Source organism: Daucus carota, chromosome 8 (genome assembly GCF_001625215.2).
Source record: "Daucus carota subsp. sativus chromosome 8, DH1 v3.0, whole genome shotgun sequence".
NCBI lineage: Eukaryota > Viridiplantae > Streptophyta > Magnoliopsida > Apiales > Apiaceae > Daucus > Daucus carota.
In genome coordinates this window covers 10,516,538-10,573,222 of record NC_030388.2, presented here as the reverse complement: position 1 = coordinate 10,573,222, position 56,685 = coordinate 10,516,538, and the positions used below count along the sequence as shown (strand labels likewise).

The window sequence follows — 56,685 nt, the reverse complement described above, 5'->3', positions numbered from 1 at the left end:
CTACGTTTTAATTAAGTGTCACATATATAGCACTAACCCCTTAGTATTTCTAAATTTAATCTCCCATCAGCTAAAACTCACTAAATCCATTATTAATGATTTTTATAACCAATTATCTTTAATATTCCAAAAATTCACCAACTCATTTGGACTATCCTTACATCTTATTTTAGTACTTCCCCAAATTAAATAATATCCACTATATTAATTAATAGCTTTTTTTTTAACTTCCGAATCTTTGGAGTTAGCTATGCAAATCCGTAATTACTAAATTAGTGATAATAATATATCTCAAAATCCCACTCTCTTAAAATATTTCTAATTAAATCTTACACGTTCAATTAACTTGTTAGGTCCTATAAACTCACTATATAAAATGATATAGTGATCACAATCTGTAACACAGTATGACAATATAAGAGATTGAAAACAATAAACTCTTATTCACAAAGCTTGAATGGTTACAAAAACTCTCTCAGTGATTTATATTGTATCACTAAGAGCTGCTAGGGTTCTTAACAATATACTCGATAACTCAACTCATATAGAGTAACCCTAATCTGTGTTTATATAGACACAGTTACAAAATCAATCTCTGATTTGATATCCTATAAATCAGCTATGTATTCAATCAATCAAAGATTGCTCCAGTTTTCTGTTTAGTTTCCATAGTCAGCAAATCACTCCTCCGCTTCTATCCTTCCTTGAAGTATATCCGCTTCTGAGCTCTTTCCACGTGTAAACTCTGACGAGTCTTGACTATGTAAACTCTGATCAGACTTTATCAAACTCTGGTCAGACTTTACTAAACTCTGATCAGCTTCATCAAACTCTGATCAGCTTCCAGCTTAAACTCTGATCACTTCTGTTCTAAAACAAACTTTAAGAACATTAGTAATCATCAATTATATCTAACAATCTCCCCCAACTTGTGCATAAATAAGTTATGTGCAAGTTAACAGATAATTGATGATGTCAAAACAGATAAGTCAAATGCAACAGAGTTTAACTATATAACAGAAAACTTTTTAAAACTTACAGATACTTTACTCCTTAGCTTCATAGACACCATTTGCTGTCTTTAGATACCCTCTGAGGAGTTCTCTTTCAGCTTCTTCAAGTACTGTAATCATCTGTCTCTTGATCTCTCTAAGCTCTGGATCTGAAACTCCAGTTTGATAAATTGCAGCTCTGAGATCATATATCTTGTTTCTTCTCAAGTCTCTATCCAGCCTGATATTGTAAGCTTTATCAGACTCTTCATTAAATGCAAGAGTTCTGATTCCAGCTATTGTCACTATTTTTGCTGAATTTTTCTTCATCTCAACCAGCTGTCCTTTATGATTGAGGTATTTAGGAATGAAAGGTCCAGCATTTTTGTTTCCTGTAATACCCATCTTTCTTCTGATTTGATCTTTGAGCAGATTGGAGATGTGCTGACATGACTTGTTCTTGACTAGAAATATGTGTGAGACATATCTCAATTCCTCCCAGTGTTTAGCATACAGATCAGCTTCAATTACTCTAAACACTGTTCCATCAGACATGAAGTAGATAAGAATGTTATCTCCTCTGTCATTCTTCACCAGCTGGACTGAATCTAATTTGTCCATTCTTTCTTGCAATGCTCCAGTCTTGGGAGCACAGAGAGATGAGGGGTCTGTTGACATTGATCCTATACTCTGATCAAATTTCTCATATTTGGATCCCAGTCCTCCTTTATCTCTTCCTGCTTTACGATGAGAGATTGGTTGAATTGAGCCCTTTTTAAAGTTTATCTCAGTCATCAGACTAGGCTTTGCAAATCCTGCCAGTGGAGTAGTTGTTGGTTTGAACACAGCTTGAGCTTTGTCAGAGGTTGTGTCTTTCTTTGCTTCTGTATTAACTTGAGCTATGTCAGAGGTTAATCTTCCTTTCTGTGATTCTGCAACATGAGCTTTGTCAGAGATTGCAGCTTCTGATTTCTTTTCCTTTACAACTTGATCTTTGTCAGGGGTTGTAGACTTCTTCTTATCCCAGCCTTTCTCAAGGTGCTCATCTACTTTGCTTTTGCCCTTGGATGTATATTCATCTTCAGAGTATACCTTTTTGACTGGTAAACTCTGATCAGCAACAGTAGCTTCCTTGATCAATATCCCTTTTTCTTTTGGTTTGGTGGTTGATTTTGCAGGCTTTTGAATTTTTCCAGAGTTTATAGCTTCAACATGTTCTTTCTTCAGCTCAGCTTCCTCTGCAGCAATCAATTCCAAATCCAATTTGGCTTCTGGATTTTCTTGTTCAAAAATCAATCTAGCAAGCTCTTCATCAGTCATGGGTTTATCTGATCCAGTCACTGGTCTTTGCTTAGATCCTGATGTGATATTATGAGTTGGAGCAGACTTTGTGCTTTGCTTAGACTGTTTTTGACTGTTAGAGTTTGAAACTCTTCCATCAGTCCCTGCTTGAAATCTCTTGTGCTTTGTGAAGTCATCCACATCATCATCATCATCCTTCTTCTTTCTCTTCAGAGTTTGAAAAGTAGACTTGCATTTGACCTTAGCTACTCTCTCCCCCTTTTTGACATCATCCTCATCAGGAATCAGTATAGAAGTTATCAGAGAAAGTGAAGATTGGATGGCTTCCAGCTGTTTGGACATTTTATCTTGAGTAGACTCAATGGTGGTCATCCTCTTTTCCAGAGATTCATTTGCAGACACCAGCTTCTTAACATCATCTTTCAGAGGTAGTAGAGTCCTTTTCTTCTCCATAGTTTGAGTTTCCTTGAGATTAGCTACCTCTGTTCTGAGACCATCTATAGACTTAGATGTCTGATCATGAGCAGGATGAAATGTCTTAAGATAAAGAACTGTAGCCTTGAGGCTTGACATGACATCAGAGTTTGTAATTTTATTCTCTGCCATAGATAAGAATTCTTCAGCTTTAGTTGGCTCCAGAGAATGCTGGTGGCTCAGCCAGAGTTTATCCCATACCTCATTTGGTGGATCAACCTGAAGATCCCTGGGAAGTGGCTCAGAGTCTGTGTTCAGAGTTTGTAGCCTGGCATTATACTGGCTGGTAGACTCCCACTTTTGTTGTAGATGTGACTGAGGAACTTCATTATCATCTTCATCCTTGTCATCATCTGAACTTTCATCATCCTCATCATTATCAAATACAGGATCAGCAACATTCTCAACAGTATCTTGAGCAGATTTTTCTTGAGCTTTAGACTGTGATTTGCTTGGCTCTTCACCAGCCTCAGCAAGAGACTGCAGAGCTTCCAAAGCTACTTTGTCAGATTCATCAACTACATCAGACTTGTAGTTTTCTGGAGCTGTATCATGAACAATGGCATCCTCAGGAATTTTCATTGGAGAATGAGGAATTGGAGTGGAGGGGCCATGATCAGATAATGGAATTTGAGGATCAGACATTGTTGCTCCAGCTTCAGTTGTAATTGGTTCATCACACCTTATTTATTCATCTACTTCAGAGGATGTAGTAGATGTTGTAGCACCATCAGAGATTGGAACAGCCTGAAGAGGAAGCACCATCAGAGCTTGAGAAGACTCTGGTAGTGTGGTAGATGGTGTTTGCTCTTCATTAGCAGTAAGATCTGTAATCTCTGTTATGGGTACCTTTGCCCTCGCAGGTTTTTGAGCCCTTCTTTTGAATCTGGCTGGCTTTTGTTGAGGACTTGTCTGAACAGGTTCAGAGTTTGTTGTAGGAGTAGGTTCAGAGTTTACAGCATGTGCAGGTTCAAGATCATCATAATCATAGGCTGCAACCAGTCTCCTTCTTTTCTGCTTTTGAGGAGAAGCAGCTTCAGAGTTTACACGATCAGTGTTTACAGCATCAGAGGTTACTGGTTTATCAGACTTTGTCTTCAGAACTTGTGTAGCAACAGAGGTTCTGGTCTTCTTGGTAGAGGGGTTTTCATCAGACTTTGTAGCCTTTTTAGGCCTGGATGCAGAAGTTCTGGGTTGTTTGGGGATTGTAGGAGAGACTGGAGGTTGAGGCTGTTGTGGTTGTGGTTGTTGTTGTACTGGGGGCATGTCCATCCTAGCTCTAACTTGAGCTGGAATTAGAAGAGGTCTCTGAATTTGATACTTCTCATCCTTGGAGATGAGGTCCTTAAACACTCTTTTATGAAGCCTGAATGGCTTGATCTCATCAACAACATCAAAATCTACCTCACCAACAGTAGCATTAAACAATAATTGACAGAATCTTGAGAAATATATGACTTGTCTATTCTCATGCATTCTTTCACCAATATTTCTAAGAACTAATCTACCAAAATCAAAATTAGTAGAGTAGATCAGAGAATACCCAATCTGCAGCATGTCCATTGGTATGGCATCCCAGTTTGTAGACTTCTTTTGAAAGGCCCTGGTGATGCAGTCGAAGAAGAAACTCCATTCCCTTCTGAGCCCTGGGCGCTTCAGTTGTCCCAATTTTTCAAGTGATTCACTGTAGCCCAAATCAGTCATCATTGTTCTCAGATTTGCATCTCCATTAGTGATATAAGCAATGTCGAGCTCTGGTAGGTTGAATGCTGTTCTGACTGTGGCTGGAGTAACAAAATACTCATCCCCTTCATATGAAAACACAATTGATGGTGATCCATCTTCACCACCATTGTCATACTTACCCGTCCTCCAAAAATTGATGATTTGGCTTCCTGAGAGTCTGGCAGGAGCGGTAAGAGCGGTAGCAATGGCACTCTGTGCAAGAAATTGCTGCATGGGATGATAATCCCTTGGAGCGTCGGCAGTGTTTAGAATAGCAGCATGGTTATTGGTAACAAATTCCACACCTGCAAAGATGAATGCTGTAGTGGCCATGAGAACAGAGTTTATGAAAGAAGGTGTTTGAGGAGGTGTGTGAGAGAAGATTTGAATTTCAGAGAGAAGAGAGTAAGAGTTTGTGAAGAGAGTGTGTGTGAGGATTAAGTGTATAAGTGAATGATAAGCAATAAAATCTGATGTGATAAACTCTTCAGATTTTGTGTAGCTGTACACGCATGGCTCTTTGTTCACTTGGACACCTGTCAGATTTTAACTGGTAGATGAGAGTTAGTGGGATGGAGAAAGGAGAGTAATAATCATGAGCGCAGTAAAACATGTGCAGTTATAAATGCTGATTACACGTTCTCCTATTAAAATGTTTTTCATGTAAACCCACTAATAATACATCCGTTTGGAATACTCCCTTCATATTCTCTGAATATTTGAACTCCTGAAATGTATAAGAGTTTAGAAAATCAAGATCAAATCTCTCGAATTTTAAACTCTGAGATTTAAATTAAAGAAAATAAATTCTGAATACCTCAGAATAAAGACATGATTTTTAGAAAATTCATAAAAAAAATCAGAGTTTGTCATAAAATCCATAGCTCAATAATGTGCTTGTGAAATAATGTGTGTGATTTAACATATGAGATCAGAGACTTAAGAATTTCACAATTTCGTAATTATAAGGTAGACAAGAATAATTTATTTAAACTCTCAAGACATAGACAATAGGCATACTCTGATATATAAAATAAACTAACCCCTTTTCTCTCTTTTTTTTTTTTTACCATTACCACAAAGGACGCTTTTCAGTGTAAATGAATTACGACCTTTAAGGATAATTTTGCAACAGTATTTCTCCAGTAATCAGAGATTGTGACTGGTCACCATAGATTTTAAAATCTTGGCAATTACTTAATACCAGTAAGTGTTTGGGTCTTCCCAGTCACTGTCATATAGACATCTAAGATCTCAAAGGAGTACCATGCTTATTTGCAGGGGTGTGTATAGCATCAGAATGTATAAACACTGTCTAATTTACTGAGAGAGAATGCAAATTAATCAGTCTCACTTATAATTAAGATATGTGAAGTAATAGAGTCTCAATGATATCAATATGCATATGGTGTAAAATAGTAGCACAAAATTGAGATCAGGATTAAAGAACTTAACTGAGATTCATGATTACGAATTCAGATCATGCTCCATAGTATCTTCACAGGTTAAGTGTCTCAGAGAAATAAAAATGAGATCATTTATCAAGATTCAGAGTTTACAAACATCAGAGAATATCGTCAGAGAATGACGTCAGAGAATGTCAATCAGAGTATAGAAAACAGAGTATATCATCAGAGAATGTCATCAGAGTTTAACAATCAGAGTATATCATGGCAAATTAGTGAGCAATACATATGGTAATTTGACAATTGATATTTGAAAGATCTGACCATTATGTTTACTCAGTTCCTGATATCATTCCTAGCTCATTCACCAGCCTAGTAAAGGTTGCTTCACTTAGTGGTTTGGTGAATATGTCTGCTAGCTGCTGTTCTGTGGGAACAAAGTGAAGTTCAATGGTTCCTTCCTCCACATGCTCCCTTATAAAATGATATCTTATACTGATGTGCTTTGTCAGAGAATGTTGAACTGGGTTTCCTGTCATAGCAATAGCACTTTGGTTATCACAATAAATAGGAATTTTAGAAAAGGATAACCCATAGTCCAACAATTGATTCTTCATCCAAAGAATTTGAGCACAGCAGCTGCCTGCAGCTATATACTCTGACTCTGCTGTTGATGTTGAAATGGACTTTTGCTTCTTGCTATACCAAGAAACAAGTCTTCCACCCAGAAATTGACAACTCCCACTTGTGCTTTTCCTGTCAATTTTGCAACCTGCAAAATCTGCATCAGAGTATCCAATTAGACTAAAATCTGATTCTCTAGGATACCATAATCCCAATGATGTGGTTCCCTTGAGATATCTGAATATTCTCTTCACTGCAATCAGATGAGGCTCTCTTGGGTCTGCCTGAAATCTTGCACATAGACATGTGGCATACATGATGTCTGGTCTACTTGCAGTCAGATAAAGCAAAGATCCAATCATTCCTCTATAGTTTGTGATATCCACTGATGCACCAGTATTTTTGTCTAGTTTGGTTGCTGTTGCCATAGGAGTAGTTGCAGCTGAACTGTCTTGCATACCAAATTTCTTCAAAAGATTTCTGGTATACTTGGCTTGATTTATAAAAATCCCATCTTCAGTCTGTTTAACTTGTAAACCCAGAAAATAACTGAGTTCCCCCATCATGCTCATTTGGTACCTAGACTGCATGAGCTTGGCAAATCTTTGACAGAGTTTAGCATTAGTGGAGCCAAAAATAATGTCATCAACATAGATTTGAACTAAAAGCAGATCATTACCATGATTCAAATAAAACAGGGTTTTATCTATGGTACCTCTAGTAAATCCATTTTCAAGAAGGAATTGAGCCATAGTTTCATACCATGCCCTTGGAGCCTGCTTTAATCCATAAAGTGCCTTGTCCAATCTATAGACATAGTCTGGATGCTTTGGATCCACAAAGCCTGGAGGTTGTTCAACATATACCTCTTCATCCAGTTTCCCATTAAGAAAAGCACTCTTGACATCCATCTGGAATACTTTGAATTTCTTGTGAGCAGCATAGGCCAGAAAGATTCTAATTGCCTCCAATCTTGCAACTGGAGCAAATGTCTCATCATAATCAATACCTTCCTGTTGTGAATACCCTTTTGCCACAAGCCTTGCTTTATTCCTTGTAATGACACCCTCACTGTCAGTTTTGTTTCTGAAAACCCATTTTGTACCAACTATGGATCTATCTTTAGGTCTTGGTACTAGGGTCCATAATTTGTTTCTCTCAAACTCATTTAGCTCTTCTTGCATTGCTTGAATCCAGTCAGCATCTTGAAGAGCTTCCTCCACTTTATTAGGTTCTGTTTGTGACAGAAAGCAATGATGTAAACACTCATTTGCTGTGGCTGTCCTTGTTTGCACACCTGCTTCTGGATTTCCAATTATTAAATCAGGTGTGTGAGATTTTGTCCACTTCCTAGCATGTGGAAGTTGGCTACTTTCATCATTGGATCCTCCCCCTTGATCCATGCTCTCTTGATTCTGTTGATTATTCTCTGTAGCTCCCCCTAAATTTGTGCTATCAGAGTTTGAATCAGTATTCTCTGATGAGTTTGAGTCAGCATTCTCTGATGAGTCTTGGTTAGAGTGTGAAACATTCTGGTGCTCCCCCTCAGCAAGTGCTTCATTATCATGAACTTGTAAATTTTCACCAGAGTTTGCTGTATTTTGTTCACAGTCAGAGTTTGACTGTTCATCAGAGTTTGTCGAATCAGAGAATATTTCTTCATTTTCAAAATGCAATCTTTCATGATCATCCATGTCTGCTAAGCCAATAATTTTCTTGTCATCAAATGACACATGTATGGATTCCATGATCACCTTGGTTCTGAGATTGTAGACTCTGAAGGCCTTTGTTATCAGAGGATAACCTACAAAAATGCCTTCATCAGCTTTTAAATCAAACTTGGTAAGCTGTTCTGGATGAGACTTCAATACAAAGCATTTGCATCCAAATATATGAAAGTACTTCAGATTTGGCTTCTTTTTCTTCACCATCTCATATGGGGTCTTGCCATGCTTATTAATCAAGGTTGCATTTTGAGTGAAACAAGCTGTTTGAACAGCTTCTGCCCAGAAATAAGTAGGTAATTTAGCCTCATCAAGCATAGTTCTAGCAGCTTCTATAAGAGTCCTGTTTTTCCTCTCAACTACACCATTTTGTTGTGGTGTACCAGGTGCAGAAAACTGTTGCACTACACCTCTTTCTTTGCAGAACTCTTCCATTGTTGAATTTCTGAACTCAGTTCCATTATCACTTCTAATGATCTTCACTTTGTCTTCAGATCCATGATCCAGTTGCTTCACATGATCCATCAGATGCAAGGCTGTTTCATCTTTAGAGTGAAGAAAATATACCCAAGTATATCTGGTATACTCATCAACAATGACTAGAGCATATTTCTTCCTTGCAATGGATGGTACATTGACTGGTCCAAATAGATCAACATGTAGAAGATAATATTGCTTCTTTATTGAGAATTCAGTCTTACTCTTGAAGGATGTCTTTCTCTGCTTGGCCTTTTGACATGAATCACATAATCCATCAGATGTGAGTAGTGATTCAGGGAGTCCTCTCACAAGCTTTTTCTTTATAAGCTCATTTATGGAGTTGAAATTGAGATGTGAGAGTTTCTTATGCCACTTCCAACTTTCTTCTGCAGAGATTCTTGTAGACAAGCAGATTGCTTTTCCTTCAGAGTTTGTAGGCAAGTGGATTTCATAAATATTCCCATGTCTGTGAGCAATCACTGCCACTTTGCCTGTTGACTTGCTTACTATCTCACTGTGTTCTTCATAGAAATCAACATGATATCCTCTGTCACAGATTTGACTGACAGAGAGTAAATTGTGTTTTAGCCCTTGAACAAGAGCTACATTTGATATGATGACATTTCCAAGATTGATATTGCCATATCCCAGAGTCCTTCCTATGTTGCCATCTCCATAAGAAACACTTGGGCCCGCCTTCTCCACAAACTCTGACAGCAGGGTCTTATTTCCAGTCATGTGTCCTGAACATCCACTGTCCAAGACTAGGATATTCTTCCTGTTGCCCTGCAATCACAAAGACCGCTAATTGTTAGTTTTAAGGACCCAGACTTGCTTGGATCCCTTGGCCTTATTAAGTTTGTTAGCTTTTGCAGCGGAATCTTTATTATTATCAGAGTTTGAGCTAACAGACTTTGTAACAGAGTTTGTACTAGAAACAGAGTTTGTACTTGCAGAGTTTTTATTAACCTTTCTCAAAGAAGGTTTCAATTGATAATAATCATAATACAAACTATGATATTCTTTGCAAGTATAGATAGAATGCCATAAACTACCACAATGAAAACATGGATCTTGTGGTTTATATCTAATACTACTTTTTCTAACTCCAGACTTTGTAGGTAAGGAGTTAATGTCTTTGTTCTTCCTGCAAAAATTAGCAAGATGATTAGTATTTCCACAGTTATGGCATGTCTTCCTAGGTGCATTTGGAATAGGCATGTAGTTATTACTTTTGTCTATACCAATCTTGCCATTTCTATTTTTCCTAGGCTCCTTGTTTTTGTCATCAGATCTTATCTCTTTAAGCTTATGTTTAAGCTGTTTCTGAGTCATCAGTCCTATGTTAACCTGTTTGGGCTTATCAGATTTTAAATTGTTGTTAATCTCTGATTTTGGTCTACTCTGTTTAGACTTAGAGGATTCAGCAACAAATTTAACAGGTTTAACCTTAGGTTTTTGAGTTTTAACAAACTCTGTTTTTGATGACTCAGCTTTTGAGTTATCAGTGTAACCTAGTCCCTTCTTCCAGTTTCCACTACCTAAGATATCCTGAGTAGTTTTGCCTGAATTAGTCCATGTCTTAATAATCTCCCTTTCCTTAGCAAGTTCTGATTGAAGAGATGCATACCTCTTTAATAATTCATCTTTGATAATGAAAGCATCATCTCTTTCTTTCTGAACTTCCAACATTTGAACTAATTCTTTTTCTAGATAATCATTCCTTTTCTTCACACTTAGAGTTTCAGATTTTAATCTTTCATTTTCTAAAGTCTGATCTCTAAAGCTGATATGCAAAGTTTTAAGAAACAACCTTAACTCAGTTATATCTTCAGTATCAAAGGCAAGAGTAGAATGAGGTACCTTTGCAGTAGATTCAGAGTTGTTGTCAGTGTTTGCCATCAGAGCATAATTGACTTCTTCCTCTGAATCAGATGTATCTGTCCAGTTTCCTTTCTTGGTGATAAAGGCTTTTTCTTTTTCCTTCTTGGCTTTCTTGCATTCAAATGCAAAGTGACCCTTTTCACCACAGTTGAAACAGGTATACTTGTCAGCCTTTCCAGCTTTCCCTTCCTTGCCCTCATTCTTCTTGAAGTTCTTCTTATCATAAACTCTGTCAGAGTTTCTGTCTTTCCTTGAAAAACTTTTGCCTTTGTTGAACTTTTTGTAAGCCAACTTCTTGAAGCTTTTCACCATCAATGCTGCTAACTGCATCATCTCACCATCACTGTCATCAGAGTCTGAGACATCAGAGTTTGAGTCATCAGAGTTTGATGACTCAATGTCAGACTTTGTGACATGAGCTTTTCCTTTGCTCTTAGCAGCTTCCTCTTGAACTTTCAGAGCAATAGACTTTGATTTGCCTCCATGACGTTTGCTTCTTTGCTCCATCTCAAGTTCATGGGTCTTCAGTCTTCCAAAAACATCATCAAGAGACATTTCTCCAAGATCAAGATTATCTCTTATTGTGGTGACTTTCAAATCCCACTTTTCAGGAAGAGCCAGAAGGAATTTGAGGTTTGAATCTTCAAGATCATATTCCTTATTCACCAGAGATAAGTCATTCAACAGTTTGACAAATCTGTCATACAGATCTGTCAAAGACTCACCAGATTTTGAGTCAAAGTGCTCATACTCCTGTGTAAGGATGGTTTTTCTGTTCTTCTTGATGGCTTGAGTTCCTTGACATCTGGTTTCCAGAGCATCCCAGATTTGTTTAGCAGTTTTGCACCCAATCACCCTATTAGACATTGCATTATCAAGGGCACTGTGCAGAAGGTGTTTCACCTTAGAGTCTTTACCAATTGACAAGATGTCCTCAGGGGTATAATCTTTCTTTTCTTTTGGAACCATCTTCTGAGGTTCATCTGCAAGCCCAACAGAGAGCTTGGTGGGCATATGTGGTCCATCATAGATCCTGTCAAGGTATTCTGGATCAACAGAGTCTAAGAATATAATCATTCTCTCTTTCCAGACTGGATATTCAGATGCCTTAAGAATTGGAACTCTAAAGGATGAAGCTTGTGATTTTTCAGACATGATTATGATTAAGATCTCACTGTAGTAATCTTAACAGAGCTGGCTCTGATACCACTTGTTAGGTCCTATAAACTCACTATATAAAATGATATAGTGATCACAATCTGTAACACAGTATGACAATATAAGAGATTGAAAACAATAAACTCTTATTCACAAAGCTTGAATGGTTACAAAAACTCTCTCAGTGATTTATATTGTATCACTAAGAGCTGCTAGGGTTCTTAACAATATACTCGATAACTCAACTCATATAGAGTAACCCTAATCTGTGTTTATATAGACACAGTTACAAAATCAATCTCTGATTTGATATCCTATAAATCAGCTATGTATTCTATCAATCAAAGATTGCTCCAGTTTTCTGTTTAGTTTCCATAGTCAGCAAATCACTCCTCCGCTTCTATCCTTCCTTGAAGTATATCCGCTTCTGAGCTCTTTCCACGTGTAAACTCTGACGAGTCTTGACTATGTAAACTCTGATCAGACTTTATCAAACTCTGGTCAGACTTTACTAAACTCTGATCAGCTTCATCAAACTCTGATCAGCTTCCAGCTTAAACTCTGATCACTTCTGTTCTAAAACAAACTTTAAGAACATTAGTAATCATCAATTATATCTAACATAACTTAATAATTAAAGGTGTCCCACACTATTAACCTCTGTTAAGTCCTCTGATCTTTAATCACTAATCAGCTATTTTCTAACCCTTTTTGGATTTAATTAATCAAACACCCAAATTTAAAATCTCGAATTTTATTTGTTCCTTTATTTTATTTTTCACAAATTAGCAATTTACCAATATACCTCCATCTTCACAAACACGCATGAACTCACGCACCAAGTGATTCAAACTCACCCAATCCCGCACACGACGCACGACGGCGTCTCTTCTTCCCCCTTCCACTTCGTCTTTTCTTCTCGCGACTCCCAGGCCGCCATCAGCGCCGTGCGTCAGCATCTCCAGCAACGTCGTCGCGGCGTTCTAGTGCTCCAACTCCGTGATTTACCCCCGACCGCCTACGTACTTCTTTCCAACAGCTCAACCAAACCCCTCCAACCAATTCACAAAATTAACAACAATATGAAATGCCCTAAATATTAAAACCCTAATTTATAAACCCTAATTTATAGATTTTGGGGAAAACCCTTTGAGCAACCAAATAGCCCCTGATTGATACACTACTTGGTATTAAAACATAAAAATAAATGTAGATCACTGTACTATTAAATATTAAAGCAAGCACCCAGCTCATACTGTTCAAATATGTACTGGGTTACTCAATCGGTGGGCACCATTAGTACTATATAGTAACATTCACTGTTACAAATTTACCACCATAAATGTATCTCAATAAATGAGTAAGGTCAAAGAGTGTTTACCTTGATTTGGCAGATTTTCTTGACTACTTTAGCTGCTGACCTAAATCTTCTCCTCGTTTTACTTCTTTAGACACTCTAAGCTTAATTCCTCTCTTACGTTTTTTGACAATAATGAGGATTTTACTCTAATTTTTGATTTTATGTCACATTATCTCTATTAATCATTACAAATATTGATTATAGACATTCCTTTACTCAAAGACCCACTCACAACCTGGATTATCTCCTAATGTTACTTGGTCACCAAGTAACGTGACTTGGGCACCAAGTGACGTTACTTGGTCACCAAGTAGTAAAATTAATCTTTTATTTACACCATCTTCCATTTCGAGTCTTTTTAAATATTTTGGTAAATTTCCTCTTGATTTAAATCACTAAATCGATAATTAACTAATTCTTGATCTAATCCTGTTTTCACTAAATAATAGAAATTTCGACTAAAATTATACATATAAATATATATATACTTGTCCCCCGAATTAACTATTTATTCAAAACACGCACCGACTTAATGTCTATGCAAGTTGAATATCAATTATTTTCGGGCATTTATCAATCTAATACCTAAACAGCCAGTTACAACATGTAACACCTTAATAAATTCTCGAACTACATTATTTATCCAGAACAATATTCTCGCTCTTGAGATATTTTGGCTCGAATACTTTATAAATTAAATCATTTACTCGCGCAAATTAGATAACTAAATAAATAATTGCATAATTACGTATTTGAAATTTTGAGGTCATTACATATAATATTTTTACAAATATTTCTAAAATTTTGATATTTTAATAAATTATTTGAAAAAATATAATATATTTGTAAAAAAAGTATTCTAGACTTGAGTATTTATGAGAAATCCCTAACTAAATTAGCAAAGCTGGATAGTTAAGGTGATTGCATCTGTTTGACACAAATTTTTCGGAAAGTTCAACTCATAGTTCACCCAGATTTTTCAAAAGAAAAATCAACTTATTAAGATGATTAACTTAAAATTGATAGCGTTTAGTTCTTGATATCAAACAAAAAAATCCGTCAAGGAAATTAGAACTTAAACTAAAATATCAAACTGGGGTCATGTTTGATCAATGAAGATTCAAAATTGAATAACGGTTGCAGCCTGCTGCGTGGGATGAATCTAGAGAAAAATGAATTTGTACCCAGCCAGGAAACTACGTAAACCTGAAACTAATTCTTCGTTCAAGATCCCACTTTCAAACAGATTAAATATTTATATTGTCCAAATATTCAAAACAAACACTTTCATGTTGACCATTTTGATTAGTATATATACACATAATTAGATGTTTTTCTTCTCATATACGTTTCATTTGCTTCATAAAGCTGCAATAAGTGAATTTTGGATCATAATTCTTATAATAATATTTTTATTCACATGGAAATATTTTATAATTTTGTAAAAGGTTTAGAAATATTTTTAGGGCTACACAGTGTTACTGATCCGCCTCTTCGAGGGACTTAATTAAAGGCAAACATTGCTAAAAAAATATAAAGTTGAGAAGACAACAGCTTGATTGTCTCGTTATTTTTGTAAAACAAGATCAGTTATGTGGATTGATATCGATTGATGTTTAGTCTAAAATTAATAAAGTCACATTAATGGTACTGCTCTTTGACCCATAAAATCAATTTTATATGAAAAGGAATGTTCTGCATATGATTTGAAGCAACTTTTATTACTACTCCCTCCGTCCCAGTCATTTGTATACAAATGGCTGGGATACGGAGACCAATAAATTATGTAAGAAATGAGTAAAGTTGGATGAAAAGTGGGTAAAGTGGTAGGACCCATTAATATTTAATAATAGATTTGAGATAGTGGAGGAAAGTAGTGGGTGTAATAGTGTTTATATTATTATAGAATAGAGATAGTGGAGGAAAGTAGTTGGTGTAATGATATTTTATATTATAAAAGTTTACTACTTTTGGAATGTATACAATTGATGGGACGTCCCAAAAAGGAAACTGTATACTCCCTCCGTCCCATTTTATGTGACCCTTGTTCCTTTTTGGGACGTCCCAAAAAGAATGAACCTACAATACTTACTATTTTTGAACACTACTCTTCACTATTTCACCCACTACTTTCTTCCACTATCTCTTTTCTATAATAATATAAACACTATTACACCCACTATCTTCCTCCACTATCTCAAATCTATTATTAAATATTGGTAGGTCCCACCACTTTACCCACTTTTCAATTAAACTTACTATATTTTTCTTAATCTCCCTGAAAGTCAAACCAGCTCACTCTTTTTGGGACGGAGGGAGTACAATTCACCGGGACGGAGGGAGTAGCAAAAAGATTGATAAGTACTGAGGTCGATGAAAGGGGGAGTTCGAGGAAGGGCAGTGAGGAGGCAGTGCGCCGCCGCCGTAGCAGCAAAAATGTGATTGTTGGGCCAAGGGAAGCAAGCAAGAAGTTGCCCTCACTTCAAAATCAATGATTCTGTCCAAGAATACAAGAGTTTGCTGAGCTTCCTCATGGGAGAGTGGACTAGTGATGGTTAATTTTATTTTTTCGGAAATAAAAATTTATTTATAAAATAATATGTAACTTTTTTTTACGTTTTATCCAGTAATGAATATAAAATACTTTTCTAATATTTATATCCAAAAAGTAATAAAAAGTATATATTTTTTTAAAACTATAAAGACTTATTTTTTTAAATAAACCACCGCCAAACAAGCGTTAATTAAAGGAAAAATAGATTTTTTTGCCACTCAACTTATAGTGTTTTTAGAAATTTACCACTCAACTAATTTTTTTATTCTTTTAGTCATTAATGTTAGGTTTGGTTTTGTTTTTAACCACCAACTTAGGTTTGGATTTGATTACTAGCATTATGATAATTTTTTGTAGCATCATTTATACATAGGGATAGTATCTAATCTTTGATGATGTCTCGAGTTTAAGTTAAGAAATGTATGTTATATAATTAATCATGTACATTAAAAGTAAATTAGAAACTAATTTAAAACAAAAAATTAATAGGGATGCCTTCTTAAATGCTTTGTTTTTAATTATATAATTTTAGATGGTAAAGTCAATATTATCATTTCAATCTTTTCATTAATTTTTATACCTCAAAAGTTATCTAAAATATAAAACCATATAGAATAATTAGATTGAGTGAAACCAAATTATATAATTAATTGGACATGATAACTGTACTAGCTATGGCATACTCGTCATGAATATGACTCATATTATCAAAAAATATATTTGATAGGGTTAAATTACATAAAATTGATGAATAAGAAAATATTGCAATTTCATTATGTATTCCCTCCGTCCCATAATATTTTTGATGTTTCTCTTTATCACGCTTGCCAATATTGATTGTTAATACTTTTAATTTTATATTAGTACTAAATATAAAAACTTCACCGTACTAAAATACTCGTAAACACGAATACAACAAGATCACTCATGAATATATTTAATCTTATATATTAGACATTAATTAGTACTTTATTTCATGTTATCAACAGTCCCAATATATGAAACAAGAGAAGTAATAAGAAACGGAGGGAATAATATTTATAAGTATTTTGTCTTCGGAAAATTGGGAACAAAATCTAGCAAAATGTGCTCTAAATTTTTACGAGTACTGAAGACTTAGAATCATTTTCTTCGAACTTGTTCTGAATAGTGAAGATTAAGAGTTGTAGCAAGTATTTTGTCACATGACATATAAGGGTCGTTTGATCAAGTTTAAAAAAAGTGACTTATTCCTTAAGGTAAATAAGTAGATTAAAAGTGAGAAGCAAATAAGTTAATAAAGTATTTGGAAAATAAGCAGAAGATGTGAGAAAGAAGTTAACATTCTTAGCTTTTTAAAAGTGCTCTTACTTCTTTACACAAACAGACCAAGAAAAGCAGAAACCACAAGCAGCTTCTGCTTCTTATTCTCAAACATGCCCATAGTCAAACACTATGATTCTTGTAGGTTGAACTTGTTTTGGTGAAACATATGTTCCACTTTAACAACACAGGCTTCTATTTTCTCACCGCAGGTGTAATAACTAATAAGTAACTTTACACTATGTTGTTCATGAACCTGCTAATCATGTATCCTAGCTCACCCTAGTTCAATGTATGTCAAGATTTTGCGTCACAAGTTCTGTTACTTTCCAGCATAGGAGTACTACTTTAATACAAACCAATTCAAACTAAATGTGGTGAATTTTTTCTGGCGTACTGGAGTTAACTTTTGGACAAAATAGGCAGATGACTTTTTTGGCAATTTTTTCTTTTACGAATATGACTTATATAGGCTATAAGAGCAACTCCAATGCAATGCTATATTTGGTTCCATTGCTATATTATAATATCAAAAGTAAAAAAACTCAACTCCAAAAGGGTGTTATATTTGGATGCATCCATACATAAATGCATCCTTGTTGTAATTTTAATTAATATTTCTTTATTATTTTGTTTGTACTCTTTTAAATATGTACACTCCTTTCTTTTTTGTTTTTATTAGATTTATTATTTTTTTACATTAATTAAATTTATATATTTATATATATAAATATAAGCATTTGTTCAAATACAAACCACACTTATCATACAAACCTAAAAACTAGTTTCAAAGTTAACAAATATCTCCTCAAACTCTTAAAAACTAACAATATCACCCGCTAGCTTTGCCATCAACTTCTAAAAACTTACACTTTCTACCCCCTGCCACGTCAGCACATGGGTCCATGTCAGCACAACGGTCCACGTCACCCCTGCCACGTCATCACTGCCCCCTCTGCTGACGTGGCAGTGCCACGTCAGCAAGTGCTGACGTGGCAGGGTCAGCAAGTGCTGACGTGGCAGGGTGACACGTCAATGTGGGCCCTCAGAAAATAAAAAAAATAAAAAAAAATAAATTGGAGTGCTCATAGCAAAAATGGGAGTGGAAATAGTGGTTTTTAGGTTTGTATGGTAGTATAGTTTGTAGTGGAATAGCCCCCTATAAATATATATGATTTTCTTGTATATTGATTTATGTTTTGTTTTGTTTGTTTCTCTTTTCAGATACTTTGGAAGCGAGCTGTTTCGTGACTTTCTTTTTGGGTATTCTTTTCTAATTCATTTAAGCTTTATTGTCTAAACGTCCGGAGTTATGCTTGCATGACTTTCGGTTAAATGATAAACTTTCTTGAAAAAAGAAATCCTGGATGCGGTTTATTGTATTTCGATACAATTCATCTACGTATACGTATACGTAGACTTTACAAACAAAAAATAAAAAAATTATGCAGCTTGCTGGTGAATCTTTTTTTTTTTTGAAACGCAGCAAAAATATATATATAAACTAAACGAAATTAACGATTACAATGTCCCCAGATTTCTTATCAGAACAAAAGGAAGCCCTATAAACCTAACCAAACTCGACTGGGCCATAAAACAAAAGCAAATAAGTGATCCAGGGACATCTGCTCACAGCCAAACTAAACCTAACGAAACTAGGAAATATTAATACATTGCATGCACCTAGCCAGCTTCTGCATGCATACTAGAACAACTAGACTTAAGGGCCAGACGTAGAGGCCTTGCCAGGGTTGAACCCAAGCAGAGAGAGAACCTGGTTAACAGTCATTAGTTCATCCACCTCTGCCAACGGACGAACATGGTTTGACACATAGAGCTTAGGGATGATGACACGCATGGTGCCAATGACAGCATGGTGCAGAATGTCCCTTGCATAAATTCCTCTGCCAACAACAACATTCAGATCAACCATTTCACCGTTAAAAACCGGAGAGAAACGACTCAGGCTCCCAGAAGTCATGGCTTTAACAGCCTTCTCAGTAAAGATCCCCTTATCATTGAAAGAGTAGTGCTCCATAACCTTCTCTTTGTCTTTGTCCCTGAAACATTGCAGAGGCCTCACCTCAAAGGACAAGTCATCGTATTTTCTCTTTTTAGAGGGTGGAGGCGGTGGACCATCGATCACTTCACCCTCCCCTAGATTCTGCAGAACTTCAGGATTTGGGAGTGGCATTGTCATGCCCATATCTCTGGCCAGATAGTAGTCCATATTGCCAACAGTTCCAGTGAACTCGCCAAACTCCAAGCCCTTATCAATACCGTACTGAGCCATGTATTCCGCTGTGCCATTCATACGCTGAGGGATGCATGCTATTACCCTTTTTGTTTTGCCCTCAGCGAAATGGTTGGCATAGATCGTATTGAACATGCTGTAGACTTCCAGCTGCTCATCTTCCAAGAAGATGTGCTCTTGGTGCCTTATTGTATCGTAGACATGCCTATTTGTTGTCTCAATATGCAGCAGATCCCATTTCTTCTCCTGGGCATGGATAAGCGCATCATGAATTCCAGACATGAGGGCCTGCTCCTCAGTTTGGCTTGGAAGCAACCCCAGCGCGCCCCACAGATTTTCTCCCTCAGAATCCCTTATGACCACCCCAACACTCACCCGATTTTCATTTTGAAGTGGGTTTTGGATGATCACACAGTGAACGTTGATCTTCTTGTAGCCAAGTTCCGGAATTTCCCAAGTGAAATCCATTGAGCATGAATCAAAGGAAGAGAGAAGAAAGCAAGGATGTTTCGGAGTAGAGATAGTATGTATATAGCCTCATGTGATTAAAATAGTGAGAGGTGCATGCTCATTTGAAATTTGAAATCTTAGGCTGGGCATATTGATCAATGTTCAAACGGGTTGATAGAGCTGCAAGCCTTTAGAAGAATGCTGGGTAAAAACATTATTTGGGTTATGCTTCTGATTATCCGAGAATTAGCCGCCTAGAAGACTTGGTGCAGTGTGTCTGAAGATATGTAGCAGAAGATTTGCCCTGGGAACAAGTGCAGACTCCAGTGCTCTCTATTTCAACTATAGAGTCTCCTATGTGCTGCCACTAGTAGACGTGGGCCTATCCTTGTGGAAAAATTAGTACCCCTCAGCCCAGATGGAAATCACTATGGGCCTGGAAATTCCATTCTTTGCTAACGAGTCTGCATATTCATTTAATGCCCTAGGCACATAATGTATAAACAGGGACTCCTGAATTAAATGTTGAGAATTGAATTCCTGATATAACATCGGAAATTCTGTAAGCAGGCCCTTATTGAATGCATTAACCGCTATAACTGAATCCGAACAAATCACTGCCCTACTGTACTTCAGTTTCCTTGTGGCAATGCTTGTGATTACAAACAGAATGGCTCTTATTTCTGTCATTAGTGCTGTTGATGTGTTAGTTGGACCAGAGAAAGTGAGGATATTCCTCTCATCCTTACCCTTTATTGTCCCACCTATTCCACCTCCCAGAATTCCATCTGTTGTACCTCCCCATGCACCATCTACTGCGCATACAAGATCGAAACTTTGCATTTTGAATGTCCAATACGCTTCTGTTAGCTTAAAGTTATGAAGAGCCACTGCCCCTTAGGGATTAATCTTCCAAATAGGAGTGTCCCCGTATTTAAGCAGACCACATTGTTAGGTCCCGATACGATTGTAGAAGGGGGGTTGAATACAATCGTCACAAAAATTCGCGCGGAATAAATCTGATTTGGATAAAACAGGATAACCAGATTTTAATTAATTAAATAAACAAGGTTCAAGAAAAAAGTTATTTAAACTTGAAAGTCGTTATTGAATTAATTAAGGTTCAGTTTTAATGTCCACTAAATATTTTAGAATAAATTTGACAGGAAGTATTCTAACTTAGCGGATTAAAACAACCGAGTGATCAAAGCACAGAAAACTGTGGATATAACAATAGCAAGTTACAAACAACTTGAAAGTTTACAAGGCAATGAACAAGAAGAAATGAAGAGGTTATGGCCATATTTATAGGCAAACCAATGAACTAGTATGACAAACCTTGGTATGACAATGCTACAAAGTGCTATGACAATTACATGGATCAGTATGACAATCTGAGCTAATGTCATGCTATAATTGAATCGGTATGACAATCAGAAGCGTTGTCATACCATACAAATTTCGGTATGACAAACTGGTATGACATGTGACTTGGTTGCTAAGTATGAAGCGTATGACAATGCAGAGGAATGTCATACTACTTGACTTCGGTATGACAAACCACGGGAAGGTATGACAATCTAACACATTGTCATGCTACAAATGGGAAGGTATGACAATCTAAAGGATTGTCATACCATAAAACCATCGGTATGACATACACAGACTTGGCCACTAAGTTAAGGAGTGGCATGACAAAGGTATGTCATGGAAGCATTCAGTAGGCATGACAATCAGGCAAGGTATGACAATCAGTCACTTTGTCATGGGGAGAGGCAAGGTATGACAATCATTCACTTTGTCATGGGGAAAGGCTTTGGTAATACAAGACAGTGATGCTGAGACGAAAGTTTATTAACTTTCGTCCTTTAGTCTATTTCGTCTTATTATAGCCAGCTCCCTAGAAATGCTTTTAATCCCGCACAACTTATAATCTTTAATTAATAAACATTTAATTTAATCCAGAAATTATATAAATAAATATCTAATATTATTAGACATTTATAAATATAATTTACTAATTAATTAAAATATTTATTAATATAAATAAATCCTTACGGTCCAAGCTGCGGTCTCTAGAGGGCCAGGAACCAAACTCCTTTTGCATTGCAAATAATAAATCAATTCCATCCGGGGTTCCAGCATTAAGAATATATCACTCTCCATTGCGTTGGTGATAATTCTTTTTCCCATAGCTAGACAGGTCTGAGCGGCGGTCTCCTTGTCCTTCCTTTTAGCCTTCTTTCTTTTGCTTTCTTTTCGTGAATTAATTCTAAATCAATTAACTTATTAATAAACTTAATTATCAAATTAATTCTAATTGAATTAATTTAATAACTAAATAAATTAATAGAGATTAATTATTTAACAAAGAATTAATTAACAAGTGTATATCCCAGAAAGCAAATGTCTTGAGCCTTCGTCTTGATCATCACTCGGCTTGAACGACCCCCTTCCTTTGATGTTAAATATTCAATATAAATAGCTGACACACAAATGTACTGTCTGGTTCATCTGTGCCTAACTAAATTGAATATTCTCCATCAATTAAACATTTGAGCTGTGGTCGGGTCTTCGAATCTTTGTCTTCTAGTTCAACTTCATTTCAGTACACATATGGAATCTCTGATGAAATAAATACTTGAATCTTCGTACCTTCTGAACTCCTTGAACTGCTACACAATTTACTTGACACTGAGGCTTGATCATATGAAATGAACTTCTTCCAGTGGCTTGTAGCGGATATCTTGGAATTCTTCTGATATTCTGATTCTTGTATCCACTTTATTTTCTAGATCTGATTCCAGCTAAACTATCTACTATCTACTGACATAACTTATCAGAGACTAATCCAGGTTGAGTTACAAGTTGAGTTACAAGTAGAAAGGTTATCAGATACAAGTTGAGTTATCACTGGTTGTACAAATAGGCTTAGACATGTACCTTGCAATAAGGCCTTTCAATCTCCCCCTATTTGTTTGTTAAACACTAACACACAAATTCAGATGAGGATAACTCAACTAACAAAAACTAACAACTTTCTATGACTCAATAGACATTAATACCAACTCAACCTATTAGGAAACAATCCCAATTGATAAGAATAAAACATTAAAAATGTACATAGTAGATGGTTTCTGGTAATACATATAACATTGTACCAGTCTCCATTTTTCTTCAGACAGCTACTTCTTCTGAAATGCCTTTCAATCACTTAAGACCTTTCAATCTCTCCAAGGCCTTGCAATCTCCTTCCAAGATTGAACATGTAATTCTCCCTTAATCTTCCCCCACATAGGTTCCTCCTTAGATGATAGATTAGAACATGAATATTCTCCACCTAAGTGAGGCATAGAACATTCTCCCCTTAAGATCATGGATCATTGAATATTCTCCCCCTCAGAGTTCCTCAGAGTTCTGTCAATATTTCTCCCCCTTAGTTGAGGAATCCTCAATTGTTATCAATAATGATACCAACTGATTAGATAAGACATTGAATGACAGAATCCATTATGAAGAAGACAGGGCTTCGTAGAAGGTGCATTCAGTAGAAAAGTAACCATAGTAAGCATCCACTTAGATAAAACATATTAGATACCAATTTTGAATAATACGGTTTAAATGTGGTAAACAGTGGGTGTCTCACTAAAACATTCTGCAGGTGTATCACTCGACACTCAAAATATCTCTCAGTTTATGGGTAAGGGTGTCACTCACATGTTCTGTAAGTGTTTCACTCCACACAAATCCTGAGCTTCCATAGATGGTGTGATGTACCTGCAATTAAGATCACCTTAGCCTCCTCATGGAAGGTCATTGGTGGTGCAATGGGAGTTCGTAATTCGCAGTCCTCGTAGACTCGTCGGATAAATCCAAGTCATAGTCCACAAGTTGCCTACTACTTTCAGAGAGTAGTAAATCCTTAAAGGATCCAGAGTTTGATTCTGGGAAGGTAGACAATAGGCCTTTTAATGGCATGAAACCTATGTTTCCCTCAGATACCTGTTAAGGCACTTGATCCTTAGAAGAATCCTCTACCATAGTAGATTGTCTTTCACCTTCAAGGGTGAAAGATCCCTTTGGGGATCCGGAAATATTCCTTCCGGGAGGGTAGACAAGGATGTTTTAGATGGCAACGTGTCCAAGTTTCCCTCGGATGCCTGTGAAGGCACTTGGTTCAGTAAAGAACCAGCAATTCCAATGTCTATCCGTGATATGGACGACAAAGTTATTGCAACCGTCAATTACTTGAATATTTACCAACCACAGAAATATTCACAATATTAGTATTCACAATATAGATATCAATAAGAGATACTTTACCAGCATGCAACAAAATTAAAATAGAAATAAACATAAAAACTATTTACAAGAGCTCATGTCATGTTTAACATTCCAAGTTCACAAACCAATCTTGAGAAAGTGGATTCATCAAGTGGTTTAGTGAAGATGTCAGCTATCTAATCGGCTGATGGTACAAAGTGTAACACCACAGTTCCATTCATGACATGTTCTCTAATAAAATGATACCTTATGTCAATGTGCTTTGTTCTAGAATGTTGTACAGGATTGTTGGAAATGGCAATCGCACATGTATTAACACAAAATATAGGAATTTTGTTTAATACAAGTCCATAGTCATTAAGTTGATTCCTAATCCATAAGATCTGGGCACAACAGCTACCTGCTGCAATATATTCTACTTCGGCCGTCGAGGTAGATACTGAGTGTTGTTTCTTACTGTGCCAGGAAACCAACCGTCATCCTAGAAACTGACAGCTTCCAGAAATGCTTTTCCTGTCTATCCTGCATCCTGCATAATCAGAATCTGTATAGCCTGTTAGGTCAAAGCCGGTATTCTTAGGGTACCAGATACCTAGATTTGGTGTACCCTTAAGATATCTAAAAATTCTTTTAACAGCTATAAGATGTGACTCTTTAGGATCACTTTGGAACCTTGCACAGAAATATGTTACAAACATTATATTAGGTCTACTAGCAGTGAGATAGAGTAATGAGCCAATCATACCTCTATAGCTTGAAATATCAACTTTCTTACCAGATTTGTCCTGGTCAAGCTTAGTGGGAGTGGCCATGGGTGTCTTTGCCGGTGAAGAGTCTTCTAGAAGAGCTCTGACATATTTTGATTGGCAAATGAAGATCCCATAATCTTTCGGACTTACTTGAAGACCAAGAAAGAATGACAGTTCACCCATCATACTAATCACGTAGTTACTCTGCATCAACTTAGCAAATCTCTTGCACAAGTTTTCATTAGTAGAACCAAATATAATATCATCAACATATACTTGAACAAATATCATATTATTTTCATGCAATTTGTAAAAGAGAGTTTTGTCTATGACACCTCTAGTGAAACCATTTTCAAGTAAAAATTCAGAGAGAGTGTCATACCAGCTTCGTGGTGACAGCTTGAGTCCATAAAAAGCTTTAAACAAGAAGTATAGAAAATCAGCAGATTTTGGATTTTCAAAGCCAGGAGGTTGTTCTAGATATACTTCCTCTTCTAGCTTTCCATTCAGAAATGCACTTTTCACATCCATTTGATAAACTTTGAAGTTGGAGTGTGCAGCAAATGCAAGAAAAAATCTGATGGCCTCAAGACGTGCAACTGGAGCATAGGTTTCATCATAATAAATTCCATCTTCCCGGGAGTAACCTTTAGCAACCAGTATGGCTTTGTTTCGTACAACAATGCCATCACCATCAAGTTTATTACGGTAGACCCATCTAGTTCCAATATAACAGACTTGTTCTTTGGTCTTGGAACCAGGGCCCAGACTTCTTGTCTCTTGAATTGATTAAGTTCTTCTTGCATGAAAAGAACCCAATTTGGATCGGCTAGTGCATCTTCGATTTTCTTCGGTTCTTCTTGAGATAGAAAACCTGAATATAGACATTCGTTTTGAGTTGCACTCCTAGTCCGAACACCAACATCTGGATCACCAAAGATTAGATCAAAAGGATGATCTCTACTTTAGATCTTTTCCCTTGGAAGATTCAACATTGATGATTCGCCAGAATTATCATTGTGATGTTGAGGCTGACTAGTTGATCCACCATCTCCCCCTGAGTTGCTGCCAGGTTGACTAGATGATCCACCACCAGTATTAATAGATTCCACAGTGTTTCCATTGTTTTCTCCACCATTACCTGGATCATTATCAACATTGTTAGTCTCATTACTAGTTGCAGCATCAGGTTATTCATCGTCATCATCTGAGTTTGAGTCCGGATAATTATCAAACTTTAGTGACTCAGATGGATCTTCAATTTGGATACTTGGGAGTTTAGTGTCGTCAAAAGTAACGTTGACACTTTCCTTGACTTGTAATTGATCAATGATAAACACCTTATATGCTCGATGAGAATAACCAACAAAAAAATTGCTTAAAGTGCTTTGGGTTCAAACTTGCCATGATGTTCATTTCCATCCTTAAGCACAAAGCATTTAGCTCAAAAACATGAAAGTACTTGACCGTTGGTTTCTTTACGTTCATAAGGAGTTTTCATGTGTTCCTTATTGATCGGAGTTCGATTCTGGGTATAACAAGCAGTATTCACAGCTTCAGCCCAAAAGTAGATGGGCAACCTTGATTTGCTTAGCATTGACCTTGCAGCTTCAATCAGGGTATGATTCTTCCTCTCTTCTACTCCATTCTGTTGCGGAGTCCTTGGCGCTGAATATTGTCTTGTTATCCCTTGTCAGAGCAAAATCTATTGAGAGTTTCATTCCTAAACTCGGTTCCATTATTTGAACTTATTTCTCAGACACAAAGTTTATCATTCGAATCCAACTCGATCTCATTGATAAGATCAATTACCAATTGCGGAGTTTCATCCTTAGAATGTAGGAATAAAACCCATGTGAACTTAGAGAAGTCATCAACAATCACCAAGGCATATCTCTTTCTTGATAAAGACATCACATTGACTGGATCAAATAAATCCATATGTAATAGTTGCAGTGGTTCAGTAATGTTACTGGTGTCTATGCCGTTGTATGATGCTATCTTAGCCTTCCCTTTCTGACATGCCTCACAAAGTCCTTGTTGAGTGAATTCCAAAGGAGGCAGTCCATTCACCAAATCCCTCTTGACCAAAGAGTTTACAAATTTAAAATTAAGGTGACACAGCTTCTTATGTCATAGCCAACTATCTTCAGGTGAAGCCTTTGAATAGAAACAATTATCTTCATCATTGGTTCCTGAATTGAGATCAGCTACGTATAGGTTAGCTTTTCTTACTCCACAGAGAGCAAGACGGTCATCTTTAGTGTGAGATATCATATACTTCTCCTTGACAAAGTTTACTTGGAATCCCTTGTCATAGAAGATTGTGCTTGAGTCCTTCAACCAAAGAAGCTTTTTCTATGATAACATTTCCAGCAAGTAAATTGCCATATCCCGTCGCAACCTTTGCTGTTATCTCCAAAGGTGACAATCGGGCCAGCTCTCTCAATCACATTTGATAGCAGGGCTCTATCACCGGTCATATATCTAGAAGATCCACTATCGAGGATCCATACAACCTTTTCAACCTTGTTTGGCTCCCTGCATATATCAAACGAATTAAACCTTCTTCGGAACCCAAACTTGGTTGGGCCCGGCATACTTAAAGAATTGACCTTTGTCAGCTTTGACAACAGATCCTGTTCGAATAACATCAGCATCCACTTTGACTGTACTTACTTTCCCAAAAACAGCCTTGAACACTTTAGGTTTAGGCTTAGGAACATAAGTATCCTTCTTGATAGGAGAAGGACCAGTAGTCTTTGTTTTTACAAACTTACTATTCATGTGCTTTCTAGGTGTTGTGTTTTCTTTGTTAGCATGCATACTTTTGAAATAAGCAGACATTACATTAAACGCACACAACATGCAATTATCAACACCACAAGGTTTATGGCACATATCAACTAAAGGAACAATATGCATGTTATTCAGAACAACAGGGGGTTTAACAGTTTCTACATTAATATTTTCAGAAGTTCTAATGTTATTAGTAGATGAGCATGTATTGTTACCATTCCTGCATTTAACAAACTTATTAGGCTTGTTAAAATTATTCTTTAAACCATTGGCACCTATGCCAGCTTTGGACGAACTGAATGTGCCCTCAACTTGCATTGGCTCTACAGATGCCAAAATCTCCCTCTCATTCTCAATATCCTCTAAATTCATTTCATATTGAATAATCACGGGCATATCAAGTAATGGTTCTGCGACAGGGGTTTTGAATAAAGGTTTGGGAGCATCCTTTAAAACATGCGGGATACCCCTGTCTTCAGCACTCTTAACAAAAGGAGTTATGTTACTAGCCTTACCTACCGATTTGTTGTAATCGAAACCTATACCAACTTTCCTTTTAATCACTTGTTGGTCCATTAGGTTCTTAACAATATTAGTCGACTCCTTATAAGCAAGGCACCTAACCTTCTCTTCAGCTAGTTGCTCATTCAGTTTGTTCTCCCTAAATTCTAACACTTTGACTTTGTTAGACTGAGTCAACAAGTCACTAGTTAATTGTTCAATTTTAGGGGTGAGCACTAGTTTTTCTTTTAACTTTAACTCATGAACCTCCAGCTTTAAAGCTTTGTGTTCTAGAGTTAAAGCTTTCAGCTTATTAAGAGCATCATCACGTTCAAGTCCTAATTGCATAAATAGTTTAGGGCAAGTAGGATCTACCGGAAATCCGCCAGTGCGATGTGGAGGTCTAGAAGGTTCCATGAAAGCCATTAGAGCAACATTCCCCCGCTCTTCCTCCTCATCACTGTCTGTGTCATCCCAGCTTTTTCCTTTTGCCACATAGGACTTCCCTTGGCTGCTTTGGCCTTGATGGAGAGCAGAGCCTCATACTTCTGCTTTAGCTCGTCATAGGATTCTTTCTTCTTTTCCAGCTGATTGGGCTTCTTGCACTCCGATGCAAAATGACCAGGCTCATCACAGTTGAAGTATTTGAACTTGCTTCGATCAACCATCCCAGTTTTGTAAGCCCCTTTTGAAGTGGACGAAGATCCCCCTTTCTGGAATTTATTACCAGAATATTTAAATTTGTATGAGGGATTCCTCCTGAATCTCATGTTGCCAAACTTCCTAGCAAACATAGCAAGAGATTCGTCCTCAAGCTGATCTAACTCTTCCATAGAGTAGAATTCATCATCACCCATATTTGTTGACGTATGTCCAATTTCAGGAACCACATACTCTTGGGTGCATTTGGAAGGTACAACAACCTTCCGCTCTTTCACAATAGGTGATTCTATTACGAGGGCAGTAGAATTGCTGATAGATGTAGACGCGTTGATCGTTTTCCCCCATCCGTATCTTTGTTTCATCTGGACCTGTTCCAACTCATAGGTTTTCCGAACGCCATAGAGTTTTTCTAGTGAAATCTCTGACAGATCTCTGCTCTCTCTGATGGTAGTTATCCGATGTTCTAGATGCTCAGGGAGTGTCAACAAAAACTTTAGGTTCACCTCTTTGTTATCATAGTGTTTCCCGTTCAGATTCAGATTATTAATCAAATTGTTGAATCTGATGAACACTTCAGAAATCCCTTCTCCGGGATTAGAACCAAATTGCTCGTATTGAGCCACAAGAATTTCCTTCTTGTTTTCCCGGACTTCCTCAGATCCCTCATTGATTATTTGCAGAGTATCCCATATCTGCTTTGCACTTGTACAATCAACAACATTATTGTACATGACACGATCCAAAGAATCAATCAGAATGAGATGTAGATTCAAGTCGAGTTGAATAAGCTCATTATCCTCATCTGAAAACTCAGCAGGAGTTTTTAGATAGGTTCTGTGAGGAATCGTAACTCCATCTTCAGTATGTTCCAAGATAATATTCATTGGGGGCGAAAGACCCTTCGTCAATATATTTATGTATTTTTTATTCCCCGCCCGGAGGAACAAAAGCATGTGTCTCGTCCAAAGACCAAAATTAGCCTTGTCAAAAGGTGGAATTTTAATGCTGCTAATTTTTGCGGTAGACATAGTAGAAGACTGGGTGTTTGAGTGTTTGGGAAAAGATTTGGATTTTGACAGGAAAAATAATTTTCAATCAAAAATAATTTTTGGAAAAAAATTATCTCGAATTAAAAATTATTTGAAAAAAAATTTGAAAGAAAAATAACTTTCGATCAGAAATAATTTTTGGAATAAAATTATTTCGAATTAAAATTTATTTGGAAAAAGATTTGAAAGAAAAATAATCTTCGATCAGAAATAATTTTTGGAATAAAATTATTTCGAATTAAAAATTATTTGGAAAAAGATTTGAAAGAAAAATAATTTTCGATCAGAAATAATTTTTGGAATAAAATTATTTCGAATTAAAAATTATTTGGAAAAAGATTTGAAATAAAAATAATTTTCGATCAGAAATAATTTTTGAAATAAAATTATTTCGAATAAAAAATTATTTGGGAAAAGATTGGATTTTTGAAGGAAAAATAATTTTCGGTCAGAAATAATTTTTTGAATAAAATTATTTAGAATAAAAAATTATTTGGAATTTTTAGAAATTTTCAGAGTGAGTGTAGGATCTGATAAGGTAGATTATATCAACCGCTCTGATGCCAATTGTTAGGTCCCGATACGATTGTAGAAGGGGGAGTTGAATACAATCGTCACAAAAATTCGCGCGGAATAAATCTGATTTGGATAAAACAGGATAATCAGATTTTAATTAATTAAATAAACAAGGTTCAAGTAAAAAGTTATTTAAACTTGAAAGTCGTTATTGAATTAATTAAGGTTCAGTTTTAATGTCCACTAAATATTTTAGAATAAATTTGACAGGAAGTATTCTAACTTAGCGGATTAAAACAACCGAGTGATCAAAGCACAGAAAACTGTGGATATAACAATAGCAAGTTACAAACAACTTGAAAGTTTACAAGGCAATGAACAAGAAGAAATGAAAAGGTTATGGCCATATTTATAGGCAAACCAATGAACTAGTATGACAAACCTTGGTATGACAATGCTACAAAGTGCTATGACAATTACATGGATCAGTATGACAATCTGAGCTAATGTCATGCTATAATTGAATCGGTATGACAATCAGAAGCATTGTCATACCATACAAATTTCGGTATGACAAACTGGTATGACATGTGACTTGGTTGCTAAGTATGAAGCGTATGACAATGCAGAGGAATGTCATACTACTTGACTTCGGTATGACAAACCACGGGAAGGTATGACAATCTAACACATTGTCATGCTACAAATGGGAAGGTATGACAATCTAAAGGATTGTCATACCATAAAATCATCGGTATGACATACACAGACTTGGCCACTAAGTTAAGGAGTGGCATGACAAAGGTATGTCATGGAAGCATTCAGTAGGCATGACAATCAGGCAAGGTATGACAATCAGTCACTTTGTCATGGGGAGAGGCAAGGTATGACAATCATTCACTTTGTCATGGGGAGAGGCAAGGTATGACAATCATTCACTTTGTCATGGGGAGAGGCAAGATATGACAATCATTCACTTTGTCATGGGGAAAGGCTTTGGTAATACAAGACAGTGATGCTGAGACGAAAGTTTATTAACTTTCGTCCTTTAGTCTATTTCGTCTTATTATAGCCAGCTCCTTAGAAATGCTTTTAATCCCGCACAACTTATAATCTTTAATTAATAAACATTTAATTTAATCCAGAAATTATATAAATAAATATCTAATATTATTAGACATTTATAAATATAATTTACTAATTAATTAAAATATTTATTAATATAAATAAATCCTTACGGTCCAAGCTGCGGTCTCTAGAGGGCCAGGAACCGGACTCCTTTTGCATTGCAAATAATAAATCAATTCCATCCGGGGTTCCAGCATTAGGAATATATCACTCTCCATTGCGTTGGTGATAATTCTTTTTTCCATAGCTAGACAGGTCTGAGCGGCGGTCTCCTTGTCCTTCCTTTTAGCCTTCTTTCTTTTGCTTTCTTTTTGTGAATTAATTCTAAATCAATTAACTTATTAATAAACTTAATTATCAAATTAATTCTAATTGAATTAATTTAATAACTAAATAAATTAATTGAGATTAATTATTTAACAAAGAATTAATTAACAAGTGTATATCCCAGAAAGCAAATGTCTTGAGCCTTCGTCTTGATCATCACTCGGCTTGAACGACCGCCTTCCTTTGATGTTAAATATTCAATATAAATAGCTGACACACAAATGTACTGTCTGGTTCATCTGTGCCTAACTAAATTGAATATTCTCCATCAATTAAACATTTGAGCTGTGGTCGGGTCTTCGAATCTTCGTCTTCTAGTTCAACTTCATTTCAGTACACATATGGAATCTCTGATGAAATAAATACTTGAATCTTCGTACCTTCTGAACTCCTTGAACTGCTACACAATTTACTTGACACTGAGGCTTGATCATATGAAATGAACTTCTTCCAGTGGCTTGTAGCGGATATCTTGGAATTCTTCTGATATTCTGATTCTTGTATCCACTTTATTTTCTAGATCTGATTCCAGCTAAACTATCTACTATCTACTGACATAACTTATCAGAGACTAATCCAGGTTGAGTTACAAGTTGAGTTACAAGTAGAAAGGTTATCAGATACAAGTTGAGTTATCACTGGTTGTACAAATAGGCTTAGACATGTACCTTGCAATAAGCTCTTTCACACATGCACGACCCCATTTTGATATTCTTATGTGTACAAGTTCAATAAGGGCGTCCTTCTTGATTTTTGTTTTTGTGAATATGAGTTCGTTTCTAGCCAGCCACAACGACCATAGAGCCGCCGCCACAACTAGATGCCATATTCCACGAGCTGCTGGGAACACTCTAGTTGATAGTAGTCTGAGAAGTGAGAAGTTTGAATCCCTTATCCTTATTGCATGTAAGCTCCACCATCTCCCAATGAAGTCCCACGTCCATTTTGCTGGTTCACAATCCCAGAAGAGGTGACTTGTTGATTCTGGACATGATTTGCACCACTCACATCCATCTGCTATTAATTTCAGTCTAGAGTTTAAAAAAGAGCGCGTTGGCAGAATCCCCCAGTTTAATCTCCACAAAAAAGACTGTATCTTTGGCGGACTTTTGATTGACCAGATGAGATTCCAGACAGAGTGGTTACTGGTAATTTGAGCATTCATTTTGAAGAGCTCCACTGAGCCCGCTTTGCTTGTAAATGTTCCATTTGATAGCATCCAAATCAACCTTTCTTTGCCTTCAGTTAAAGAAATATCCTTGAGTAAGGAGACCATGTTGTTATGGCTGATTTGTACTGAGGTATGCAAATGTTCTGGCCAACTGTGTATGTAATCAATGACGTGTCTCTTCCATCGTGGAAGGAACTCACTAACTGTCACATGAGTACACAAGAACAGATTGTAAACGTCTGGGAATTTTTGGCACAACGGAACATCGCTTATCCACCAATCTTCCCAGAAGAGAATCGTAGTCCCACTTCTCAGCATCCATTTGAAGAATTTTGGTCCAAGTATCGGAGCTAGTTTGGATGACAAATGCGTGCTAACGATACTCTTCACTATAGGAGAGCATGTTCCTGTAGCCACCTGGGATAGATCATAGTTCCATTGTCGCCCATATCTCTCCCCCAAAAGTTTATTCCAATACCTGTCCCTCTCATTGTACGCCCTCCACACCCATTTAGCTAGTAGCACCTCATTCCGATGCCTTATTGGTACCAGCCCCAATCCTCCACATCTCTTCGGGGAGCACACTTTATTCCAACTTAAGGAGTGAAAAGTCCTTTTGGCGCCAATGCCAGCCTTACCTCCCCACAAGAATCTACGTCTTACTTTTTCAATCTTATTTATAATTGCCGATGGAATTTTAAATAAGCTAAACCAATAAACTGGGATACTGTCTATAACTGCCTTAAGAAGCACCGTTCGCCCTGCAATTGATAGCGTAGAAGAGTCATAACTCTGCACTCTCGCTTGCACTTTGGCCAGGAGAGGATCCCAATATTTTAAACGAGTAGGAGATGCTCCCAGCGTTGCTCCAAGATATTTTAGTTCACCCTTTCCCACCTCACATCCCAACAGTGCAGCCCATTCAACCAAATTTTGCTCCGAACCTCCATATCCATACAGAGAGCTTTTGGAGAAATTGATTTTTAGACCCGATATGACCTGGAAACACTGCAAGACTCGCTTTATCCCCATTATTGAATCAATATCTTGGCTTATAAAGAGAACCACATCATCAGCAAATTGTAGATGTGTGATCAACTCTTTACAATTAGGAAGGGAGATGCCATTTATAATCTTTAGCTCAGAAGCTCTATTAAGCATTGCTGACAGCACCTCGCCCACAAGATTGAATAACAAGGGGGACAACGGATCGCCTTGTCTCAATCCTCTTGTAGGTGAGAATTCTGACGAAGGGGATCCATTAACAAGGACTGAAATAGAAGAACTATTAAAAATAGAGGATATCCAGTCAATCCACTTACTGTCGAAATTCATCTGCCGTAGGACCTCAAAAACAAAATTCCATCGAATTTTATCGAAAGCTTTTTCGAAATCAATTTTCAGCACTAAACCACTTGATTTCTTATCCTTTAGAGCTGATATAACTTCACTAGCCAGCAAGATGCTATCTGTAATCTGTCTCCCTTGTATAAAGGCTGACTGTGTTGGACTGACTAGCACATGCATTACCTCTTTAAGCCTCCTAGCCATCACTTTTGATAGCAGTTTCATCACTGAGTTCATAAGGCTAATCGGTCGAAAATGCGTTGGATGCTTTGGAACTTTAACTTTTGGCACAAGCGCAATAAATGACGCATTATACCCCTTTGGAATATGGCTTGTTGTGTGGAATTCCTTAAAGAAAACCAGTATCTCATCCTTCATGACTGGCCAAATGGATCTTAGAACTCCGGCATTAATCCCATCCGATCCTGGGGATTTGGTAGCGTCTGTAGCCAGAAGTGCTTCATGTATCTCTTGGAGTGTAAAATCTTTGATCAGGTGCTCCCTCTCCTCTATTTTTAATTCTGCGAGCATTTTGTCCGGAAGATCAAAGATCTTAGCTGTGGTAGTCTCTGTAAGGAGCTGGTGGAAATAGCTGTGGAGAGCTTCCTTGATAACATGAGGTGTGCACATATCCACTCCATCCACACTTAAAGCAGTGATTTGGTTTCTGTGTTGTCTTCTAGCCAATGCTCGATGGAAAAATCTAGTATTTCTTTCCCCTTTGAGTTCCCAGTTGAGCCTTGACTTTTGACAGAGCATACTTACCTTGATCTGCAATAACTTATCCATCTCCTCCTTTATATCGACCTGATCCATTCCTTCTACTTCCCCTTTAGGGATGGCAAAAAAAACCGATCCGAATGGATACCCGACCGTTTCGACCCGAATGGATCTTACCGAACCCGATATTTTGGATTTGGATTTGAATTTGGATTTGATTTTTAGACCCGAACGAGTTTGGATTTGGATTTGGATACTAGGTATTCCGTATCGAAACCCGACCCGAAATCCAAATCCAATCCAAACCCGATCCAAACCCGAAACCCGAAAAAAAATCCAAATATATATATATATATATATATATATATATATATATATATATATATATATATGTATGTATGTATGTATGTGTATATGTATACTAATATACTTTTTTTCAATTTTAAATCTACTAAATTTTGTTTATATATAGAGTGTGAATATGTATATTCTTGGGTTATAGTGACTTTTTTTGTTTAACTAATGAGTTTTTTTAATATTTCATACTCCATATAGTGAAGATTTGTGTTTAGAAATTATTAAATACGGTTCAAGATTTTATTAATGTGTAATACTTTATTATTAAAGTAGTTTAGTTTTAAATATAATGAAATTTAAGGGCGGAAAAATCAAAAATAATATTTTTACAACACTTTATAAATTTCGGAATTTAGGTTTTGGATAAACCCGAACAAACCCGAACCCGATCCGAAACCCGTGGATTTGGATTTGGATTTGATATGTGAAACCCGATTGGATTTGGATTTGGATTTGGATTTTAAAAATAATTTGGATTTGGATTTGGATATCTCAAATATCCGAACCGATCCAACCCGTTGCCATCCCTATTCCCCTTGGTCCAGTTGATTTTGTTGCTGTCCCAGAGCCTTTAAACGTTCATCTAAGTCTCCAAAATGTTTCGCAGACCATTGCTTTGCCACGCCTCTCAGATTTCTAAATTTTGATATAAAATTTCTTGCATTACTTTGAGTCCAGGCCTGCTTTAGTACCTCCACAAAATTTTGCTCCTCCAGAAGGTAGTTGAAAAATTTGTACGGTTTTGGCCCCCAGTCATCCTTTGAAATTGTAAGGCATAGAGGACGATGGTCAGAAGTATACCTGTCTAGATCTATGACTAACCAATTCCCCAATGTTAACCAATCTTTGGACACCATAATTCGATCCAGTTTGCTACACTTATTTGACGGACCAAACCAAGTGTAGTAGGAGTTTCTCATACACACCTCGACCATTTCTGTCGAGGCAATGAATTGGTTGAAATCAATGTTGTCCTTGATTTTGAACTTAGTATTTATCCGCTCTGCTGGGTCACGAACCGTGTTAAAGTCGCCAAGGATTACAGTGAAAGACTCTGTTGTATTAGACATTTCATTGTCTAATGCTTTCCATACCGCCTTTTTGCTGTCAAAAGCCTGAGGCGCATAAACATTCACTATGGCAAAGTCCCTGTTATCTAACTTGCACACTCCTTTTATCAGTATCCAGTTTGGCATGCATTTGTATGACGAGACTGTGAACACATTTACATCCCATACCGTTAATAAACCTCCTGATTGACCACATGATGATGCTGCCACCCAGTTATCTTGTGGATGATACCCCAAAGATGAAATACCACGGTGTGTCCAGACTGCACATTTTGTTTCCTGAAGACAAAGCACTGCTGGTCGGTGTTTTCGCACTATATCCCTTGCTAATAATCTAGATGAAGGACAATTTGCCCCTCTTATATTCCACGTTATATAAGATTGTAAATCCATTAAAACCTTTATATTAGAATATAGAGAGAAGTGGGAGTGATTACTTTAAGTTCTCCTTAATGAACTTCATAGAATTTTCCTTGGAGTTAAGTGGTAGAAGCCCCATCAGTGATCCAGTTTCAAAGATTGCCTCCGCCTCGTCATAATTAGCGTTCAGGAAGAAATGAGTGGTTTGCTTGAGCCCTTCACCTCTGAGCTTTCTTCGCCTTGGCAGCTTAAAGTGCTTATTTAACTGATTCCTATTGTACTTCCGAGGACGCCCTCTCTTGACCTGTACTTTCAGATTTTTCAATTCCTTTAAGATATCAGAGGTCTGAGGACCATACTCAGGATGATGTGCATACAAGTCATCATTTACTTCTGACAATTCTGATTCAGATGTGCTTTTGGGGAGCGATATGGACGACTCAACTTCCCTTGGGATCCAGTTTGAGGTATGCAATATTGTTACTTCTGGCAACTCCCCTCTTATTTGAGTCTGTGGTCCTCTTAACAGAGGGAGTGCTTGTTCCTGTGCTAAATGTGCAACTACAATATTCCTTTCTTTGTTTTGGACTTCCTCTTCTTCTGCATCTTGAATATCATTATAATCATATCTCGGAGTAGCAGACTAGCAGGGTTTATACAAGAGCTAACTTCACCTTCTTCTTCTGACTCATTTTTGGATTCACTTACCCTCTCACCCGTGGAATCTCCCTCCATATTTGCACCTTCTTCATATACCTCATCTGTCACATATCCTGCCTGGCTTGTTGGAGCTTCATTTAAATGTTCCCCAATCCCCCATGATTCTACTAATGCCACTTTCCAATTTCTCCCAAGTAAGGATACTGTGATCTTGGTATTTATGTTCTCTATTTGCATTGTATCAATGAGCACTTTTGGCGTGACATAGAACTCATCCTCGTCTATTGTGCGTCCAAAATGGATGATTTCCCCCCATGGCTTGATAATCTGACGATAATTGGCCTCAGTCCATCCCTGAATGGGTAGACCTCTAATTTCTACCCAAGCTTGTCTAGGTGGAATAAGATCAATCTCTTTGGCAGCTCTTACTTCCAAGAATCCTAGTTCGAGAAACTCTAAGTCAATTTCTTCTAGGCTTGATATTCCTGGGAAGTATGCCAGAAACATATTGGTTGACATACCCCTTATAATCACACCTTTGAAACCCAGCCCTCTTACTATCATGTCAACATTTGCTATTGTTTCCCTTTTGGCTGTAATAAGCAGCACACAGCTACTAAGTTCTACATGCAACAGTTCATGAATGTCTAGTTTCACTGGCTCCATACTCTCATCCTTAGTGCCTTGTTATGAGGATGTTGAAACAGATTGAACTTGTATCTCTGTAGGAGTTGCTATCTTCTTCTCCCCCATAGGAGTGTTTTCCTTCTTGCTAGCCTCATTTTTTGGCAATGTAGTATGAGTAGGTTTTCTGTCCCCTCCACTTGTTTTTATACTAGCTGAATTTGTGGGCGATCCCCTTTGCTGAGACCTAAGTCGTGAATTTTTTGCAAGAGCTAGGTATAGTTTTGCCTCTCCATTCTGTCTCCCATTCAATGCCTTTATGACTCTCTCTGCCTCCTGGAAGTTAGCTACTATGACAAATCCAAACTTATTCCCAAACTTATCTTTCCTTCTCGGCAAGATAATGTCCTTAATCGCTCCCTCCTTTTTAAACATCTGCCAAAGATCTCTAGCATGTGTACTTGCATCAAATCCAGTAAAGAATATAGAGACTTTACCTTTGATAGTATTCCGATCAACCCTTGCTTTAGGCGAGATAATCTGCTTTGGTGTAGCCACTTTAGAGGGAGTGAGGAGAGCCTCTTTGTATGTCTGACTCGTAGGTCCATCAGCCTTGGATGGTAGAGTTTTATGATGAATTTGGCCTAGAGCAAGAGATATTGCTTTGTCATTTCCGAGCATAGCATCCTTGAGCGTTGAGGGTTCCACTAAATGTTGAAATGTTTTTATAAAATTTTTTGCCACTTGCAAATGGTGAAGGAGCGTTTTTCTGGTATCAAACTCTCCTTTCCCCTTAGTGGACTGCTCTGTGGAAGCATAGTGTTTTGGTGACCCCTTTTTTAACTCCAACCTTGCTAATTCAATGGAGCCGTAATGAATTTGATTTAAGGCCATTCGCACCGCCTCTCGCTTCCCCTGTAGTGCCTCCACTCTAGAGTTCGGATGGATTAGATGCTCATAAGCTCTTAAGAAATGGAGAAGAGGGTCCATAGTTTCCTCTACCCCTTGTTCTTCATTCCAATCTATCTCAAGATTTGAGGCCTTTTCCCACCATCCATTGTTGTAAAGAAACTCATGTATACTCCACAGCGCCTCTTCTTCTCCTTTGACTCCTTCTTCTAGCAACTCTTTCGAAACTACTGTTGGGCCTCAGCCCACTAGACTAGAAGCCCATTTACGGGTCCAAGGACATGTGGTCCAAAACACACACAAGTATTAGACAAGTAGTATAAATATAGAACATGTATCCCCAAGAAAGGGGTTGGAAATTAAGAGAAAAAAACCTCCATTGTAATATCTCAACATTTGGCGCTAGAAGGAGGGGCTCTTTTCATCCAACCATCAACAACACATACACAGACAATATCCAATATATATCATCAGTAAAACACACGCACACGGACTTTTCAAATGGAGAATGGAAACAAAAATCGGAGCAGCAAAGAACAACAAAGGCCAACAAAGATGAAGTTTCGAGATCTGAAAACACAGCGGCGCCATAAACACATGAGATCTGGACTATACGACAGCGAGAATTCATCCGCGAAGGTTGTTTGACGATGAACACTAGGCAGGGTACGAAGAACAACAACCAACACGCTTAGATTCGGTAGGCGGAGGCCGCCACGGAGCTCCAAAATAGACGATATTACAACTGGAAAAGGAGTAAAGGCAAGTAAGAGCTCGATTTGTCCAGGTGTGAGTTAAAGCATAAGAAATCTTCGATGAGGAGCCACAACGAGTTTGAGCAGAGAATTGATCTCTTTAGATCTGATCGAAAATGGAGGCGTGGAGCCATTGAACCGAGATAGCATTGAAATTTTCAGAAAAGTATCTAGCACAGGCCTTCGGTGGTTCAACGATTTGCCCAAATGCTCTATCGCCTCTCATGGTTCATCGGCTCACCAGCTCATCGGCTCTTCGCTCTAACAGCTCTTGGAGCGTCCAATTTTTGAAGTGCCCCTCTGTGAGGCGCCCCGCTTGTGAGGCATTTCGCTTATGTTGCGTCTCGCTTATGAGGTGTCTCGCCTCTTCACTCCATCAGCTCTTGGAGCATACAAAAACTCATATCTCCGATCGGAACGCTACTACCGGAAACGAGGATGAGCTCTACAAATCGCCGCCAGATCCGGCGACGAGAGAGATGCTCCCTGTTCCCGAGAAGCCATGTCTTGCAAACAAAACTTCTCCTTCAAATTTCTTCTCCAGGCGTTTGTTTGATGAAAACGACGAGATGCAGGTCAGTGAGGAAGAAGGCCCGACGGCATCTGACCCCGCTGGCTGGATAAAATGCCGCTGATCACGACGATGCCATGACCGGAGGAAAGGATGAAGAAATCTGCCGCCGGAGAGAGCACCAACGAGACCTCAATGAAGACATTTGAGATCTCCAATGAAGAAGCTCTGTTCCTGTATGCTCTACGTTGCTTGGCGATCTGTTTTCAGATACTTTTGTCATTGTTGTTGAGCTAGGCGCCACTACGATGGCTGATCTATGCGCTACCACGGTGGGTGATATAAGAGCTGCCAAGCTAAGAGATCCGACGCCACCAAGTTTGATAGAGACTACATAAGGAAAATTAGATCTAAAAGAGGAACTAATATGGAGTGAAGGCTGCTTGGAGTGAATGTTCTCAGATCTGATCGAAAAAGGAGGCGTGGAGCCATTGAACCGAGATAGTATTGAAATTTTCAGAAAAGTATCTAGCACAGCCCTCAAGTGGTTCAACGATTGGCCTCCATGCTCTATCGTTTCCCGTAGTTCATCGGCTCACCAGCTCATCGCCTCTTCACTCCATCAGCTCTGGGAGCATACAAAAATTTAAATCCCAACGGGATCCAAAGGAAACAAACATACATCCCTATGGGAATCCAAAAAAAATGAATCTAGAATTCGCCCCTTCGCTCCATCAGCTCTTGGAGCATACAGAAATTTAAATCCCAACGGGATCCAAAGGAAACAAACATACATCCCTATGGGAATCCAAAAAAAAAAAAAACACAAAAAACAACAACATGAATCTAGAATTCGCCTCTTTGCTCCATCAGCTCTCGGAGCATCTTTGAAAGTAAAAGGCATTGCCTCAAAATGACTCCATATTTCGCCTCTTCGCTCCATCGGCTCTTGGAACATCCTTGAAAATAAAAGGCATAGCCTCAAAATGACTCTATATTTCGCCTCTTCGCTCCATCAGCTCTTGGAGCATCCTTGAAAGTAAAAGGCATAGCCTAAAAATGACTCTATATTTCGCCTCTTCCCTCCATCAGCTCTCGGAGCATCCTTAAAAGTAAAGGCATAGCCTCAAAATGGCTCCATAATTCGGCTCTTTGCTCCAACAGCTCTTCGAGTGTCCAATTTCTGAAGCGCCCCCCTGTGTGGCGTCTCATTTGTGAGGTGTCCCGCCTATGAGGCGCCCCGCCTGTGAGGCGTCTCGCTTATGAGGCGTCCTTAAATACAGCTCTTGGAGCGTTCTTAATGGCTCTTTGATTGTCCAATTTATGAAGCATTCTCAATTGCTCATTGAGCGTCCAATTCATGAAGCATCTTAATACAGCTCTTAAAGCGTCAAGCTCAGCGAGCGTCCTTCAAATGGTAGACAAAGCCCTACAACGGGTCTCAGGTATCACGCCTCCTCACTACATTCTTTCACTAGCTCGGCGAGCGTCCTTTAAATGGCAGGCAAAGCCCTACAACAGGTCTCAGGCAAAGCCCTACAACAGGTCTCAGGCATTACGCCTCCTCACTACATCGCTTCACTAGCTCAGCGAGCATCCTTCAAATGGCAGGCAAAGTCCTACAACGGGTCTCAGGTATCACGCCTCTTCACTACATCGCTTCACTAGCTCAAAGAGCGTCCTTCGAAGCCCTACAACGGGTCTCCAGTATCACGCTTCCTCATGCAAAGCCCTACAACGGGTCTCGGGTATCACACCTCTTCACTACATCGTCGCTTCACTAGCTCAGCGAGCGTCCTTCGAATGGCATGCAAAGCCCTACAACGGGTCTCGGGTATCACACCTCTTCACTACATCGTCGCTTCACTAGCTCAGCGAGCGTCCTTCAAATGGCAAGCAAAGCCTTACAACGGGTCTCAGGTATCACGCCCTAAGGCTTCATCTGCCCAAGCACATCACCTTCGAGATAAGCCCGCTTTGCGCGCAAACTAGAATGTGAATCAAGGCATCTACATTAACTTCATTATCAGTATGCAATAGTTCACCAATACTTGCTTCCAGCTCCTCAACTTCACAGCTTCTATTGCCTCCCAAGTTCAGTACATGTTTTTCTGCAAATCAACAGTCCTCGCCACAACGGTCACAATCAACCTCATCACCTCATGTACCTCCTTACAAAAATGGCTCACAGCCTTCACGCCACAATGAACTTGTCAAGCAACAAAAATTACATGCGGTAAAAATGCTTTCTAAAACAATCTAATCCACATCTAAAGATCTGGAACTACTTTGGAGGGGGACTAATGTTGGGCCTCAGCCCACTAGACTAGAAGCCCATTTACGGGTCCAAGGACATGTGGTCCAAAACACACACAAGTATTAGACAAGTAGTATAAATATAGAACATGTATCTCCAAGAAAGGGGTTGGAAATTAAGAGAAAAAAACCTCCATTGTAATATCTCAACAACTACTCCGATAAGAAATTCCACCCTTGACACCGCCATGTGCAGGAGAGCGTGATTACCTTTGTTAATTGCTTCCACTAAGTCATGATCTAGCAAGAACCAGTATCGATTGATTCTGTCCAGCTGTTGTTGCTTCTTGAAATCTTGCTCTGATCTGTTCCCTAGCTGTGTTTCTTTGATACCCAGGTGAGATCTTCCTTTCTCTTGCTTGTCTGATTCCTTACTCCAAGCCGTGCTTCCATTTCCTTGCTTCTTGCCGTCGTCGATGGTGGATTTGGTATTATCTAGCGGTCCGTTACTGTTTCCAGTTTTTGTTACCGTTGGAGCCATTACTGTTAACTTAGCTTGCTGGTGAATCTTGATTTCTTAAAAAACAAGGTGATAGTTTACTAATCAAGTTAAAGATCTATATACTTTAGTAATCTATTTCTCTGCACGTACATTAATATGAATATATGTTTTATGGTTTAGTCTGTTCTATTGATGCAGTAGTTTTTTTTGTTGCAATTTTTAGTTGTATTATTCGTTTGTAGCTTATCCATCTTTATATGGATTGTTAAAACATCCTTCTTGCAGCTAAATGAAATTGAGATGGCATTAAATCTGAAAGAGCAGGAAAGCACGAAAGGAAAATGATTTAAAGACCTCAGTTTTAAAAAAGAATCCGATGATATAAATCACAGACTAGCAAATTTAACAGAGCAAGAGCATATGAGTTTATATACCTCCTGATTTTGCAGCCATTTTGTTTGTCAAATATGTTGTATTTTTGATTACGGGATGCTGAGAATCTTACAAGTGAGCCGGAGAGGAGGGATAAGGGGTTACTGGCTTTGGCGGAGAAGCTAACACTTGAGCTCTTTTGAATGGTTTAAAGTCAATTTACAACCCTCCAGAGTTATCAAGCGTGCAGTGGCAGCTGATTACAGTGGAGACGTGTCTCAGAAATTGAACCAAGTAAAAGGCAGGAAAGTGTAACTTCATCTGCTCAAACTCCAGGTTAACAATCTCAGGCGAAACAAGATAATTTCTGTGAATGATGAGATAGGCAGATATCATTGCTCTTGGTGTTTCACCTAATGGCATAAACTTATTAAGAGTTTATGACTTGTAAATAGCTTGTGGATTAGTATGTATGTTGATATTGTACTTTTTTAACTGTCTTCCAGATTTTACATTGCAGCTGAGAGCTTGCCCACCAGTCTAGAACTTGCTTGGTGCGGGATCAAGAGCATGCTTGCCATCAGTGAAGACAGAGTACCTAAAAAGATCAAAGAGTAGGGATGCGGAAAATGTCAGACATCAATTGCATATAGTATCAGTGGAATATTCTTGGTTGTGTGTGTTTGGATTATTACATGGAGAGCAGGACTTGTTCTGCAGAAGCCTCTGGACCATAAATCTCATATCTCATATACTAGTACTGAGTAGAAAGCACCTCATCACATTATCACATCAACAAATATGCAGGGTATTCTATGGTGGGATGGCAAAACATAAGCCAAGATAATCAACCAGCCAAATTAATGAAATTGATAAAACATTTCATTCTGCTAAAGTTAAAATGTTTCAACTTTCTCAACGTAATATTGTGCTTATGCAAAATCTCAAGGCAAGAACTTTGAGACCTTTTTTTTTCTATTAAAGAACTTGCAAATTATAATAAACTCAAACTCTTATAAATATATAAAAACTCAAACGGGTACATATAAATAATAAAGAGGACCTGTACAATCAATATTTTCTTATAAGTGTAAATTAATATATGTTTTAAGAAATATAGAGTGAGAGAAAATCAAACTTAGCATTTCTTTTAAAAAAATCGATAATCAGAAATACGGAAAATAATAGGCTATCTCATCATACTCAATTGGTAATTTCAATATTATTTTATTTTATTAATAAAAATAATTTTTCCTTAACGGTTATACACTCTGTTCTAAAAGTCGGTGATTAATCACGATTAGTCACCGATTAATCCATGTTCCGTAACTCGCCGAACTGATTAAATCTCCGATTAATCACTGATTAATCCGATTAATCCCCGATTAATTTAATTAATCACCGATTAATCCCTGTTCCGTGACTTCACCGATTAAGTCCGATTTCCATTTTTTACAACACTGGTTATACAATATTATTATGAATTAGCCTTCCGGTCCAAAAAAAATAAAATAACCCTCACACAAATTATATTACCGGACATATATAGCCAAACACGCCCTTAGCACATATTTCAACTACAACGATTTTCTTCTTTTATACGACGTCGTTGTGCTAGATAAAACCCCTGAAATGGGAAAAACCCTTTCTTCAGTTCACTGTGCTTTTTCCATCTCATTGGATTTCACTCTCTCTACCCTGAATTGAATTGAATTGAAGAAAAAGAAAGAGTAAAGATGGTGGTGAGATTAAGATTATCAAGATTAGGATGCAAGAACAAGCCTTTTTACAGAGTCATGGCAGCTGATAGCAGATCTCCTCGTGATGGCAAGCATTTGGAAGTTCTTGGTTACTACAATCCTTTACCAGGTTACCCATCTCTCTCTCTCTCTCTCTCTCTCTCTCTCTCTCTCTCTCTCTCTCTCTCTCTCTCTCTCTCTCTCTCTCTCTCTCTCTCTCTCCCTCTCTCTCTCTCTCTCTCTCATCTCTCATCTCTCATCTCTCTCTCCCCCTCACCCTCTCATATTTCTCTGTCTCTCTAATTATGTTTGTATATTTTCTGCATATTATGTATAATCATTTTTGGGTTTGAAATATTATGATAATCTTGATTGTTATAATGGTTTTTCTGACAACCCAAATGGGTCCTTTTGTATTTATGATATGCAAGACATTTTGGGATTATTTGTGCTACACACTGGTTTTTGTAGTTGGTTTTCAGAAATACAATACAAATCATTTGCCTTTTTCACAGTTTTGCTTATATGTTAATGTCAATGTATATCATCATATAACTCATAGATTATATATTATTTGCTTCCTCGGGTCTAACCAAATGCTCGTTGAAAAGATTTTAGTAAAAAAAATATTGCTGGCTGAAATCATCACCAGCTATATTTTCATCAGTAACTGCTGGTTCAGATTTTGTGAATTAGAATGTTGACCACACCAGCTGATATAGACCTTTTTTCTCCCTGTAGCTATATGAAATGTGAAGTCGGGGTCTGTATAATTTGTTTACTCCCTCTGTCCCTCTCAATTCTTAACATTGGGGGACGGGGACGGGGGCGTGGCATGGACTTTAATGCTCTTATAAAGTATAGTTCTATAACTTTTTAAAAAAAAATTATTTTTCTGAATAAAAGTTTGATGTTTTAAATTTTTATTCAGGAAAAAAAATATTTATAAAAAGGTTATAAATCTATGTTTTATAGACGCATTAAAATGTGTGTCGAGCAGTGAAAAAGAAATGTTAAGAAATGAAAGGGACAGAGGGAGTATTTTCTTTGCTAATGTAGGTTCGTTCATGGTTGCACTGTCTTTGGAAAATTGAATGCGGACGAACTTGAGTAGGAACATATCAAATTTGAAATCTTTTGTTTCCTGAATAAAATTATAGAAACAAAAAGGATATTCATGATCCTTTAGACAAGCAGAGGAAAGCCCCCTCTCGAGTCTCTAGCTACAAAACTAGAACATGCTAGCAAAAAATATATAGACAAGCAAGGCAGACTTATAAAGACACTAATGCAATTGACTTTACTGGTCAGCTGCCTAAATATCTAAAAGCTTTTATTCGAACCATTAGCTCCAATTATTGTTAACATGCAGTGAAGAGCCTGTATTTCCCGAACTGTAGTTGAACCAATTATTCCAGGACTTTTAATAATTTTCAACTCTTCATCTATCTTAGATTTAATTGGATTTGAGAATTTTCCGTTTGCCAGATAGCTGGGTGAAGCTCGAGTAGGAATGACTAGCTGATTTAGTACTAACCTTATATAATACGACGCTATACAACTCGCGAGCTTCAAGTATTCTTTTGCAGTGCGAGTTATAAGAACAATAGTACATATTAATTACAACCTTTTATTTTATAATTTTTGGTCCTCTAGTTTATCTGAGAATGAGGTCAAGTTCAGATGCTTTGTTTAGAAAATAATGATGATAGGCTCCCCAGGTCATAAAGACGTGGTCTATATATAACGTGAAGTATATAAACAGTGAGGCTTGATACTACTTTGTATCTGCAGACTGCAATAAAGGAATTCCTCCCTTTTTAATAGTTTGGTATCCTACCACATAACTTAACTCTTTTTCCCATCAAGAGGGTTAGCTGTTTCATGGTATATAGAAAAGCCTTAGTTTAGCTTCTCATCAAGGGTGTCTTAGTTATCTAGTACTTGGCCTTGGTCGTATAGGATTTCATGTTCATGTACTTGTCTCTAATGGGCATAATTACTTTAGGTGTATACACAGAAAATATTCAGGCCCTGTTTGGGAATTAGCGGTTAGCTGTTAGCGGATTGAATTAGATGTTTTGACTAGCTGATTGAATTAGATGTTTTGACTAGCGGTTTGGATTAGTTGTTTATCGTAAAACTGTTTGGTGCATAGCTGATTGATTAGCTTTTTCCGACACAAACCAAAACCTCTAATCCAAAAAGCTCCTCAAAGTAGCTCTTTCAAAATTAGCTTTTTGGACTCAAACCTCTATTTCAATTCGCTAACTACCAAACACTAAAATTAGTGGATTCTAGTAGTCAAACCTCTAAACCACCTCAAACCTCTAATTTTTGTCCAAACCTCTAACTTCCAAACAGGGCCTTAGATTAAACTGAAGGTCAGCTGACTCATGTTTTTTAGTTATTGTTCACTTTTAGAATTATCTTCACATTGCTGTTTTTTAGCATATTATTTTGATGTTACTTATATTAACAATTATGTGAACTAATTACTGCAGTTGCTTTTGTCAAAATCTCTTTCTTCTTTCGTTTTCTAGATTCCATTCTTAGTATTTGCTAATTTATTTGTTTTCTTGGCTTCACTTCTCACAGGTCAAGATGGTGGTAAACGAATGGGTCTTAACTTCGATAGAGTGAAGTGAGTATTTACTAGACTTGATTTTGTGTTGACTGTGTTTCTTGTAGTTGTATAATGTTTTATTTGTCATACATTGTTTTGGAATACGTATTACTGCAACTAAAAGTTGTTGATATATGGTAAATATGCAATCGTTATTGTTATTTTATATGCCGATAGGGAGTTCGGCATTTCTGCAGTTTTGCTCTGTTAGATAAGTAATCTATTCACAATACATGTTATACTTTTTAGAGTCATTGGAATTATTATAACTGCATTAATAGTATGTTGTAACAGTTTTTTTTATTGCTAGACTAGAAAATCTCTTCATGTTTCTTAGTAGGATATAGTTGAGGAAAGATATGCAAACTCGTCATCTAGATACTTCTACCTCTTATTAGGATCCCATATTCACCTATATTTACCTGTCCAATTTATTTTTATCACCCTTTTCTCTCAATTTGCAGGTATTGGCTCTCAGTTGGAGCTCAGCCTTCAGATCCTGTTCAGCGCCTTCTTTTCAGGGCTGGTGTGTTACCTCCTCCCCCGATGTTGGCAATGGGACGTAAAGGTGGGCCAAGAGACACCAGGCCAATCGATCCCATGACTGGACAGTATTTGACAGCAGAGAACTCAACCAAAAGTGCTCAATCTAAAGACGGTGGCGAAGACGCCGCGTCAACCTCCTAAAGTTTATGGATTATGTCATGTGGTAGGTGCATGAAAGAAAACATTTTGGAATCTGAATAATCTCTTACAAGCCCTCTTAATACGAGATTGACATTGGAATATCTTGAGTTGCTCTTGAGTTTTTCCATCTCATGCATGTTATCAAGCTATACCATTTCGGTGTTATTATTTTGCTTCCATATTTAAATTTAACACGGGAAAATGTTATGCATCTCAAAAATTATTCACAATTTTTTTTCTAAATCCTTGTTGACTGTGTTTGATTGTTTCCTTTCACATTAACAATGATGAGATTTTGTATGCACATAAATCGTCTAATTAAATTAGTCATTTGTTTTCAAAAAAAAATTTAAAAAAAATTAGTCATTTGTTTATGTATAAAAAGATATTTTGAACTTGTGTATTTATGAAAATGCCCTTATTTACAAAATACTCTTTTTTGTACTGTCAGGAATTTTCATGAAAATATAAAATATTTTACTCAGCCCGATAAAATATAAAATATGCTCGACATTATGTATTACACCTTCAAATATATTTTTTTTGATTAAAACTGATGAGATTATATTTATTCAACTTTAATAAATTAAGAATATAATTAATAAGTTATAAAATTTAATTGATCGTAATATTAATAATGACGTACTCTTGTTAATTTTTTATTTAATATTTTAATTTTCAACCCAAATTTTTAAATATTTTGACCAGATAATAAAATATACTATTTTTTAAAATATTTATTTTTAATAAAAATAATTAAAATCCGCTCATGTGTGGCATTCGTTGCTCGCGGGTAATAAATTTTATTTATCCGATCAATCGGTGTGACCAAGCGGAACATGGAATAAAACAGATAATATACTACTCCGTCCGTCACCTATGATTGTTTACATACTCACATTTTGAGACTATTATAAAATAAAATAAAGTAAAATATAGTTCTATAATTTTTTTTGAGCAAAAGTTTAAATATCAAACTTTGAATTTTTTTTTTAAAAATATATTATAAATTAATACCTTAAATGAGTGTGACTTAAACAAATGAGGGGACATAAGGATATAAATATGAATTTTGATTCTCATCTATTCCCTTGGTCGAATATAATTTATAAACCGAACCTAATTCATAAATTGTCAGTGAATTCCAAATGGCGGTTACTATAAATTGCCAACACGCCTTGACAAACCTGAACAAAATTGAATCACTGGCGGCTCTTTCTTCTTGTCCAAATCTTCCATCACTCGATAATTAAATCAGTAAATCACAAAAGCAAGAACCAAATCACTCAATTAGCACTAAAATGAAACAAAATTGGCGACTTGGCGATGAACAATCTTGAATTAGAAACCCTAATCATGTCCAGAAAAGCCCCTTCTGAATTCCCGCCTTACCGGAGAAGAAGGCCGTTAAAAAGCAAAGCTTTTGACTCGTTTCTGCGAATCGTCTCCGAATGTCACTTGCATTTTCAGAATCAAGGTAGCCCATTTGCTTAGATTTTGGTATTCTTTGTGTTTAAATTGATGTATTGATTATGTTTTGTATATGTGTGTGAATTGTTTGTTGATTGTATGTTTATGGTGTATCGATTTTGTTTATACGATACACGACTTCGTGCCTCCACTGAAACTCGAACCCTCGATTGCTTGGAATTAAGATGTTATTGCTGTGCTTTTTGTTTTGTTCTGGTTGTGATTGGTTTACTCATATTTTTGTTTTTGTGTTATTTTTCTATATTTGGTAGAGCAAGTTGCAACGGTTGAAGGTGATCAGTTGGTAGAGAATAATGATTTGGCAAACCGAGGCGATTCTCTGTTAGAAAATGATAAATTGGGAACTGAGGATGGGTTGGCACGGGAAAATTTATTGGTTAATGGGGATAGAGAGGGTGATTTGTTGGTAGAGAACAAGGATTCGAGAGCTGAGGATGGGTTAGCACTTCAAAATTCTTTGGTTGATGAGAATAGAGAAGTTGTGAGTTCTCAGGAACCAGGTTGTAGTGGTGACCGTATGGATGTAGATGGGTTGAAGATTGTGGATAATGTAAAGAGTAATGGTGACCAGGTGCCTATTGATAATGTTAACGGGATAGAGCAGGTGATAGAAGGCAATCAGAATTGTAATAATGGTTTTGCAGCTTTTGCTTCGTTAATTAATAATGATGATCATTCTAGTCTCCCTGATTTTGACATGGAGGAATTCGACTTGGGAGAACAATTGGGTGATAATGCACCATGTGCTGATGTCTCTGAACTTATAGACACGTTACTAGAAACAGATGTAACTGTGGGTGCTTCAATACCCATTGTAAATAATGATGAGAACAGTTTACATATGAAGAGAAATGAGGTAGAAACTCAAGTGGATGTGAAGGAATCTGATACACCAGGATCTGCCTCTGTTATGGTCTCTTCCCCTCTTCAGAAAACTGTTGAAGGCATTGAAGACGGGGAAATTTCGGAAGTTTCTGGATTTCTAGAGAAATCAAGTGATTTATTACATGAAGATGTTTTGCCCTTGAAGAACAGTGTAGACAAAGGAGATATTATTCACAAAGAGGGATTCAATCTGAATGCACTTCAAAGAGGACTTGAAAAAGATAATCAGTCCTTTGGCCAAGCTAAAACTGGAGTTAAAATAACGAGCACTGCTATGAATGTTGAAATGGGGAATGATAACCAAAACTTGATGAACAATAGAACTCAGGTTTATTATGGGGATACGGTAGAAGATGACAGGGAGGATCGGGAGGATTGTAAGCTTGAATCTGGAAGAAACAGACGAAGGTCTGCGCCCAAAGCAGCCAACAGTCAAGCTTCCTGTCCCAAAAATATATCACTAAGTGGTGGATCGACAGGGGAAAATACAATTGAGAACCAATGCAGTGCATCAACCGAAAAGGTTTGATTTATTTACTTATATTTTACTGTGTTATTCATATAAAGATAACGACCCCCTTCTTGCACATAAATGCTCGTGCTAGGTTATATTGAATATAATAATTACATAACTTCATTTTAATCAAATTGTTTTAAGTGACAAGTGACCATGTATTAGATTTCATTCTGGGAAGACTGCTTTAGTATATGATTTCATAGCTGATCTTAATCTTCTTCTCACAATAAAAGAACACGTGACCTAGTTATTTGTTGAGTATTAAGCATATATTGCATATGGATTGTTATATCATTGTAAAGTCCAGAATTCTCCCTAGTCCACTTCTTTACCCCTGGAATTAATATGGGATTTATGCTTATGCTTGTGTATGTTTCTTACATTACTGCTTTGTACCTGAAATATCAAGTTCTATAACAGGATCCTGCTTTGAACTCAAATCTGTTTGCAAATCAAAATGTCCATAAATAGTGTTTGTTAGCCAGTGTGACCACCGGCTATAGTAACATAGAATATGTAGAACCATAAAACTTAAAATTAAATTAGAAGTGAGTGAACAATTTCGTTAACTTGTATGCTGTACAATGAGTTGCTTCCATCATATATTGGCCGTTGTCTACCATCTTGCCTACGTGGCCACTGGCCACAATATCAGAGAATGTGTAGAAGCATACAACATACAACGCAAACCAAATAAAAGCCAGTGGAACGATTCTGAGAGCTTATATACTCTACTTCAGGTTTTGCTTCCATTGTATGTTGTTCGTCCCTCCCATCCCTATTCCCTACCTGCAAGTCAACCAATAGAAACATCAGAAAGTCACAAAGATAATATATAAAATGATGCCTATGTGAACTCTTATAAGGGTCCACATTCATTACCTACATCGTTGGCTCCCGCCAAACCTTTGAACAAAACAACTGGGGTGCGTGAGTAAACTAAAAGAAAATACTAATCTGTAAGCATATCTGGTACACACCTCTACCTCAACCATCCTTTCTCAGATATTAATAATTTGGTGGTTTTGGAAGAACTTTTGTGCAAAAATGAGTATTTGACTAATTTGCATATAGAGATACATTTTCTTTTTGTCAGGACATATAGAGATACTTGATTTACACAACTTTAAGCAGCAAAGACATACAATTAAGTTTAAAGTTGCATTAAGCTTTACCGGATGATAATGTGTTGGTTTGCTTTGTTTAAGTTTTACTGGATCTGGTCTGGCCTTATTTTGAATATTTTCAGGTTGCCAATCAAAACAATAAGAAAAGAAAGAGGGGTTGCAGTGAGGATCGAAAAGCAAAGAGCAAGGTATATCTTTTCTCAGTGATATCTACTAGCTACATTTTGTTTTTCTAAATATTAATTATATTTATAGCACATTAGTCTTAATATGGACAGAGCTTTACTTCACTTAGCTCGTTCGTTATTTCATATGACCTTACTAAAGTGCATGTTATAGTAACAAAAATGTTCACATATAGTACTCTTTCACTTGTTGAGGCTCTTATACATGTATTAATTATTTATTCCTATCATCACATCTTGCAGAAGAAAGAAAGAATGAAGAGAGCAGAGCAACGCAGAGAACTGGGTGTTAAAAAGTTGAAGCTGCTACCAGTGTCAAAACCAAAAACAATATCATACTGTCATCACTTTCTCAAAGGAAGATGCCATGAGGTTCTTTATCTACATTAGTTATAATTTTGTAATAATAATAATTAGGAATACACATACATACTTACATACATACATAGCTTGATTGTTTTCTTTCTGTTTCCACAGGGAGAAAAGTGCAAATTTTCTCATGATACAGTACCATTGACAAAGTCGAAGGTAAATCTTTGTTATGTTTAACTAAATGGCAATATACTTTCAGAACATTATCTGCATAATAATGCTGCTCAGTTGTATTTATTTGTAAAGGCCTTTTTTAAAACCATCCAATGTTGAATCCTTGCTTGTTTACTTGTTTAAGTTTCATTAATGTTTCTATAAGATAACCACACTCATCAGACACTTGATTGGTTTGACTCTCGGCTTCCCAGGATCTTGTGGGCTTTGATTATTATACCCTATTTTGACGGTTTCTGTTTTTAGAGATTAATGTAGCTTATTATCCCAGAATATGTTATTACCAGTGTGACTTTGCAAAGTGAAATAAGGATTTATGCACATTGGAGTTACTGGGATTTCAGGACTTGTTACATTCATATATATGGCTTTGTAAATAACATACATTGCTCATGACTTATGACGTACAACTATTTTTATTCTTACATTTTTATGTGATAATTGATAAGCATATATTAGTCTGACTCATTTTGTTGCGCATTTATATTATATGACAACATGAATATATCTAACGCCCCATGATTTTCAGCCATGCTGTTATTTTGCACGTCAGTCATGCATGAAAGGAGATGACTGCCCATTTGACCATCAGCTCTCCAAGTATCCGTGTAACAGTTTATTGAGTCAAGGTTCCTGCATCAGGGGATCCAACTGTATGTTTTCACACAAGGTAGTTTTTTGCATCCCAACTTTGAATATTAATTTAGCTTGTATATTATGAGTTCTGATTCTGTAAACACGACACAGGTCTATGCTTTATATATGTAACTTATGTATGAAAACCATCCCCAGGTACCAATGAAGGAAGGTTCTTCCGGTGCTTCAGATATTTGCAATCCTGATTTAAAGTCCGTATCTACGAAAGAAATTTCTGTTCCACAAAAGCAAATGCATCCTAATTTCACAGGTAGTCAAAATTCAAGTATCAAATTATCTTCCAGTGGGGCCTCTTACTGCAAGAATTACAAAAAGAGCGGAGAGGGCCCTGCATTAAAACCTGCTGGACAGGCACCCAAGGGAATAAGCTTTCTTTCGCATGGAAAAGTGCCCCTAGGTAATAATAGTAAGAATGGACAAGGTCCCTTGTCTAATGGTGCCAAAGTTGACCAACAGACACTCGCGAGTGCAGCAAATGGGGTTGAAAGCTTGCATAAGAGCACGCAAAAAATGCCTGTTGTGCCACGGGGAGTAAACTTTCTGTCATTCAGTAAAGATCCTTCTGAAAGCTTTAGTACTAAGAAATCAAGCTTTTCTTTAGTTACCAATGTGGAAACTGGGAAATCACCACTAAGTGATCCTGACAAAAGTAAACATGCTGGTTCATCATCAAAGACAGATGTTGGTGTCACAGTTGACTCCCAGACTGGCCAAGGTGCATCCAGCATCTTTCAGAACACGAGTGAGACAGCAAACAGAACACCTGCAACGACACCTCAGGGTCTGGGCTTGCTCTCAGCTGGCAATCTCTTAGACCGTTCTTTTAACAAGAAACAAGCTGGCTCCAATTCGAATGAGAATAATGCCATGCATCCAACTGTTAGAAACAATGAAAGTGTGAGTGATAAACTTCGGAACCTCAACCTACTATTGCCTCCGGTGTTATCTCCGCTTCCTAGTAATCATTCTTTAAGCAAGTTAACAGATGTTCAGAGCAAAGGGTCGTCAAGCTCTCTTCAGGGATCACTGTTTTCAAACACTCCAAGTTCATTACAAAGGGCATTCCAGTCAACATTAGCATTGGCAGCTAAATTTGAGTCTAAAGCTAAGAATGCTGTTAGTACCGACTTAAACAAGGAAGGCAGCAGCAGTTCACAGAACAATTCCATGAAGCCTTCAACAATTTTGGATTTTTTATATAGTTCTAAAAGCAAAACTCAACAGTGAATGAAAAACTTTCTGAACCATTGGAAATACAGTTTTGTCATATTTTATTTTTACCAGGTGATAATGCTTTAATACCAAGTTTGGCTCGTCATACTCTCTCAATACTTTCTTTGTTCATTGTTTCTCTTGGGCATGACTTTAATGTTCTTATGAGATGTGGTGTCACAAATTAATTTAAGATTTTTTTTCTCAAAAAAAAATTGAATATTTAAATATTTATATAAAAATAAAAGATTTTAAAAATAAATTATAAAATTATATTTCATACACACTTTATAATACATATCAAGTTATACAAAAAACTGTAAACAAATAGAGGGAAGTTGTACGGTTGGGGGTGATAAAAAACCGCATAAACCGCACATCCGCACCAACCCGTACCACACAAAATGCAGTTTTTAATTTTCGGGATGCGGTTATGGTTTGAATTTTTTCACAAATTGCGCGGTGTGGTGCGGGTTGCGGTTTTAGTTTTCTTCAATGCGGTCCAAACTGCACCACACCAAAATATTTAATATAATATAAAAATAATAATTATATATATATATATATATATATATATATATATATATATATATATATATATATGCATATATGATAATTGTTTATTACTCTCAGCCCACTAAAATTTAACTGCCAGTAGGAAAATTGAAATTGATTTTTGCGGAGCTTGAAAATCGAAGCTGATTTTTTTTAATAATATTTGTACTTGAAATTAAACTTTCCACTTCAACTATTTCAGTGTGTTGTTTAAGACTTCAAGTATATTTCCGAATGATTAATTCAATTTAAGCATCGTAAATCATCTCATAATCTGTTCAATTTTTTGTAATATTTCAGATTTGAAATTTATGTCCAAATGTAGAGATAATTAGTTATTTTTATCACATGGGGAAACCGCAGTGAAACGCATCCCATTTTCATGGTATGGTTTATGCAGTTTTAAAATTGCGTGGTGCCGGTGCGATTTGAGATTTTTATAAAACCACATGCGCGGTTTGATTTATAGTTTTAAAAAAAACCGCACCGCCGGTACTTAAGCACTTTAGTATGAATTTTATAACTCAATTTTGTACTTTGTTACTTGAGGATCTGATTAAACAAATATTTTCATTTTTCGGCCGAAATTTTTATCAAAGATATACGACTACTTTGACCTATACCTCGAAATTAATAAATCATTTACCTTAAACAAACTATTGATAATACATCTTTCTCTCGAAACAGTTTGGTTTGCTGCAACCCTGATAATAGAATTGTTTTTTTTGTCTAGACATTATAGATGTCCCTTAATCAATCCATGTCCGACGATATCTTATGCAACAAAACAACAAGGCTTAAATTTATAAAAACCATCCAAGTTTACCTCTTTGAACACAGTAACCATCAAAGAAAAAAAATTGATAAATCAACCCTCACAGTTATGCAAATGTACAACTTGACACAATTACAGGAAAGTGCATGACACACTCCCTGCTTGAAGATGATAGACGTTATGAAGCTGCGCTGTTCATAACGTCACTGCAACCTCAATATTCATTTTAAAATTAAATAAGTGCGCTCAAATATTGTCATAACATTTTTTTTAAATAATATTAAGTCATAATATTCCATGCCATCTAATTTATAATAATTATTATTTTATAGTGATAATTTTAATATAAATTATATTGGAAAAA

The 56,685-nt window shown here is 37.0% G+C and overlaps 3 protein-coding genes and 1 long non-coding RNA gene across 5 annotated transcripts; 3 read left to right on the top strand and 1 right to left on the bottom strand.

Moving 5' to 3' along the window:
- Positions 1-28,447: 28,447 nt before the first annotated feature.
- Positions 28,448-29,569, bottom strand: LOC135148462 (uncharacterized). The gene has a single exon (XM_064083689.1). It carries the CDS (start codon positions 29,567-29,569, stop codon positions 28,448-28,450), a length of 1,122 nt encoding a protein of 373 aa, XP_063939759.1.
- Positions 29,570-42,592: 13,023 nt separating this feature from the next.
- LOC135148340 (uncharacterized) lies at positions 42,593-43,814 on the top strand. Its single transcript, XR_010286409.1, has 2 exons — positions 42,593-43,034; positions 43,233-43,814. It is a non-coding gene; the product is annotated as an uncharacterized LOC135148340 (long non-coding RNA).
- Positions 43,815-44,927: 1,113 nt separating this feature from the next.
- On the top strand, positions 44,928-48,616 carry LOC108192610 (small ribosomal subunit protein bS16m/bS16c). The gene is made up of 3 exons (XM_017372380.2): positions 44,928-45,188; positions 47,657-47,702; positions 48,149-48,616. The coding sequence occupies exons 1-3, from the start codon at positions 45,056-45,058 to the stop codon at positions 48,369-48,371; spliced, it is 402 nt and encodes a 133-aa protein (XP_017227869.1). The 5' UTR covers positions 44,928-45,055; the 3' UTR covers positions 48,372-48,616.
- A 930-nt stretch (positions 48,617-49,546) lies between these two features.
- On the top strand, positions 49,547-55,097 carry LOC108192294 (zinc finger CCCH domain-containing protein 7). 2 transcript variants are annotated; one of them, XM_017372370.2, is made up of 7 exons: positions 49,547-49,848; positions 50,114-51,270; positions 52,514-52,579; positions 52,820-52,948; positions 53,054-53,104; positions 53,652-53,792; positions 53,915-55,097. In XM_017372370.2, exons 1-7 carry the CDS (start codon positions 49,698-49,700, stop codon positions 55,004-55,006), a joined length of 2,787 nt encoding a protein of 928 aa, XP_017227859.1. In that variant the 5' UTR covers positions 49,547-49,697; the 3' UTR covers positions 55,007-55,097. The 2 variants fall into 2 exon arrangements, with proteins under 2 accessions (XP_017227859.1, XP_063939289.1); XM_064083219.1 differs by lacking the exon at positions 52,514-52,579.
- The last annotated feature ends 1,588 nt before the right edge of the window (positions 55,098-56,685 follow it).

What these genes read in the sequence shown, in the direction of transcription:
- LOC108192610 (XM_017372380.2), top strand. Translation starts at nt 45,056, where the DNA reads ATGGTGGTGAGATTAAGATTATCAAGATTAGGATGCAAGAACAAGCCT. An exon ending in TTACTACAATCCTTTACCAG is followed by an intron (nt 45,189 to 47,656) that starts GTTACCCATCTC and finishes CACTTCTCACAG; the next exon opens with GTCAAGATGGTGGTAAACGA. An exon ending in CTTAACTTCGATAGAGTGAA is followed by an intron (nt 47,703 to 48,148) that starts GTGAGTATTTAC and finishes CTCAATTTGCAG; the next exon opens with GTATTGGCTCTCAGTTGGAG.
- LOC135148462 (XM_064083689.1), bottom strand. Translation starts at nt 29,569, where the DNA reads ATGAATATTATCTTGGAACATACTGAAGATGGAGTTACGATTCCTCAC.
- LOC108192294 (XM_017372370.2), top strand. Translation starts at nt 49,698, where the DNA reads ATGAACAATCTTGAATTAGAAACCCTAATCATGTCCAGAAAAGCCCCT. An exon ending in CTTGCATTTTCAGAATCAAG is followed by an intron (nt 49,849 to 50,113) that starts GTAGCCCATTTG and finishes TATATTTGGTAG; the next exon opens with AGCAAGTTGCAACGGTTGAA. An exon ending in ATCGAAAAGCAAAGAGCAAG is followed by an intron (nt 52,580 to 52,819) that starts GTATATCTTTTC and finishes CACATCTTGCAG; the next exon opens with AAGAAAGAAAGAATGAAGAG.